We start from the raw sequence: 61,513 nt of genomic DNA, 5'->3' as shown, positions 1-61,513 counted from the left end.
GCAAAATTTCGCCATTCTTCACCAATGACTAGCACCCTGCACTGACATCCTTTAAGAGAGAGTGCATCCTCTAGCATTATTCATTGTCACCATGCACTGTGATCCATTCGATGTCAACCGAGCATTTCACACCTGTTAAATGAGATTTTCCACAGAGACATTTACAAAGTTTAAATGCAAAGACAGATATATCCTCTTTTTTTTTTGTATATTTGAGATATGTGATATCAAAGCTGCTAAGGAATAAAGAAAATAAGCAATATACGTGCGAAAAAAAAAAGTTTTATAGGAAATCTTTTAAAAAAATGTTTTTGTTTATGCGACAAGTGCAGTTTCGTTTCATCGTAAAGGTGTTGTTCTTCTCTATTTGTTGATAAAACTTTGGAATTAATGTTTTTTCGTTTTTTGCAGTGAAACTTTTTTTTTGTCAAAAATAATGCAAAAATAAAGCAAAAAAAGAACAACAACAAAAAAACAAAACAACCCCTCCCCCCCCCCCAAAAAAAAAATGTAGAATATACAAACGAATCAATATCCCTCAGGGTTTTCTGCTCAAGCTCCGCTTATAAAGTCCTTGTTAAGACTCAACGGTTTCACCACTCATAATATTATATACACTATACAGCGTCTCAATCTACGCCGAAACGATGAACAGTTGGCATGGATTTAAAAAAAAATAAATAAACAAACATGTCAAACATATGGTTTCGTTTCCTGTTAATGCCTGATTTTACTCTCTCTCTCTCTTTTTAATAGATATTTTATTCTATTTTTAGAGGAAAACTGAGTTTCGCCCCTTCCAAAGTAATGATAATAGCTGGTTTTTATTTCGCGTTTTTCAGACTTGTTAGCAATTTCAATGGACTTTTTTTGTAATATGCAGACTATTATCAACATGGTCACTGCATACACTACTCATGACCGGCGCCATGTTTTCAAAAGTGTGTGTGTGTAGAGTTCTGTGGTGTGTGTGTGTGTGTGGGGGGGGGGGGGCACTTCAAACTTCTGGTGGCACTCAAAGCCTTACCTCAAAAAGCACTGACAGTGCTCATACTCTGGACTCCTCGGCCAGTCTCCAATTTTGCAGGCGCGCACATACACGCTAATCAACCAACATTATTGTACAATAATTCTCATCCTAGACCGGATACCCATTAACCTTTATACTCCTGGGTGGAGAGCAGCAATGTGAACAAAGTACCTTGCTGGAGGGCAAACATGTCACCTTCGCGGAACTCGAACCCAAAGCTCTTGCGATTCTGAGACGAGCGCTCTATTATCCACTTGGCTATACCATTCATACCTCTAAATTGCATTCCTTTATTGAGGAACATTGGAAAGAATTATCTTACCCGATTTTATTTCATATCGGAGTTGATCTTTCCACTTTACAGCTTCAACCATCACCTGTGGCGGATCCAGGCGGGGCGCATCGCCCCCTCTCTTATCATTATAATTATATATATATATATATATATATATATTTTTTTTTTATGTTAAAACAAAAGAACTAAAAAAAAATTATGGGGGCGTGCGCCCACTTTAATTTTTTATAGGCGCCCCTTTGCTGCTCGAGTGATGTTGTGTAGAAAGAGGTTAAAGTGCATGCACTCCCTTTGCGAAGAACACGGTTATAACGAAATTAAAACGAAGTAATTTTGGAACGCTAGCCTACTGATAAATAAAACAAAAGAAATGAGCTCCGCTGTAATGAAATACGGATCGCTTACGAAATAACGAGCCCAAACATTTACAACATGTCTCTCATGGGCAGATGCTTTCAGCACGTTTGAATAAATCACTTCATGCGCTCTTTGTGCCACCCACAAAGAACTCGTATATGTTCCGAAGGTTCGTTATTCCGAAACACAATTGTATACCTAGATGCTCGTTTATCCTAGAGTAAGATAAGGTTTGTTATATAGCGAACATTCATGACGTGCGGCGGTATTGCCAAAGTGCGTCTGGATCCGGAATTGGAGTATGGTTCGTTAAACCGAAAATGAAAAAAAAAAAAAAGAAGAAGAAGAAGAAGAAGAAGAAGAAAAAGAAATAACATACAACAATTGGAATGATTTGCGTGTTTTCATCTGGGATCATACTGCATTTGTTCCGTTACAACGAAATTTGGATATAACGAAAGAAATCTGTCGGTTCCGAGGACTTTGTTATAACGATAGTGCACTGTATCAAGTGCGGAGTGCACCTGCGGACCTTTGATATATCGAGTTTTTTTTTTTTTTCATGATGACTTGTTTATATTTCTTATTTTACGACTACGGCAATAATTTACCATACAGTCACAACTTACATCAATTCTAATTTGTCAAAAAAGAAACTAGTGGATACCAATGGGCTTAATTTGTGTCTTGGAAAATTGGGATACAGTGAGAAATACGAACGACTGGATAACAATTTTCCTCCTCCCCCCTTTTTGTGGGGGGGGGGGGGGGGAGGTATTTTTAATCATTATCGGGTAAATCCTTGGTACAATGTACAACTATTGTATATACCAGAGTTCTATCAATCTAGAATATTTCCCAGAGACCGGTTTACTATCATCATAATATATTGTTATACATGTCTTTTGGACAATGGTAAGTTATTGATAACATGAAAACTTGCCCAAGGTTTGCCCGGCGTAGCAACAACTATAGGATAACTTTATTTTTGAGGTACAGATTGAAATAATAACTCGTTGCCATGTCAGAACGGAAGAAACATTCATATGAGTCTGAAACGTTTAAACCGGCCTATCCAAACGACACCGCTAAATAATATATCGCCCCAAATTTCGATTGTATCATGCACGCAGGTTTCATTATGACTGACTTAGATATGCACGTTTCAATTGGCCATTAAATTTATAGTGTGTGTCCTGTGCGATTTGGTGAATCTTTTTGGACCAGCTAGAAAGCGAAAGAAAAACAAATACAACAGCAATGAAGAGAATTCGATAATGAGGGAATCACGCTACAGACATTGGCCTACACACAAAGGTATAATAGCTCAATCTGTCAATGGAAGCTCGTCATAGTTTCTTTGATGGATGCAAACGGTCGTTTAATCGCAGCTAATCGACTAAAATCCAGATATATTTACAGACAAGTGACTGTGGTCCTGTAGCCTCTTTCTAATCAAACTAAGTTTATATTACTTTTAATTGTTGTTGCATCTTGCTAATAACAATACAATTTCGCTCAACGTAATAAAAACGTCCACATTACAAACTGTACTACTACGCCGCATACTACTAGTAGTAGCTCAATACGTCACAATACAAAATAGGCGCGTTTACGTCACAATCCAACATACTTAGCACCAATACTATCTTTGCTTAGTACTACAGTAACAACAACAACAACAACAACAACAACAACAACAACAACAACAACAACAACAACAACAGTAACAACAACAACAACAACAACAACAACAACAACAACAACAACAACAACAACAACAACAACAACAAAAACGCACAAAGGCGCGCAGCATGGGCAGTGCACAGTGGGCTTCACAACAACAACAACAACAACAATAACATTGAAATGTAGGTCGGGTCAGAATTTTAACGATGACATCGGTCGTCGTGTTACGCTCTCATGTGCCTACTGAGTACGAAATCTTCTTCTTCTTCTTCTTCTGATTAAAGTCTGCCTCCTTCAATAGGCTGAAGATTCTTGCAGACTGTGCTACTGTGCTATTTACATTATAATGCAGTTTATTTACAGATATTTACAAGCACATAGAAAATTTGAAGAAAATAACTAGCCACTGTGATCAACCATTAGTCGGTTTCGGAGTGATCCAACAGATGGCGCTGAACAATTTCAGACGATAGAGGAATTCCAGTTCCTTGCAGTTCTTGGAAAGAACGAATGGCGATGCGATTCTTTGTGTTCACCTTTTGGTTTTATCGATGATAGCTAGGGATATACGTAAGTGAATTGCTCCTTTGAATTCAATTAAGATTACATGGTGTCCATAGTTTCGATGAAAAGACTCAATCCACCTTTATGATAGTGGTAATTTGAGAAGGAGAATAAAGTTTAAATTTGATAAATAGCAGTGTGTGTACATTATATAGGCGTACGCCAGATGGAGATTCGTCAAATCTAATTTGCGTACCTTATTGTGATGATCGAATAGTAGATTGTTTTGTTGAAACATTTGATTTTCATAATTTAAGACTACACAAGTCCGTAGTTTCAATATTCTCTTGAATATCAATGGATATCTCTCAAACCCCTTCTGTTAAGTTGACTCTGCCCCCTTGGTTAACACTAAATATAAATTGATACACAATGTATATAAAATTACAATGGAAGGAAGAGAAATATCACAATCCCACAATAAATATCAACATAATTATATTGGTAAAAAAAAAAAAAAAAACAAAACAAAACAAAACAAAACACAACAGTATATCACTATCAGGAACCAACATGGCAGGAAACATCGTGGCAGTAGGATCCAACACTGAGACAAGGATTCTGCTGAGAGCTAGAGGAAATATCGTTCAAAGGAAAGTTAAAGTAATATGAAAAAGGGTAAGGAAAACCCAAACCCAAAAACGCAAAATATGACGATGTTATTATGGCTTACTGTAAGTGGTATCTAGACCTGTAGCAATCTAGATAGGCTTATAACCATACGACACACCCCCCTCCTTCTCCCCACCCCCCCCCCCCCCCCCCAAAAAAAAAACCCACACACACACACACACACACACACACACACAAATAAAACTGGATCCCCCTGATCCTCAGCGATTGAGTAACTTTTATAATAAATAGTAAACCATCCCTTATATCATAGCGCCTTTCTTGATTTTTACTTCCATTGGATAGAGACTACTAAAAGTGGAAAAAATCTAAAAATAACGAAAATGGCAACAGTAACAATATCTCAAGAATATCAATAAGGAATTTACAGGCACATAAAATTTGATTCGAAACACACTGATACCAGCCGCTGGGGATACGGATGATCGATGATCCGATCTATCGGTTTATCTACTAGACTATGTGCTTTCGGCAACGGCGCGGCGGCGGCACGTACATAACGTGAACTGTCACTGTACGTGTGTCGTATAATAAGCACCGGAGTCGTTCTCATCATGCGTTTATTAGATGGAATTACAGGGGACGTATGGCAAGTTTTCGAAGTATGTACACGGCATAGATTCACAGTAAATTTGTAAAGTGATCTCTGATCACAACAGAACAGTTTGCGTGACTTGTTGATAGAAAGTTGTCCAGCTGTGCAACTGTGGAGCACCTATCGTTCAGCGGCCAATGTTTTGCCATTTGCGTGTGTGATCTGAGACTGAGCCTCTGAGGATCGTAACCGCGGCGCGGCTCCGGCTGAGTGTGCCTGGGCCTGTGCTGTGTATGCATCTTTCGTGAAAGGTATTCTGTTACTAGACTCTAAGTCAGTTTTACTTTTAGCTTTTTATTGTAGACACATTGTACATTAACTTGGGTTTTGTGACATGTCAATGACCTTCGGTATTCATACAGCAAGACCCTAGTACTAGGGACAGTGGTGTTGTTCCTGCCAATCACAACATTTTTCCAGTGTCGGTGATCCAGGCCAGGGAGTCGTTCGTGGTGAGAGACACATGTACATCTCCCTGCTCTGGGTCGTGCTGGCCTGGGTTGGTGGTGGTCTATGGCTACCTGAAGCTGGGGCAAGATACAGTTGTAGCAGAAGGCCCAGTTAGTAGCCTCCTAGCACTTTATAGTGACTACTAGCAATGATTGCTACAAATACTAGAAACAGTTCATGAATATTGTGGAATGCCAGACGAAATGAACAATTTTTCTGCGAAGTCTTTCAATGAAAAATTAGAACTCAGGAAGTCTACAGCAGTTCAAAGAAGCTTGGAGTGTAGTTGCCCCTCTCAGAAACGAGTTTCCTGCCGCCGTGCTGCTGGAAGCAACGCACACACTGCACACAAACTTTAAGTAATAGAAAAGCTCTAGACCTGATTATAGTTGGTACACACGTGTATGCATGCATGCCATACAAGTAACGAGTGACTAACTTTTGTTAGAGGTTCTCCATTTCGTTTTTTTTTTTCTTCATGCAATTATATAGGTCTAGGTCTAATATTTATACTGCAGAAATTTGACTATTCTGAGTTTAGTTGAACTGTTATGATATACAGAGCCGTATTATAAGCTTGAATCTTATTATTACTTAGTAGAGATCTAGAGGTCAAAATGGTCAGTAGCCTGAGCATGTTTCACGTCATTGTTTGAACAACTTGGCTGCATAGCACCTTCATTTTTAACAATAGGGAGTTTTCGATTGGGTGAACAAGAAGGTTGTGACGCCGAGCGCAAGCGTACGTCAAGGCGTCACGTCTGTACGTTGACCCGCTGCTAAAAAACATTTCGATTTTGGGCGTCATGTCTCGTGGTGTGTGCAGGTGGGGAACTTGTGCCTTGGGTGCATATTAAAAAAAATGCGGAATTTGTGACTTGTTTTTTTACTCGTAATATTTATTTTGTCTTTGACTAGATGCCGAATAAGTATCCTGGGATGAATTATGTGGATTTAAAAAAACATGATGCATGGTAAGACTACTGTACAGTATATGCTATAATTTTCGCGTACATAAATTTTCGCGAATTGCCGCTGTCACACATTTTTGCGAGTGGTTAAATTCGCGATTGGGGGACCAGAGAAAATATGAAGTGGCAGAGAAAGTGTGAATTTTCAACTTACTAGCAAATAAGAATGATACTATATATACACTGCATGAAAGAAACTTACCAAACTCTGCGAACTAGTAAGTTAGAATTCAACATTGGTTAAGTAGTTAAGTCCATCGCGCTAGATTTCTGACGAGTGGTACGAGGGGTTGCGATAATGGATTGGCTCTACAGTATTCGTAAGTAGACGTGGACTAGCCCGACCACCCCAGATGCTGTTAATACGCTGTGCTGTGCGAATGTTACTTACAGCGACTGGGCTGTGTATACTAGTTAGTAGTTACAATGTAGATGTGGACGTGCTATATGTACGTAAACAAGCTTAGCCAGTATGGTCTGTTCGGTAAGCCGTGACATGGTATACTAGTACTGAAATGTTCGTATCATCAAGGCAAGGGATTCATTTTGGAAGGTAATATTTTCGCGTGTTGTTAATTTCACGAATAGCTCCCGACTCGCGAAATTCGCGAAAATAAAACCCACGCGAAATATATAGCGTATACAGTACTTTATAGGTAAATGCACCAGACCAAGCACCGAGATGTGATCGCGTACAGCAATACGTGTAATGCATGTGTGGAACTACAGGTTTGCAAATTGCGGAACAGTGAAAGCGGGCAAATAAAGTAGGTACCAGAGGCTGTAGTTTGTATGTCAGCGCTGCTGTTGTGACATATCAAGATCATAAGCTTTCATGTAATTACATGTAGAATATAAATATTCTCTCGAAAGAAATCTGAGAACAGGTGAACTGAGCGCGGATTTCCCGAGAGTCATCGTGCTCTTTCGCACGATTTTCGTCTATCGCGAGAGGAGTGTGACATCATACCGCTGTAGATGACAATTTACTGACCATTGTGTCATACAATGTTGAACAAATTTTATGTTGTTGCTCTCAGAAGATTTAAACGTACATTGTAAATCACATGAAGTTTTGTAATTCTTACCAGCCAGATGTGTGGCAACATAGAATTCAATCACATGGGCAAGATGGTGTGGAATTCATCTCAGCAGGAAGGAGTGTTGTGACCAAATGTAGACCATTACAGGTACCCGGTTTGTTATACATACATGTACATTGTATTCTAGTACGAAACCTGGAAGGCAAGTATAATTATTTAAAAACAAGGATATTCTGTGTTAGATATGATTCCAGTGTTTTCTATGATTTCACTTTGCCCTTATGCCTATGAGTGGTGGCTGACAGGTAAAGATGATCTTTATTATCCAGAAGGATTTGGGACAATAATATTGAGCTGATGTGAGAAATAGAGTGCCATAATGAAAGGGAGTTTAGAGATATACATTGTACAATGTCTCTGTCATGCATATTTTTAAATAGACTGTATGAACAAATTTCCTACTGTGTTGCGATATTGCTGCATTCACTCAATCCACACATGTATTGAGGTGAACTTGTCCTTTAAGTCCTTGTTTGTCATTTGATACGTGTACACGTAGGACAGGAAATATCCAAACATCTACTGTATATCAGGTGACAGGAAGACAACAAAGCAATGTAAATAGAAAAAAGAAATTCTGTAAACCTTTTTCTTGTAAGCACTTTTTTATTTCCTTTCTCCATCCCAATGATGTACTTTTACATTGTGTGAGAGATTAACTGTAGATTTATAGTGTCTGTGCATCAGTGAGGTTGCAATGAACTTGCCTCATTGAGCATCATTCAGTGTCAAAATATTTGACTGTCCAAGCATACAAGTTGTACACCTTAATAGATTTTAGAAAAAAAAAAAAAAAAGATGCCAAGGAAAATGCAGAGTTTAGATTACATTACCATTTTTACAGTCTATTCAAATTCTGTGCATGCTGTGTTTTCAAAGGATTACCTCAACAGCCACAAAGCTTGCCCTACTTTTAATAGTAACAACTTATGAATTCTATGCAAATCTGTGCATAACAACAACCACAAAGCTTGCCCTATGTGGCAACAGCTGATAAATGCTAAGTCAGATTTCTGCCTGTGAAACTTTAGAGGGTGCAGGTGACTAAAATGGTTTGTTTCTAGGCTGTAGGAAAAGAAATATTTACGTATTACAGAAATGGTTTACCAGTATTCTTTTGAAATCAAATGTTGTATATTTGCGAGATGATCAGTAAGTATATGATAGTGTGCACTTGACATCAAAAGTTCTGATACATGTGTTTCTGAAATGATAGTTTTAAAGAAGTATGAATTAAACCGCACATCCTGCAGTCAAAAGATTAATATGAAGCTTGCATGTTCTGGCAGATTGTTTTCCTGAAAAAGCAGTAAGCTACTACATTACATATGCATTGGATAACAAAGTTATTGTAATACATTGTAGGTGTCCATTACCACAACTATGCTGGTGCTTCAAAGCGTGGTTTATAAGGACAGCTTTTAAGGGAGAAATTGAAGTGTTCTGTGTGTGTGCTAAACCAGCATCAAATCAAGCATAGTGTCATTTTTCAGTCTGTAGTACTGGTACTGTACTGTGATATTTGAAAAATGAGGGATATTGAATGTACAGTACTCGGGAAATGATGGATGTGCTGAAGTTCCGTATGTTTTTGTGTCATGACCTCGTTTCGTTCAGTTAAAACAAAAACACAGTACATCAATCTCTCCTATATTGTACTTTGAAATAGCTGGTTTTGAATATTCAAGTGTGAAGAGACAACATGTGGTCTCACTTTAATTGGAACAGAATACAACCTGTAGGTATTACAAATGTAGAGTACTGCTGTTGTACAGTTGTACATTGTACAGCTGTGCATGGTAGGCACTAGAAAATACCTGAAGAAGTTCTGTTATCATTTAACAGCATTTTTCTTCTCCTCTAAGACCCCATTTACACATACGACTGACGCCGGCGTGAGGCCGGCCTCACGCCGCCTCGAACGTAAGTGTAAACACACAAGTGGACTGACGCCGGTTCTCGAGAGTCGAGAGTCATGTGGGCTTGTGCAATACTGTGAGTGCGGATATGTCATCATTCGTGACTTTGTTGACCTCGCGCGTGTCGGAGATCTGCACTTTGAATTACCAACCTGTCGTTATTAGAAATAATCAAATAGGTGCTTTTGTTTTGTGATTAATTTTGCTTCACTGGAGTTCTGCCGTACTGCGTCGATGAGTTTTCTGCTTTTTCAGTCGTTTTGTATCCTTTTTGTTTTTGTTGTTGTTGTTTTGTTGCGTTTGTGTAACTGTACTTGTAAGGTTTGTATTGTTTTACTTCGTATACAGACTCATAAGTCTCACCACGCAGACGGGCCAAGCCGCCGTATATGGAAACGGGGGGTAGTCAAGCCGACTTCAAGGCGGCGTCCAGCTGACCAATCTGCTATGTGTAAACACACTTTCGAAATTTTTTGGAGGCGGCTTGACGCCTGCGTGAGGCCGACTCGATAAAGCCGGCCCATGTGTAAATGGGGTTTAAGTGTCAGATATATCCAGATGAAGTGCAGGTATTGTTCACAGAACAAAATTCAGAATTGATAGCAGGATTGATTTCAGGAGGCTAAAGCTTTAATGCAAATCAAAACATTATATCACCAACTAGCAAAGTACAGTAAACTGTGTAGGCATTGATAAATGCAACCATCCTGCACTGTAATTAGGACAGAGCAGTGTACAAGGGACTAATTATCTAGGCAAAATCTTATTTGATTAATTATGTCATTCTTCATGGACTAGGACCCCTAGCAGTGGAAGCAGTCATTGATTGGATTCTTCCTTGATCCATGCCAGTACAAGTATATTACACGTGCATGTTATGTGCGCATGCATTGCAATTATACTGAGTTACCCTTTCCATTAGAGCTCGATGAGGTTAACGCAGAATGGCTTAATCTTTGTTCTTATTAATTAATATTTGAAAGCAATATTAATGTAATTTATGATGTGGCAAATAATCAATACTTCATTGTGGAAAATGAAGCTTTAGCAGCACATCACAGTGCCAGAAACTTTTGGCCATATAAAACTAGAATACAACCAGGTAGCCTGTCAGCTATAAGTTTAAAGAAATTTGCAGTGTTAGTGATTTAAGACATAAACTGTAATGCTGTAATCTATGTACTTGTACCTAGAGATAGAATTTAACTCTTAAAGAAGAAATTTATAGGAAATAATATCATATAAATTGACTGTTTTCCATCATTTAATGTTATTTTGATTAATTTCTGACATAAATCATGCAATAAAGTTGTCTCTGCTTTGAATATAAGAATCTTTATTTTTACCAAATTTGAGCACTGCAAAAAGTTCGATGCGGCTACGAAAAGTGCCAAATCTGTGACGTCACCACGTGTGTATGCAACCCAGTGGGATTTACGTATCTATAGGCAAACTGTGTGCACTTTTCAGGAAATTGGTGTGTAATTTGTTGTCAATCTAGAATAAATCGTCCGCCAAAACTATATATTCACGTCGTGAAATTGTTTGTTTGTTTGTGTTCATTGGAATCATATTTTACACCCATAAATTTACGGAAAAACAAAGTTTTAAAAGCACAAAACCTATCGTCAGCTCAAGATTCACCTGTGATCGCCGTGATCAGCTGTTCCTTCGTACAGCCACAATTTGCTGTTATTATTGACACAACAAATCGATCATTATGGGGGAATTGCGTATAGCTGAGGTAATCTTACATACTCATAAATTTAAATCATTTTTACATCCATAAATTTACGGAAATACGATGTTTGAAAAGCACAAAACCTACCGTAATCAGCTCAAGATTCGCGATTGCTGTGATCAGGTGTACGCACGACAGTACCAGCAGAATCGGCACTGAAGAGGTATTCCTTGATGCCGTGATTTCAGCTTGATTCTTCTTCGAAATGGCATGATGAAGGTTTCTTAGATAAATGTGACCTTCTTTTTCTCTTGTGTGTTGGTTTATATTCCAATTTCTACCTCAACTTGCTAAAAAACAGTCTAAAAAAGCGGGAAACTGCAACATTTCCGTGCTGAGCAGCAGTCACGATACACGTGTTGCATGCAAGCATGCACCGCTGCACGCAGCGATCCCCATAGTATAACACGTAGGTTGCTTGTAAACAAGGAGGTCCTCGGCGCAGTTGACCAATCGTGAACACGTATTTCGATCACGTGTCTTGGTAAGCAACAAGGCTGTTTACGCGTCTGGGAGACGTCTGGGAGATAAATTTACGCATGTTTCAGACGAATTTATGGATGAAAGTGTGTAGCATGACATCATGCCATGACCATATTTGGAATAAGCAGAGGCAGAGCTTTCTGTAGGTACCAAATGTGTCAGGGTTCAACGCAGAATATCTATATAAGACACGATCGCCAAAAGAACAGTCATTTTCGCCGTAAGCGAAGGCGATTTGGTTTTTAGACGTAAGATTTTGGCCAACATTTGAGATTGACTTCCCACTTTTCTCTTCAAAATTCTACATTTTGTAGGTTGTATTTCGAAATGTTGATATCAATCGGAAACTAGAAAATTTCCCCTACAACTTGATACCAAAATGTCAATTTGGTCCCTGAGGTAGGTCATTTTTTGACCTTTTTCGGGCTGTAGCGCGAAATCACATTTGCCGAGAAGTTCCGGGTTTTGCCAGAGCGGGTCTCATATAGCCGTACGGCAAATCAGCTCATACACATTAGGTGACGTCGCTCAAATCCGATGTTTCTTGTAGCGAACGGAGCTACGTGGTCATGGAAATCGGGTGTTTTTTCAATCTCAAAAACAGTTTAGGGGTAAAGTTACATCGTTTAAAAGATATCCAGTTATGTTAAGTAGCTTCGTAGCTTTCCATAGATATCAAACTTGTCATATTTCTAGATTCTCTATAAATTTCTGCTTTAAAGCAAAAAAAATAAAATAAAATAAAAAAATAAAAAAATAAAAAAATAAAGAAATGAAAAACAGAAATCTTGTTGGAATTATAGTAATCTTATTGAGTGGTTTCTCAGTCTATTTGTGTGCCAGTCTTTGTTAAAAAAAGGGGGTTTGTAATTGGCTCTCAGTGCTTTTTTCACTTGTAGCTTTCTTTACTGCAAGCCAGATTTATTGAATCCTGTAACTTAGGTATGTCTGCCTTTTCAAAAGTCCCAGGCTGGACATACCTACCGGTAATGCTTAAATGCTCTCACAGTGCGATATAATGTGACACATCAGTGAAGACAAGGGTGCCGGAAGCTACTTGCCCCCCCCCCCCCCCAAACAAAATGTTGGGGGGGCAAAACGAGTTTTTGCCCCCCCCCCCAAAGTGCCCCATGTAACAAATAATTAATCACTGATTTAATAATAATAATAATAATAGTGGCTACTTGTATAGCGCACAGGTCCACTTTTCAGTGCTCATGGCGCTTCAAAAATGAAAAAATATCATATATTTACATGCATATATTCAAACATTTCAACAAAGAAAAAAATGGTAAACAAAAGCAAATATATACCAAATAAAGAATACAACATCAATTAAAAATACAATATTAATCCAATATCAATGACATACAGCAATTACAGTCCTCAGTATGAAAGGAACAGATAAGTTTTAAGTTTGGATTTGAATAACTCTGTAGATGACAGTTCCTAACTGAAGAGGTAACTGATTCCACAATTTTGGTCCCATAACGGAAAAAGCACGATCACCATACCCATGTTTTACTCTGGGTGTTTGGAGTAAGAATGCATCTGATGATGAACCAAAAAAAGACCAAAATGAAAAGACCAAAATGAACAATAAAGGCATATTTCTTGTGTATATGTTGTAATTTCATAACTGAAAATGCAAAATTTTTCGCCCCTAACGGGGCAAAAATTATAATACACTAACAACGTACATTATTGTATCTATACACTAATAATATTCAACTTATGAGTAAATTTAGTATATAGATGGTAGCCTCGTGTCCTCGAATGTGCCCGCTGAAACATACCTTTAGTAAACCTTACATTTTTCATTTTCTTCTTTTCTTTCTAGCAGTATAAGAATATTTTTTATTGTTTGAACGATGCGATCATGTTTAAGCTTTTAATGAGTACATTTCAGATAAATTGCAAAGTGAAAGTGGCTCGCTCGTTCTGCCCGTACTTATAGTAAAATGAAAAGTCTTCATAAGTTATTATCACAGTCCTTCGCTGTGATTTCTTTTACTGTGTTTATTTCCTCAGAAATCTAATCTAAAATGCTCTATAAAAGCGACTTTTATACTCTGTTTTTACAAAAAGTCCCTACCGTGGGAGGGGGTATCCCCCTCCCACACCCTCCCCCGCTCGGTTGCTTCGCTCCCTCGACAAGGATCTCACACCATCACATGATATACCCCCCGTATGTTAAGATCATAATAGTCCTTCCAACTGATTTATTTTTTCGATATGTTAATTACCTAGAAATTTGCTTTTAAATGTTCTATAAACGCGACTTTTATACTCTGTTTTTACAAAAAGTCCCTACCGTCGGAGGGGGTGTCCCCCTCCCACACCCTCCCCCCGCTCGGTCGCTTCGCTCCCTCGCCGAGGATCTCGCACCATCACATTATTAATGTACTCCTGTATGTTATGATCATAGTCCGTCCAACTGATTTTTTCAATATGATAATTCCCTAGAAATTTGCTTTAAATTCTCTATAAAAGCGACTTTTATGTTTAATTCCTTAGAAACTTGCTTTTAAATGGTCTATAAACGTGACTTTTGTACCCTGTTTTACTAAAGCTCCCTACAGTGGGTGGGGGGATCCCCTTTCCACCCCCCCCCCCTGCTCGCTTCGCTCCCGTGACGAGGATCTCACATCGTCACATAAATGTGCCCCCGTTGAGATTTTGCCCCCCCAAAACCAGAAGTGTTCCGGCGCGCTTGAGTGAAGACATTAGTTAAAATTTCACACACAATGTACCATTGGAACAGTCTAACATGCCCGAGGCAATAGCCATCCACATTTTAACTGTTTCAAAGGTACAAAGTGTGTGCAATTACACTAATACCCAATCAAAATGATTTGTATAATTTGTATAGAATGATGAAGCAGATCCGGAAGGTTGTCATCAAAAGAGTTTCACATGTAGGAGTCTTAAATTACTCAGTAGCCATTTTCACAAGTAAGTATAAAGTGAGGGAACCTGCCTGGTCACCATCGCAATGTGAAGGTTGATAGGTGAGATAATGCATGGCCATGTCTGTGCTCTCAACCAATCATCTCCTCTGTTTCATCGTGATACTCAGCACATCCTCTCACAGTGTGATTTGTTCTGTTGTTTATTTTCGTCACTCTTGTTTCAGTGGATTTTATAAAGGACTTTCATGTGATACTTTTGGCGTGTACTGCATTTGAGTGCGATGTGACTGTATAGGACTGTAAAAATGCACCATGAATACATATGTAGTAGGCTTTCTTATTTTTGTAGCTGTCCATGCAGTCACTAGACTAGGGTTTATGTGAAGCATACTTGTGATGCACCTATACTTGGATATGATTCATGATAAACTCATTGTTTTTTATGTTGTCCATTCATTTCTGCAAATACAAATTTGTAAAAGCAACAGCCGTTTAGCAGTTCCGAGAATGGCAATAGTGATTAGCTGCACATTGATAGAATATGATTTCAAAATCTGTCCATCTGCATCTCCTGCCTATATAATCTATGGCATATACAGTATGTATGTCATGCATTATGTTCACTCTGCATGAGTGCACTGTCAACAAACCAACATCCGTTCTGGCTAGTGGCAATCAAGTTTATAATGACTAATAATTTTACAAACTATGAATTACAAACACTGAGGTTACAGTTTGGATTGAACTCCTGTGATCATACATGTGTGACACAATCATATGAAATCTGTGAACAAAGTCTGATTGTAGATTTGAGGAGCTAACAATGAAGAAACACAACACAGGTTTTCTCCTTTGCTACCTTACTGTGTGCAGAGAATTTCCTACTATTTGCTGCAAGGATATCTGAGTTACAATGTACATGTAAGGCCAGAAAAAATTGCTCTGAAACCACCCTACAACTGTTACCTGTACATTTTCTGACATACAGTAATGAATTATGTTCAAGGGTTCATACACCCATGTGAGTGTTTGTACATCTTGGCAAAGAAAATATTTCATGACCTTCAGATTGGTATATTTCAGTTGCAGTGTACAATCACATGAGCATACAACACCCCAAAATCATATTGAGTACATTGTTGTACATGCATCACAAATTCCTGCACAAATAAAAGTTACACATGGGTTGATTTCTCGGTACATGTAGTCATGATAATATGCATTTTGATTGAATACAGCTTGTTTACATTTTTGGTGTCTTTTAAAAAGTAACCACTTCTATCTTTCTCAAAGTTGAAGAAAACCCATTGTGGATTGAGTGAAAGCACAAACAGTACAGTACAAGCAAGAACACATCAGTGATGTTTAAGGAAAAGCTGACAATCCATTCAACATGTTTTATTTCTCTAGCATTTCAATGAAAAAAAAATCCACTTGGCTTACCTCATTCAGCAGGCAGGGAGAATAATGTTACCATGAACTTATGGCAGTAACAAGTGGAGGGAATGTGTATTTTGCATGAAATATGAAATTTTGTATAATTTCATCTGTATTTTATGTATACATGTGTGATTTTGAAAATGGTTGTTTTTGAGTCAAAATTTCTCTTCCGGTGATTGCAGTAAGCCTGAGACATTAAAAATTCATAACTTTTGAATGAGTTGTCCAATTTTCATCAAACCTCACTGATGTGTTCTACTACACTTCTGCATTCACTCAATCCACATGTATGATTGGTTTTATTCCCATCTTATAGGAAAAGATAGGTTAATAGCTTCTCTGTACAGAATGTCTTAAACAGTGAGTGAAACATTGAAATGATAAAGAATGTGTAATGAGTAGTATATCAAGTGAAAGTCAGAGGGATTAATCTGATACTCCCTTCATGGTGATTGCTGTGAAAAACTTTTTGTCCCACACATGATTCAAAGGGAAGTCGGTATGCTTTTTGATTTCTAGTGTCTACCTTTGAACTTGAAAGCCTTCTCTCAATGATTTTTCTGCAGTCTGGATTTTGTTATCACTCATTTCACTTCTTTGGGAGAATGTGATTATACATCATTTTAAAACTGTAAATCTATGTTTTTAAGACTTGACTTTTGAAGGGATGGTACAGTATTGGTGGAGATGAGATCGGGCTTTTAACTTTTTGTGAGATACCAAGAAAACACTTATGAAATAGTACAGAGCATACCATTTTAAGAGGAATTCAAAGTTTATTTGATGAAAATCGGGTTTAGGATGACTGAAACATCCAAAAACAAAGTAAAACAAAGCGATCGTAATAGAATGTAGGTCCCACACTTTATTAGAATCGCTCTGTTTAGGATACCATCTCAGCTATTTCAAAACCAAATTCATCAAATAAACATTGAATTCCTCGTGAAATTACATGCTCTTTTATATTTCATAAGAGGTTTATCATTATCTCACTAAAAAATGTTAGAAACCTGAAATTAGGTCTCAACCAAAACTATATGATCCCTTTAACCTTTAACTGCTATAAGACCAAATCAAATCAATCAATCAATCAATCAATCAGTCAATCAGTTTATTCAATCAGTCTGTCAATCAGTCATGCAATCAATCAATCAATCAAACAAACTAACAAAGCCTTATATGGTGACTTTTATCGGTATTGCTACATGTAGGTACACGTAGGTGGGAGACCACTGCCGGTGACCACGCCCACCTCCCTGGTATTGCCATGCAAGGTAACATGTACACAAACTCTCAATCATGTGACACAACATCCACCCACTTTCTCTTCAGTTTTCTACTGTACATACTGAAGTTTTGCCAGGGCTTGAAGCAGTATGAGTACTTGATTAAGATTTTGTTTTGTGGTAAAAAAGACTGACTTTCACAAAAGTGAATCTGCCTACTTTTATACATAATTCAAAACTACAGGTCATGGACAATTAGATTCCTGCTTCAAGGCTGTAATTTGTACAATCTCTTGTCTCGTGGTCATTCATATGTGCATGTGTGGGTGTATGTACAAATTGTGCCAGTATACATAAAGGTGTACCACAATTTGTCTAACAAGGATAGTGTACCACTTAGCAATCTTGCACAGGATTTAGTGAAGGTATTCAAACCCATGGTGAAACCAAGGGCCATTATGAAGTGAAATACTGTTTCTAAAAGTTCATTGATTCAATGAAGTTACTTTTCTGTGTTTTGGGAGAGATCAACAGTGCACAACTGTACACTATTGAAAGTGAGACTGTGTGCTGAATACAGTAGTGTTGAAGCACTTCTATCCGTCCGAAATCAGGGATGTTATCAGAATATCAGGTATCACAGAGTCATAGTGTTGTATAGATGCCATGTATTCAACTCCCTCATGGACTGAGACTTGTGAGACAATTTTTGGAGTTGTTGAATTTACGCTGGGGGACCATATGTCAGAATGAGAAAGAACTGTGTTATGTGTATCCCTGTCCATGGGGAAAGTACAAGCAATTTTCAATCTTAAAGATACAGCAGGCAATGATATTGCGAATTTCCAAGTTTGAAACAAATAAAAATTAGCAAAATGTACCACTCACACAGATTTTAATTTACTTTGTGCATGCAGTATACACTTTACATTTTTTTTTTTTTTTTTTTTTTTTTTTTTTTTTAAGCATATAGAGGAACTACAACTTTGGCAAGAGTGTGCATGGTCCAATGTCAAAGAGCCGTGTGGCGTTCTTGTTATTTCCTGAATGAAGTCATAACTTTGGGTGATAGGTAGTCATGAGACCATTACCCCAAAGTATTGTCTGCTTGTCACCAGTGTGGATTGATTCCTCCTTTGGTGCTTTTATTCCATTGTTACAGATTGAGCCATCCGACCACACATGGGGATACTCCTGATGCCTACAGATGGTTGCAGCTACATGTAGATTCAGTCATGGGGTGCATGTGCTGCTGTTTCAGACCTACAGACAGTAGGGCCTTGGAGGAGCCAAGTGCTCTGGTCAAGACAGATGAATCAACCAAAGCACTTCCACAAAAATCCTATGGTGCCATATCTCCAGAGGAGGAAAAACCTAAGAAGACGTCCCCCTCTTCCTCCCCAAGGAGATCTCCCACGGACCTTTTGTACAGTGAGCCTCCAAAGTCAGCAAGGGCAAAGTCACCGGAGTTGACATCAACAACGACGTCGGACACAGCACCCCTGGTTGCATCTTCCAAAAATGCCTCAAAGGCTGACGACAGTCCGCGGAAAACCTTAGCGGAGATCGCCAACCTCAAACGAATTACTAAGAGTGCCTTGCCCCCCTCTTCCTCCTCTGCTGCAGCCCGCCATAAAACACGGACTTCCACACCCAACCCGACTGTTCAAAATGATAGCAATACAAAAGTTGAAGACCACCACAGCGAGGATGTGTCTTCGCCTGCTGTGAGTGCCAGTGTAGGTGTGGGCGCAGCTAGTGCGGAATCTCTGGAGTCTGACACCTGCCATTCCCCGGGACAATTAAGTGAGGAGGACGAGGATGAGGAAGAGGAAGAGGAGGAGGGGGAGGATGAGAGGATTCTCCGCATGCTCCCTGCCCACCCACAGGCCCCGTCTGTCACCTCGGAGGGATCCGAGACGCGGCTCGTCTCCCGGGCTTCCACACTGACGTCGTCGTCGCCGACCTCCTCTGCCCTCGATGTCTCGAAGGATTCGCAGGGAAAGAAGCAATCCAAGACCAAAGGATTCTTTAAGAAGGCCGGCAAGAACATGAAGAAGGCAAAGAAGAAGGTCGGAAAAGGTGTAGAAAAAATGCTGAAGCATGACAAGAAGAAAGAAGATGAGGGAAAGGAGGCCAATGAACAAGAAAGGACAACATCGGCTGCAAGTACCGATACACGTGAGTAACATTCAGATCATCACTTTTTGGTCTTCTCTTGACGTGGTTTTGAATATAATACATGATCCAGAACAAAATTGTAATTTTTTTTTTGTTTTCATTCAGACATTTGATGAAGTAGGGTATAGATATGCAACCATATAGTTTATACTACCATGCTAAAAGTGGCTCCAGATTTACAGCAAGACTGTGTTTCAAAAGCCAAACCAAACTTGAATGAACCAAGAAATTTCTGTACCTCAGCAACAATTGATATTGTAATCTGTTTTAAAATCTTGATGAAATTTTTCTGATGTTTCATATTTTTGATAAGGAAAATTTATGCACTTTTTTTGGGAAGCATTTATACATTGTATGTGGTCCCCCAACTATGTAAATTGAATAAATTACTATTTTTCGTACAGTGTGCTTTTTGTAGGATAATTTTTGTACTTTAAGTTTCCTTTCCTTTGCCCATGTTCTGACAAAATCTGAGCTCGGAATTCACACAATCATTAAAGGGTGTGTACAGTTCTGGTCGAGGTGAGGATTTAGCTTTTAATGTTTTGCGAGATATTCAGAAACCACACTATGAGATGTCAAAGAGCATGCAGTTCTAAGGGGTATCAAAAGTTTATTCGATGGAAATCGATTTTGAAATGGCTGAGATATCCAAAAACAAGGTGAAACAAAGAGATCCAAATAAAGTTGTGGCATGTCGCCTTTTATTATTAGCACTTTTTTGGATATCTCAGCCATTTGAAAACCAATTTTCATCAAATAAACGTTGAATCCTTCTTAAAATTACATGCTCTTTCATATTTCATAAGAGGCTTTTCATTATCTCACTCGATAGGAATGTTCAAAACATGAATCCCCACCTCAACCAGTACTGTACAGTCCCTTTAAATTCATATAGCAGCATATTTCTTTATAAAGCAGAATTTTGTTATCTTCCTGTTTGTGATGTGTGATTTCCTGAACTGGTGACCTTTTACATACGTATCTCAAGGCTGTCAACACGCAAAAAGAGGTGCAAGTATATAGAGAAATACTGCACATGGTATTTTGTGCTCTACCGGCATTTGTTCGTCTGTTTGTGTGTTTGCAAAATAGCTCAAAAAGTTGTGAATGGATTTGGATGAAACTTTACAGGAAAGCTTGATAAAGACATAAAATAGATGATTAAATTTTGGTATCATCTGGACCACTGTTTAGATCCAGGATTTTTTTATTTTATATTTGTGTGTGCCTGTGTGTGTGTGTGTGTGTGTGTGTGATATTTTTTGAAGGTTTCTTTTATTGGCAAACAGAGCAACTAATACAAGGGAGGTAAGGCTGCGCATATTGAGGTGTGCGTACATGCACTGAGTGTGCGCTCTAGAGGCAGCGGGAAGGTGAGGTACATTTTGTACACTGTACAATGTACAATTGTAGAATAGACTTGACTGTGAGACACTAGAAAGGATTCCTTATCATTGGGAAATGTAGAGATTTGCAGCATAAAGTGTATGGGTGGAAATGAGCTACTTGGTGGAGGTCTGCCCTTTAGGAGTGGTTTTGTAGATCGTGATGTGACATGCAAATTGAATGCACCATGAAATTCACTGCAAAATACTGTGATATGGGGCGGAGGATGATTCATCTTCGCACAAAATATGCATTTTTAAGATTAAGAGTCAAGTGTAAGCCAATCCTAGAGCTGTGTATTTTTTATGTGACCTTTAGTACATCTCATGTGACCTACATTGTAACACACTTCCTGTCTAGATCTTCTCCCTGTTGGAAGTACATTGTATGTGCATGCACAATGCTTTCTGGAAATACCATAGTATTTCATAAATAAGATCAGTGCCAAGGGAATTTAATATTGCAGTATCTCTATCTCACCACGGTGTACAGTGTATTATTCAATTAGAATCATGCCAACAAGTATCCATGGTTCTTTAATCATGTTGGTTAAAATATGAATGCACCCATTAATAATGTGAGGAAGTGATGTGACAGGTGGTGATGGTGGTACAGTGTAGGATGGGGTTGGTGGGTGTTCCACTTCTGGGTATTAAGAACTTTTCTGATTTCACGTCCTGGATGTGGCCAGCGAGGTAATGATGTCATTTCAAAAGGAACTGCACATGCTCCAGGTTCTCTAGCACGTCCAATGCCAGAATAGATGTCTTCCAAGGATTTCCCGTCCTTCTAGATTCAGGACGTGAGTGATGTCATCGCTTGGCCCACCAATTGCCAGGACTCGGGAGGGGACGGGGCTATGACGTCATGACAGTACGTCATGAATGGTGTGCACTTCAAATATCAAAATAGGTGATAACACCTGCAGCCATAAGGAACAGCTCTATAGCACGAGAAGGGCGTCCTTGTCCACACAATCGAAAATCCCTTATAAAAAGTATTAGGAGAGCTTCTTCTTGCTATTTAAAGAGCTAATTCTAAGTATTCTCGAAATCCTCCAAAGATTGTACACCCAACACAATCAGCTTTGAGCAACATTAGTATATGAGGTATTTTCTTGCTCTCTGTAAAATGAGATTGTTAGAGAGTAGCACAAGAGGTGGAGAAATGTGTGAATCTTTTTATGCATGATGCATTAGAATTGGCAGGCCATTTGCATTTTCTGTGTTCTAACTTCCAAGTTTCAAGATTGGCATAAAAAACTGCCATATCACACTCAGTGCCAAGGTTGTCTTGGCTCTCATGTGATCACAAATTAGACCAACAACAAAACAATATCTTCAAAAATGAGTGTTTTCGAGTGACTCTGAAACTTTGGTGTGCTGTGGTGCATTGAAGTGTACAGTGTAACCATGTATGCATGGTAGACTGCACTGTGTTCACCTGTGCATACACAGTTATGTCCCAGCAGGATGTTGCTTGGAAGTACAGTATCGTAATAACACTTTGGTCCCAAACAATACATCACTTCACCAAAATTACCTCTGTAGAGGGAAAATACAATGTTATTCTAGTTTGTCATTTTCCACATACATGATTTCTTTAGCCAAATTCAGCCGTCATAGAGTATACAACACCTACAAAGAATTGTAGCTATCCAATTGGTTGATTGCCCATTATGTGACGTTCAGTTAAAAGTACCATTGCACACTGTGGCTGTCAGCCATACAATTTTGTTTGAGCAAAAATACATGGATAGCGCATGTTTACCTTTGCACGACTCTGATGTCACAATATGCATGCACTCAACGATTGCAAGCCTGCTTGTGTGAATGTCATTTTTAGAGCAAGATATTATTAAATTTGTGAGCCAGAGCATTTCTTCATCATGGATCATTGCTTCTTTTGCCACCCTTGTCATGCCAACCTGCAATTGTATAATTTTGAACGTTTATTGCATGTTTAATCAATTAACACCTCCAGCGGTCTCTGGCAGTATTGACCTCAATCTGCTCAATGAACGATACAGGAAATTTTGCACACTTTGCATCCCGCAGATTTCATAGACAAAATGACTACGCATTTGTGGAAAAACTTGCCGAGAAGGCTGATACAGGGATGATATTCATCCAGGCAAAGAAACACACAAACATACAATTTTTTTTTTTTAATTCTTTATTCACACACACACATACTCTTGTGTGCCAGAAGCTGACTGAAATCTGTGTGCATATAACCATGGTATTGCTGAACCCACTCAGCTTCACCTTGTGGGTACTTTGTAGATTTCACAATCACAACTGGCATGCACACTGTTCCTACTGATTAATGAAAAGACTTGTGCACCGTCTACTTTATAGAACAGGAGACAAATTTCTTTCTAAAAATGAAGTTTTTTAATCATGAATGCATTTGGCATTCTTGAATACTGATGCAGAGCAAATTTACTAAATGCAAGGCTAGCCATCCCTTTGCTAATTGTGCAAATGATTTGAACACTGAGTGCAAAAGCTCTTGTTAAACAGATACAGAAACTCTTTCTAAAATTGCATGCTTACATTGGCTATCACTGGTGGTCGTGATTATAATTATTTGATATCGAACTTTTGGCCAGTATATCAATGCACAGTTCTCGACAAATGAGATTACAAAGTTTTCTTGATATGTACGTACTGATTGTCAGGGTAGATGCAAACAGATGGATTATGAAAGAGCTTTTAAATCATGCGGGTGTATGGTTAGATATGCAGGTACAATGTGTACATTGTTAAAATTACACAGGTACAGTACATAAGTTACATTCTTGTGACGAACACAGAAATAGCTACTGTGGCTTCGATAAAATGATCCATAGTCTTAAAGGGAAGGTAAACCCAACGAGCAATGTGGATTGAGTGAAAGCAGCAACATTAGTAGAACACATCAGTGAAAGTTTGAGAAAAATCGGACAATCGATGCTAAAGTTATGAATGTTTTAAGTTTTGGTGTTGGAACCGCTGGATGAGGAGACTACTAGAGGATATGACGTATGAGTGGACAACAATACAAAGAAAATATAAAGGAAATTCAACAAAAATTCACTTTTCTAGAATTATGAAAGAGTAATGGACCAACCTCTTTCAGAAAGCGGGGGGAATAATTGCTACCCTTAACATATGTCACTATCAAGTTGATGGAATTTGTAATTTTCATGAAAAATGGATTTTTGTGGAATTTTCTTTATATTTTCTTGGTATTGTTGTCCACTCACACGTCATAACCTCTAGTAGTCTCCTCATCCAGCGGTTCCAACACCAAAACTTTAAAAATTCATAACTTTTGCATCGATTGTCCGATTTTCTTCAAACTTTCACTGATGTGTTCTACTAATGTTGCTGCTTTCACTCAATCCACATTGCTCTTGGGGTTTATCTTCCCTTTAAAAGATTTGAACTTTTTTGGACAGCCTCATTTGTTTGTTTTTCATTTTTGACTATCTAATGTAAATTTGGCATCAAAATACATTGTATGCCATGTGCTGTATATTGTGCTTCCAGATAGGGAATTTCCAATCTAAAAAAGGGGTCCATTTTAAGACTTTAATACGACTGTGTGTTTTGACCCTCACTGAATGAATGATATATCAAAATATATGCACATATTTTTTTTTTCTCCATTCTGTGTACCTGTCACTCATGTTTTTCTTCTTGCAATTATTTAGTTTTAATATCAATCATGTCTTCGAATGAGCTTGCCAACCACAATATTTATGAAAATGAATGAATTGATTAAAAACAAAGTACCAATTCCAAGTGCTTCAAGAGACCTGATATCCATTTTGTGCCGAGCAAAGAATCAGAAAACAAACATATTTTTTTTTAGTTTAGAAAAATACTCACAGCACTTCATGTTCTAAAGTTGTGTACATGGTGGGATGGCTCATGCCATCAAAAAAACTGTTCTTGTTGCAAAGCAAACTGAGTTTGGAGAGACATTGTATAAAAACCTGACATAGTTGTCTATAAATGAACATCATGTTATTCAAATGATCTACCTGTACAAAAGTATATTCCTTAAGATCATATTTCAGAGTCTTGTGATATCGGTATGGGGTAATATGCTCACAAAGACAGCGCATGAGAATGAAAACAACAACAACAACAATAAAACTTTATCTGCAATATCTCATCAAACCAAAATGGGTTCAATTAAAGATATGGAGAATAAAGATTCACTCTAGCTTGGATGAAAGAGAGCCCAAAGTGGAATACCACACTCAAAGCAGAAGCGGAAAAGTACTGGTACTGCGAGTGGTCCGTTGACCATTTGAAATTGAATGCAAGGTGTGATTGTCTTTAAGGGTGTATTTAGATACTCTTTATTCATTTTGTGCTCTGAAATGTGATCCAAAGGAATAAAGATTAAGAGAATGAAAGATGTTAAAATAGCTTGAGGGTCATGCAGTCGGCTTTGAAAGGACATAGATCTGTTCAACCTCAATGCACTTTGCAATCTGGTCAGTTCTGTTGTGAGCATGGGCCATATAAAACTGAAGTGCCTTGACCGTTTACTCAACTCGAAGATACACAATGTTCTTGATTTTTTTTTTTTTCAGATCTTAATCCATTTATCAATGCTGCACACTGACACTGGTCTGACAGCCCATGACCAGCAAAAATCACTGACGGACCAGTAACTTTTTTCAGGAATTTACCAGTAAAGAAATGGAAGAACTGGGTACCTGCTGGTCCAACAGACAGGTTGGACCAGTAGAAGACATGGGTTAGCGTGCAGCTCTGAATATTACACTTTAGACCCTGCCTGGTTGATGAGATACATGGGGAATAAACTCGCTGTTTTTCTCAAGCACATTTAAGTATCGTGGGAGGACTTTCATTTATTGTAGTATGAAAACCTATTACAATCTCATACAGCACAGTTCAAAATCCACAAGACTGTTATTAAGGAGGAGCTTTATATTCTGCTTTGTCAATGCTATATAAATATAGTGTATCGCTGCAATGTGCTTGCAGAAAATTGATTTTTTAGTGAACTGCTGCCCATCACTGTAGGCTGTCCAGTGTGAGATTGCATGTGGAGGCTGTAACGAGCTTTGCTGTGTATTAGTATGGCTTTAAATGGTCCACTTTTTGTGGACGGTGATCAATATATCAGTGTGCCTTTGAGGAATCAATTTGAGTCTGCAGATGACAGCGATTAAACGTAATAGTGCAGGTCCTGATGAAAATTGTGATGGTGTTCCAATTATCTTATACATACTATAAAAGTGAACGTATTTGTGCGAGTAATTGTTCAAAGTTGGATGGTTTATATTCAGAATGTTTTTAATTCCATGTAATAAAAAAAATATTGAAGATTATAAATGTTACATATCACAAGCAAGAATATATTTGTGCTTTTGTTTTCACGCTAGTTTCTGGTCAACACAAAATGGCACACAAAAACTGCTACGTGCAAAAATTTCCTCTTTTACTGTACTACATTTACATCAGCATCCCGTCTTACAAGGTACAATTTGTAGTGTGGTCGCATCACACATCAACACCATCTCAAATTAATTCTCACGCTAAGGAAGCTTTTACAGCAATCTTTGTTTGAAATGGTTGCGGCTGTGAAGTGAAAAGGCTTTTAAATGTCAGCAGGCTTCTGCTGCCAACCTTAAAAAGTGTAGTAATATCTAGAGTCTTTTATTTTACTAGTACCATTTGAGGATGAGTTCTGAGTATACTCCAGCAAATGTCTATGGGAAATGCACATGGTAAGGAAGTCAGCCCATCCTCAACGGGTAAAAGAGGCCTTCTTTCTCATATTTGATTTTTATTGTGTATCATTATCGAGCACATGAGAGCATTTCTGACCCCAAATGTCAATATAATGGTCTAAAGGAACTGCATTTGGATTAAAAAAAGATACTAACCTTGTAAGAACTAAAAGACAAAGAAATATAAAATTTGTGATATTTAACAAGCATTATTCTTTTCATTAAAATTCTTATAATAGTACTATTAAAATAACTTGATTTGACTAGTTGTTCAGCCATTTTCAACAGGTAGCCACAACGTACGCTGCATTTGCTGTTAATAACTGGCACTGTGGCAGGGCGGTTCTGTTGTGTTCTGAAATGGGCAGGTACAATTTGTACAAGTGAAGATAAGTTTGTGTCGTGGCTCAATGCAGAAATGGGTACCTGCATGTCTTGATCCTCCTTTAAATATCTTCAGACTTATGAGGACTCATCTTACATTTGCTTGCTTTCAAGTCCTATTGCAGGATTACGAAGCTGTGCATTGCACACCAAGTCCTAGAATCAGCACTGAACTAGATTTTTCTGTATAATGCCCACACTGTATTCAGTTTTAGATCATAAGGTGTGAATATTAAATGTGTGTGCTTGAGTTTGTACATGTTTTCATGTTAATTTTTTTTAGTAGTCTGGTAATGGGGATAAATTTCTTTGAAAACTGTGCATTTCATGCTTGTTGAAGCAGCATTGTATTACATGTACATACCCAGACATGATATGCCAAACAGGTATATCTTGCATTTGTTTACAAGGTAGGGTTTTTCCTTTTCTTTCAAGCCCACCATGTTCCAATTGACTGTACACAAAGATTAAAATATGTATGAAAACGAATAGCAAATGTTTGATTGAAATGGAGCCTAGAGCTACTACTGGAACATCAAAGTTTGTGTTCATTCTATTGATTACAGTATGATGGTCACATTTACCTGGGCAATTAGAAAGAGCTGATGATGTCATTATCTTACAACCCTCCCATTGGTTTATAATACAGAAACTTAATTGTTGAAAAAACAAACAAACAAGAATTTATGGTTGATAGGTTATTGTCAAAGGGGAAAACTTTGTAATTTCACAAATTTACTGACTTCATCTTCTAATTTGATGAAATCTTACCAAGCCAACAACTTGAACATGATGTTGCATCCCACTAAAATTCATATTTAAGAAATAAATAGGAAAAATCTAAAGAAAAACATTTAACAACAACAACAAAAATACAACAACCAATGAAAAGTATCTAATCTTATATTTATGTTCTTATGAAGAAATGTTGTTTTTTTAGAAAAATAAAAAGGCTTTACTCTCAAGATGAAAAAAAAAAAGCCAAATGCATGCATGAATTTGTAAAGAGAATGGTTTTAATCTCTGACATTGAGCTCATTATGTATGAGGATGAGGTAGATACTGTGTGTAGATCGCAAAGGAAGTTTAGATGTGTGACTGTGATCATGCACAAGGCATCTTCAACTTTAACACAGAGTGTCAACCCAAAGTAACCTATGAATTGACTGTGTGGTACTGGAAAAGCTGTAAAATTTGTAAGGGTTTCACTTTTGTGAATTTCGCAAATCACGGTTGAGCTGTGAATTTTCCACAACATGCAAAAGTAATGCAAGTGGACAGGCAGTAGAGTAATACATTAGCCTCGATGTCAAATCGAGACAACAACATCTCACAAAAATGTCTGTAACTTCCTCATTCACAAAAATATGTGTATGCGAAAATAACAGCTTTTACAGTACATGATGCTACCGTCAGCATGCTGTTTTAATGCAGTGCATGGTTTGAATGGCCCAAATAAGCGCAGTTACATATGAGGAGGAAGTACACTGTATTCATCATTGGCAGAGTTAAAAAGGTTTTAAGTGTTATCGACAGAAGATTACACCTGGATTGGCAATTGACGCCGAGTCTATTAAAGTTACAAGATGCTTTGTGTTAAATGTTGCATGAAAGAATCCATGAACAGTGCCTCATGAATTGTGACATTTAGAATTCAAGACTGCTCTGTCTAGACCTATTCAGTGAGGTTTACGCAGACAATAAAAATGAAAATCCACTTCAGTGCTTATCTGTCAAAGGGAGGAAAGAACTCAAGTATTTATGAAAGGCTTGCAGCGTATGAGGAAAGAGATACATCTGAATATCTGAGGTTTCTGTGTGATTCATTTTTGTCTTTTAGCATCGCAGTTATTGTGTACACTGAAAATTCATTTTGGGGAAATTAATACCGGTAGTCCAGGGGGGCCCAAACCCCCCAAAATTAAGGAATCTGTAAAAAACTTCTTCTCTAGAACCAGAAGTGATAGAGCTAAGTTAATACTATGAGTTAGTACATTGATGACTGTAGTTTCAAGTTTGTTCATGGCAGAATCAGGGGTGCCCCCCTTGGGACCCAGGGGAGGGGGGTGGGGAGGGGTCCTAATGGGGCCTAAATTATACATTTTCATCTTCTTCTTGAGAACCCCATGACCAATTTTCACCAAACTTGGCAGGTAGCATCCCTAGGGGGTTAGGATCTCAATTTGTTAAAATGGGCACCATGCCCCACCCAGGGGCCCCAGGGGGGCCCCAACCCCCCAAAATTAAGGAATCTGTAAAAATCTTCTTCTCTAGAACCAGAAGTGATAGAGCTAAGTTGATACTATGAGTTAGTACATTGATGACTGTAGTTTCAAGTTTGTTCATGGCAGAGTCAGGGGTGCCCCCCTTGGGACCCAGGGGAGGGGGGTGGGGAGGGGTCCTAATGGGGCCTAAATTATACATTTTCATCTTCTTCTTGAGAACCCCGTGACCAATTTTCACCAAACTTGGCAGGTAGCATCCCTAGGGGGTTAGGATCTCAATTTGTTAAAATGGGCGCCATGCCCCACCCAGGGGCCTCAGGGGGGGGGGGGGGGCAAACCCCCCAAAATGAAGGAATCTTTAAAAAATCTTCTCTAGAATCTGAAGTTATAGAGCTAAGATAATACTATGAGTGAGTACATTAATGATATAGCAAATCCAGGGGTGCCCCTCTTGGGGGCAAGGGGGGGGGGGGGTTGGGAAGGTCCAAATGGGGGCCTGAATTGTACATTTTCATCTTCTTCCTGAAAACCTCATGATGGATTTTTGTCAAACTTGGCAGGTACAAGTGTACATATGTAGCATCCCTAGGGGGTCAGGATCTCAATTTATCAAAATGGGCACCATGCCCCACCCAGAGGGCCCCAGGGGCCCCCCAATCCCCCCAAATTAAGGAATCTTAAAAAATTTGGGCCCTTATTGTACATTTTCATCTTCTACTTGAGAATGCCTGGTCAAATTTTAGTAGAGCTGTGAATAATTTAGATTAGTGACTGCGTGAAAGGTGAACTTGCGATACTCAGGTGAGCGCTAGACCCGCGGGTCTCTTGTTGTCTTTTAGCATCGCAGTTATTGTGTACACTGAAAATTCATTTTGGGGAAATTAATACCGGTAGTCAAGAATGAAATGAAAAGGGGTGCGGTGTCATTATTTTGGATTTCAGTGGCATGCCTGTTTCTAAAGTTCAAACTTGAGTACTGTTCTCTTATGTTCGTTTTTAAGCTCCTGTTTGATCAAATTAGCAGTCACAGATTCAAACTGTTTGCAAACCAGATGTTCAAAGCATATCCTTTGATATCTCCCTATATACACCATGTTCCATGAAATACTGATTTTAATATGTGCAGTATTTTACTTCTGCACTTCTCCCATCCAATGTGGAAGTCATACATGAATATGTCATTCACATACTTGAATATGTGAATATCCTGGCAACCATGCTATCAGCAATAACAGCAAGATTCATTTTGAAGACCACCCTGAGTTGTGATAACTCTTCATAATTTTGTAGGAAAGGTCATTATCCACACATTCCTTGCATTCTTCTTTTTGCCAAGTACACTTGACTACACATCTTTAAGTGTTTGTATGTAGCAAACATGGTTGACCTTTATAATCTGTCTGAGTAAAGAAGGGATTGTGTAGATCACACAAGTGTTATGCAATATGTAAGGTGTAGTACTGAAATAATCATGCTATCAAAAGAGCAACAAATAAGTCCTGTTTGTTGTTAAGTCTTTAAAGCCTGTCTACAATGATCCTTTTTTTCTGAGTCACCTTCAGGACCAAAATGTATTGTGCTTTTACAAGAAAGCCATCAGTCATAACTCAGGCTTCTCAAGGCAAATCATCTACTACTGAACTACTATGATCACCTGCTAGTAAATGTTTGAAATGATCTTCAAAAAGGAAAAACATTGTCAGTGATAATCAAAAACATTAAACCCTAAGTTTACTTTTATACAAAGTTTACCCCACACTGAGTTTATTAGGCAAGTTTCTGCAGTGTTGCATGAATCTTGGTTGTCCTTGGAATTCTATATTAATGTAAACTCAAACTTACAGTATTAATCTGTATAATATCATCAAATATTTAGAACAAATCTGGGGGGGGGGGGGGTGCATATCTTCCGATAATTCTCTCTTCTCTTCCCACAACAAGTTCAGTTGTCAGCAAGAACTAATCGTCAAATTTCCAAAGAACTAATACTTTTATTGCCACTTTTTGACAAATTGCCCATCATTGATGTGAATACAGTGTAAGCACCAATCATTCAGTGTTTAGAATAAACCACGATAAATATCATTGACTTACGTACTTATGTGGGATTTTAAAGGTCCCGTTTACCTTTGGGAGTGATTTAAAAAATGTTCAAGATATCACATTTGATGCATATGTGTAGGTCTGTTGTATCACTAGACATCCTACCATATAAAATTTTGCAATAAAGCCTAAAATATAATGAGATATCAGTATTTTTCTCATTAAACCGTAACTGTAGATGGTTTAGTTTGGAAACATTTTTATTATAACTATTGTTCACATTTTGTGTATTTAACAATACTTAACATCGATTATACGGATTCAAATTTTTACAGTGGTTGTTTCTATCCCTAACTCACATTTTAGAACTATTTTGAAGCACTAATGCTGGGTTTTTGTTTCTTCTGCAAATGGTAAATTATGCCTTTAACCTGTGATCTCCAATTGCTTGACAGGTGTTGCATTCACTAGACTACTAATACCTATTAGTACCAAGCTTCCGTCTGATGGCTAGTACAATGTTCTTAGCATCGGGCATTGCATGTATGCTTATTCAGATTAGCAATTCTTGCATCAAGTTGAGCACTTTTATTGCTACTGAATGACAATTTGCCCTTCATCAATGTGAAATAATCACCATTTATTCAATGTTTAGAGTAAAAGCCATGATCAAAAAATCATGGGAATTGTACATGTACTCAGGGGGTATTTGACCCCCCAAACTCCTGATTGTAAGAGGCAGGCTTTACATCCCCTAGACTACATGTACATGTACCGAGCCTCGGCCCAATAGCTAGTGATGGTTCTTATTCCTGTACTGCATATCCTGTTGGGGCGACAAACCCTCATAATTTATACCATCTCAAAAATGTCAAATGTTCAGGAGAAGGCAAAAAATGGCAGCCAAAGCAGTACGTACTATCACAAATGGGATCACCTCTTGTTTAACATGCCATGGAGGTTTCATTTTGGGGGTAAGACAGAGCATGGGATTCGGACAGGCAATCACTTTCCTGACAGTTAATCCTAAAAGAGGAATTTTCACCAAAATTTGAAATGAAGGGGTCTCGTCACCCCAGTGACAATATCTATTGATGTGATAATCATTCATTTGAATGAAGAACTTACTTTCTTCTGATTTTGTAAATTACCAAGTAGCAGACAGAGAAAGAAGCGTCCATGAATTTAAGTGTAAAATGTATCTATCATCATCTTCGTAGCGAGAAAGTATTGAAAAATTCCTTTGGTCACATGCATATCAAACTGGCTCAATGGGAATCTCTGCTTGTGATTGCCTGGCAACTTGTCAAGTTCAGGAAAGCAGTTACCTGTCACAGGGTGTGGGATATTGTAGTCTCTGGCCCAGACTTTTACTTTCATATTTCAAAAACACATTGCTATTAGATAGCATTGCATGTTATCGTCTTTGAGTCTCTTAAAGTCTTTTGCATCGCTACTTGACTGATGAATTAACCTGTATTACCAGATGATAAGTCCCCTATGGTAATACAACTGTGTATGTTCGCTGCTTTAGACGAGGATGGTGCAAGTGTGGAGCCCTGAGACTTCAAACATCGTGTAATGTGATGACTTGCAACTGTTTGGCAGGAAGTGATAATAAATTAGATCCTTTTAATGCAAAATTATATCTTCACAAGTCCCCAACATGTGACTGGGATCGTGCAGTAGATCTACTGTACATTGTGTTTCCAAGGTACAGTTTATCAAGGCACAGTGAGTCACATGCAATTTTATGGCACAGGATCACAATGGATCACTTCATGAAATGGTGGAGATAAACTTTCACTTTCAAGTTTTGCATCTGGTGGTGGATGCTTGTGATCCAGGTTTGTTATTTCAGCGATAGAATCAGAAGTGTTCCAAAGACTCCCACTGGAACATCATGCATTACAGTTGTATGATGTACATGAAATGAAGTACAAAAATCCAGTGATTTCATGAAGGCAGCTGCCACTTTGGAGTAATGCATACGATGTAGCACATGCAATATATTGATGAACAGGCAGAAGTCAGATATACTTTCACTCATTTCAATCTCCTTTATTGTGTGAGTGTACAATAAAAGTATAAGATATTTGAACAACAAAGAGATAAAAGTATATGTTGCATGATGTACATGTGTAAAGGCCAGAATAGGGAGCAATATACATACGACAGTGTACATCTATAGAGTGGACTGCAATGACAGAGACTCCAACCCGAAGCACCTTCTGATCTGGAGATTCTCCCGCCTGAAACTCCTAGCAAACGGGAGACTCCGAGTTGATGTGCGCGAAGTTCCTTGTGGCCGGGGTCCAGGCTCTAGGGTTCTAGATGCTCTCTTGTGCTATCTAATGCTTATTTTTCAACATACGATGGCAATAAGTAAGAAATCCTTTCCAACGGGAGACACAGAGCCAGGGCGGGAGAAATTAAATCTCAAGCGGGAGGACGGGAGATTTTGCAAAAATGGGCTTTCGGCGGGAGATCTCCCGTCGAAAGCGGGAGAGTTGGAGTCTCTGCAATGATAGGCTGTGTTGGCTTGGTACAAAAGGAAAAGAAAACACTCCCACATATCAGCCATTTGTTATTGTCTAGAAATATAAATGCCAAAAGATGTTTTTTCAAGAGAGGTAGAAACGTGAACCACAATGAGAAGCTCTTTAATAATGAAGTTGCAAGGAAGAATATTTCAATAAAGGAAGGTATGTATCAAAGTGAAGGTATGTACCAATTTGATGGCATCTGCACTTGAAATGCTGCATATATAAAGTATCTTGTTGCTTGTATGGAAATGGGTTTGTTCATCATTACGTTTAAGTCACACTACCATGGTAATATGTACATCCATAGGTCATTTAAATGCAAAGTAACTGTGTTCATGAATCAGTTTATGTAGCAGGGAAAATGTATGATATGTATGTCATTTCACAATTTACCCATGCATTTTTGATGGAGACTTAGTTGGAACCTTATTTGTAATTTGTTCTAATTGCACCACTGGAGGGCGCTGTTAATAATGAAGTCCAACCATGGCATCGTACCTAAGATATACAGTGTACTTAGGCACGATAAACCCAAACTTACCAGTAGTTCTGTCCTCAACATGCCCCTCCTGCAAAACCGCAGGACGTTCACGATACATGTATACTGAAGAATATCAAATTTACATGTACATGTTTGATAACTGAAAGTGGAACTTGCCTATAGAAAGAGACTTCTTACACTGCACTTTTGGTAATTGTAATATGACCTGGACTGCAATGTTATGATAGAAAAAAATACTTTAAACACTGAATACCTTTTTCAACATCAATAGTAGTTCAACCATTTTGTTTTTGAGACTCTCCAGTACATGTAGATGAGAGATAAAGTGTACTACATTGTACCTGAAATCACATCCTAGTCAAACACTGAAAAGAAAATTCCCCCATAACAATCTCCTTTCTTGGAACAAGAAATAAGACAAATCTTACAATGAAATTATTGAAGGTATATTACCCTCCTTTCCTGTGGTCACAATTGGATACCTATAAATTAAATGTCACGGGTCTTGACCATTCATGATCTGGGTGTCAGAAAATATGATGATCGGGTGTCATTTTATCAGAAAATATGAAATTTTGTTGACATGCCATAGAGATACCTGTGAGATAGTGACATTACCACATGGTTTATTGAACATTTCCTATACAAACTTAAGAGCAAGTTTTATCTCTCGAAGTCAGATGATTTCAAAGAAGTTTTAGCAAGTCAACTTGCACATTGTAGATGACTTCCTAAAAGAGAATACAAAAAATCATTTATTGTCATCAAAGCATTTTCTTTTAAAAGCATAGTATTTTTTTTTTGTCAAAGTCATCAAATGCTACAATGCTGTCAGTTTCATGAGTATTTTATTTGTAATTCTTTTTTAAGTTCACATGTTCTAACATTCCTCAAAATGTCAAAGTTGTATTAAGATCAAACAAGGAAGGAGGCTACCCACCAAGGTGCCACAGGTGTGTGATTTAAAGGCTGTGATAGGTGAGGTCCCCATTCAATGCCATGCTTGATGCTTTAGACTGTATTTCAAGTTTTTCAGTTCTAGTGACCAGTGAATACTCACAAATTGTCAGTGATGATTACTAATGATGTACCCTGGTACCAGAATTGCTATTGTCTTTTTTTTATGCCTCCGCCATGAAGTGGTGCCGGAGGCATTATGTTTTCGGGTTGTCCGTCCGTCCGTCCGTCCGTCCTTCCGTCCGTCCGTAATGAATTTTGTGGACAAGGTAACTATCGAAACCTGTTGAGGTATCCTAATGAAACTTGGCATGTATGTGTATTAGGGAGTGAAGTTGTGCCTATCAACTTTTGGGTGCACATGCTCAAGGTCAAAGGTCAAAAGGTCAAAAGGTCAAGGTCAAATACATAAAATTTCACTATTTCCACCATATCTATTGAATGCCTGAAGAGATTTTCTTGAAACTTAGTGTATACATATATTACCCAATTAAGATTCTCTGGTGAAAGTTTGGGTCATGAGGTCAGAGGTCAAAGGTCAAAAGGTCAAGTAAAAATATTAAAACTTCTTTTTTTTCTCCGTACCTTGGAAAATTGTTCAAGGTATCTTCATGGAACATAGTATATACATGTACTGACTGGAAGTGATTATCTAGAGAATGTAGGGTTCATGGGGTCAAAGGTCAGGGGTCAAAGGTCAAGTGCAAGACTTCAAAATGTTACTATTACCCTCATATTTATGCAATGCCAGCAGGGTTATTTTTTTACACGGTGTATGCGTGTGTAACCTAATAGAAATTCTCTGGAAAGTTTTTTTTTTTTCTCTTTTTGCCTCAAAGGTCAAAAGGTCAAAGATCAAGTGAAAGTGCTGAACTAACTTTTTCCTCCATATCTCGGAAGTGGCTCAAGTTACCTTGAAACTTAGTACATATTATGCATGTTCTACCTGAAAGTAATTATCTTATGAATTTTAGGGTCAAGGGCCAGATGAAAATGGTAACAATTTACTATTCAATTCAGAAATTGCACTTTTTCTCCACACCTGTACCTTGAAAATTACTCAATGCCTAAATGTATGAATGGGTCAAAGTCAAGTTAAAGTCCTTAAATCCCTAGATACATGCTCTCCTATTCATCCAATTAAATCTACGTCAAGGAAGGTGAACATTCAACACATTTGTGACAAACTTGTCATTCCAATATTTTGCCAATTTTGTGAAAATGTAATCACACAGTGTCCACATGTACTATCTAGACCTATTGGGAAAATCATGCATTATGGCGGAGGCATACCAGTCGCCAAAGCGACATTTCTAGTTTCTTTTTTCTTTTTTTACCCACAGCTGCTTATTGTAACTAGCAAGATGCTATTAAAAAGCGCTATGCTGTTATTTCCCCAGCAAAGCCAAAATCATTTTTTTTTTTTTTTTTTTGAATACCGGTCTGTAAAAGCCAGTAGGGACATGTCATCATGTGCAGTAAACATTTCATCCATAGCTGCAGGGAATGAGCACGACTCTTAGGGATAGATTTTTCCTGTATACAAGTGTAATGTACAGTCTAGAACAATATCTGTTATACCAATTACTCTGACTTTTCTAATTTCTTTTTTCTTTTTTTTTAAAAATACAGTCAACCTCGCGTAAGTTGACATAATCAGGACTGAGCAAAACACGTTGACTTACGCGAATGTCGACTTACGCGTAAGTTGACATTTTGTCGACTTATAAATGAAAACTAATTTCCCCTGTACAGAGTAAGATTCGGATCACGATGCAGATCTCTACCCAAATATTATTCCTTTTGCCGCCAAAACATGCCTACTGACATCAACAACAAAAATGTTTTAGTTCATGCATAAATTTCGCGCGAGTTAGTAACGACAATGCATAATCCCAAATCTCTAGAGAGATTTTGAGAGAGCGGGATTGGAAACCTAGGCCCGTTTCTAGACACTTACGTTTAAAAATTAATATGAAATATCAAACGCAAATTCCCCCAAATTGCATTAAACTTTGCGATTTAAATTCAAGTGCGTTGCTGCGAAGATATGCGTGTGATTTCGCATGATTCTGTCGAGATAATTTTTCAGTGCCGACTGAGTTGAAGTGTGTGTGATTTTCCTTCCGTAAGTCGCCATATTTGTTTTGCTTAAATTTCTATTGCCATACTCTGAAAATGAATTGTTCTCGCGCTCCGGTACGCAACATTACCGCTCTGTACGGCACGGGCCCCATCTGAAATAAAAAGAAGAAATGTTTGTTCATCCGAAAATGACATCTTTCGGACTACTAGCCTTCGTAAAAACAAACCTGTTTCCATTGTCGGACTACTTTTAACTTTAGACTGAGATTTAAACCTTCGGCATAACGAACTTTAACAATAATTCGTTATCATTTCTTTTTATTGACATTTCGTGAAGCAGCATGCGTTTCGGTAGTTTGAAACGTGTAAATGTTGCAATGTTTTTCCCCTGCAAGTGCAGACTAAGTTCGGTCACGGCGAAAGTTCCGTTACGAGATAACAATATTTTCAACAATAACGCACTCCCGTAAATTTTTATGGGTTTAAACGCAAAAACCGCAAGTCTTTTCTGCAACGCTCTTGCATTTTTAATACAGCGTTGCTTGAGACTTGATGGATTTGCGTTTGATTTTTAGAGTTGCGTTTATACGCAGTGGAGTTTAAATTTCATACAATTTTCTAGTTTCGTATGATTATCAAACGCAAGTCTTTTCAGCGTTCCGTGTGATTTGATGGACTTGCATTTGATTTTCAGAGCTGCGTTTAATTTTCAATTTTGCTTACGAAATAAAGAATAATGCAAGTCTTTTCAACAATAACACACTTCTGTAGATATTTTAGAGTTGCGTTAAAACGCAGTTTCTTATAGTTTAGTACAAAAACCGCAAGTGCTCTCTGCAGTGCTCTTGCGTTTAAATACAGCGTTACGTGGGATTTGATGGATTTGCATTTGATTTTTAGAGTTGCGTTTAAATGCAATTGAGTTTTAAAAAATGTCCACTACAATTTTCTAGTTTCGTATGATTATCAAATGCAAGTCTTTTCAGCGTTCCATGTGATTTGATGGACTTGCATTTGATTTCTAGAGTTGCGTTTAAACGCAATTGAGATTAAGTTTCCTACAATTTTCTAGTTTCGTATGATTATCAAACGCAAGTCTTTTCAGCGTTCCGTGTGATTTGATGGACTTGCATTTGATTTTCAGAGTTGCGTTTAATTTCTAATTTTGCTTACGAAATAAAAAGAGTTATGCAAGTCTTTTCGACAATAACGCACTTCCGTAGATGTATAGATATGCTTTTAAACGCAGTTTATAGTTTCGTACGAAAACCGCAAGTCCTCTCTGCATTTGATTTTTAGAGTTGCGTTTAAACGCAATTGAGTTTCAGGTTCGTACAATTATTTTCTAGTTTCATATGATTATCCAACGCAAGTTTTTTCAGCAACGCACTTGCGTTTAAATGCAAACGTTGCGTGTGATTTGATACACCTGCATTTGATTTTTTGAGTTGGATTATTAGTTGCATTTTAATAAATTTTCTAGAAAGGGCCCGGGTTTCTAATACCGCTTCGGAATAATTAACGTTAGAATATTCGGATTTAAAAAAAACACCTATTTCATGTTCGGATAATGAATATCTACTAGGACAAATAGGTGTACAAAATTTGTGTGTTTTGAGAATAACGAGAGGGAGAAAAGGGGTAAATTGAACAGCCTTGGGTACTATGTAAATACTCCAGTGTAAATGAGTGTGTGCCCTTTCTATATTCTGGCATACAAGACAATGGACGCATGATGCGAACGCTACCGCGCCGTACACTATAGCGAATTACCGAGTAGAAATGCAGCGAATCGGAGCGGGAAAACAATTCCTTTTCAAAGAATGGCGATAAGATTTTGAGCGAAGAATTATGTCGACTTAGACGAGGGAATTAACACGTATTTCAGCTCAGTTGGCACTGAAAAATCAGGTCGACTTACGCGAGTTGTCGACTTATAAATGTTGACTAAGACGAGGAAATTTTCAAGAAATAGCAAAGGCAAAAATCAGGACTTTTTTATTGTGTCGACTTAAGCGAGTTGTCGACTTATGCGATGTCGACTTAGAAGCGAGGTTTACTGTATTAACGATTTGGTTTGGATGAAAATCCTGTCAGACTCCTTTTGGATGAACGCACCTACGATCAAAATGAAATCCCATGTAGGAACTGCTGACCATCGGTGCACTAATGACTCTTGCGTCCCTGTTCACAGGTCAGCCTTTTAATCTGCAGCTTTTGTTACACCCTCTCATATTATTAACATTTACAATGGATGATGAGGGCTATGGAGACAGCAGCCAACTCCCCACTCGGCTGATTCTGCCCTAAATAATTGATGCACCTGCTTGTGTTACATGCGCCCCGCCAAGCGGCACGATGAGCAGATACAGATATGAAATTTTGATCGTCGAATATATATGTACAGGAGAAAATGAATACACATCCAGGGACCACACATAGTCATCTGTGGGAGCTTTAGTATAATGATCAAGATAATGTATGTACACTGTGTATACCCCTCTACATCCCTCACTCTCCCTCTTTCTTTCTTTCTCTCTCTCTCTGTCCGTATCTTTTGCTCTCTTTACATGTCAGTTTTGGGAGACACCTGAGTGTGTGGTAGAAATTGCTATTTTGATATTCCCATCTGGTGCATTTGCTGCAAAGGGGTGGTGTTGATATACTGAGGAGCATCTTCCATCTATCTGAAAGCAATACCTCACCTCACAATGAGCTCAGGTAAGTATACGGTTTATCTGTCAGTCGGGGAAAAGTTGCCTTTTTGTTGCTTTTTGAGAGCGTCGATGCCACACTATTATCTTGTTGTGCAAGATCGCTGCACATCAGACAGCCGCACAGGGTATGGTGCAGTGACAAATTCTGGGAACGCTTTGTGTGGAAGATGCCCGATTGCTCGCACTCGTATGATCCTGCAGTTGTCCATTGCTCCATTTCTGAATATAATGTTTTTGACCTTTAGATGTATAAATTATATGATTTGATGGTTTGTGCCCTGTAGATGTCTGTGGTACATAGAAAAAAATGCCACCCTCACACCTCAGAACCTAATTGTACTCTCAATTATAGACATCATCCTGTTAACATAATTATGCATCTCAAATGCACCTCTGTCTTTTATGTTTAGTGTAATGCTATCAACAGTATACCCTTGTGTATGAGTGTGTGTGTGTGTGTGTGTGTGTGTGTGTGTGTGTGTGTGTGTGTGTGTGTGTGTGTGTTTGCATGTGTGTAGGCATTGTCTTTCTCCTCCGAGGAGGCAGTTTGTGACTGAATTAGATATGACCATATTATTCATTTCGTGCCCTACTCATATTTATAGTGCAATGCACATCATGCTATGATGCATTGTTTGATTGTTCTCTCAAGAATGGAAGAGCTCCCCCTGCCATTGATTGTAATGTATTTATCATTATTGTAGTCATAAATTATTAAAGTCACAATGCCAATTACGCAAAAAATTCATATTTTTTATGTTATTTGTATAACCATCTATTAGATGTGCTCTGTACAATGCAGCTTGCAAAAGGCTATAAAAGCACATAAATATTAGCATAGATCTAGGCATAATGTCCTACAGCAGTCTTACGCTGTCTGGATTATAATGCATTGTAATATATCACTACACATATGATACGCAACCATCTGTTAGGTCCAAATACTTCCCAATGAACACAAATGGGTGGCAGAGCAAATTTGCACAAAACAGCATGTGAAACTCATCTGTAATCCATCCAAGGGAGAAGGGAAACCAACACACGCCTATCCCATTAAACAAACATGCACACACACATACACACATACTCGCACGCAGTACATGAATGGGTGTATGCACATTATAAAATAGTCAAGGAGTGATTTTGAAATTTCCAACGGTTCTGAAGCATGGTGTTATAATGCATCAAGAGCAGTCAGTGTATAGGAGAATTTATCCAGGCATTACGCTCTTCAATTCATGAGCAGTGAGCTGAAAACCAGTATGGAGAAAAAATTAAAAGAAAATAGAGAAATATTCAGATAATTATGACCTTCTGTGTACCAAAGAGGCGCAACGTTCCAGAGGCATTTAAAAGCACCTCTTCCACTCCAGTCACATTTTTATTTCATTACTATTCAATACTAGGGTGGTACTCATGAATGTCCTGTGGTAGGGTGTGAGTTCTTTCTGCACTTTCGTAATGTCATCATTCTGTTCCTTTTGATGATACACTGTAAATGTGATGCCCTCAGAGTCACATGTTGAGACGGATATAAAATAGCATACCCAGTACAATAGACTAATTTTGTAGTCAAATTCTTGAATGTTTCTTTCCTGGGGTCCTAGTAAAACAAGATTAATTATGTTCCTGATAAATTAACCCCAATACAGTGTACTCTAAATCCATCCTGCATATATCAGTTGTTGCTATGTTGGGCAAGCCTCAGGCAAACCTTTTGATTGTCAGAATTGTGAATACATAAATGATGTGTATAAGAAAACTGATCTTTCAAATGAGTGCTGCTACCTTTACATGGACCTTTGACATGGAAATACTTGTTTAATACACAATAACTATGAATGTAAAGTTTTGCTTGACACAACTGTACACCATTGATCAACCTGCTAGAACAAGAGTGTTAACTGGTAATATTTTCTCAAATCATATGCTTAAAGATAATATAAAGTTTTGGTACCTCAAAAGTTTCCCTGAATTTCCTTGTCTTAGTTTGTGTTTCAGGTTACCTTTCATATAACTAACACTGTGAGACTTACTCGCCCCAAAGTGCTCTCATGTCTTAGTAATCATGCAATTAACTGCGACCAGCAGCCCCATACGCATAGCGCAATGGGACTTCGCATTGCAGCATTCAGGATCATGACAGATTTAGTATCGCGGGTAAATATCAACTTAAAATCCAAAATTTCTTCAATTTGAGGACTTACCAATTAAGTTGAAGTATTGAAAACAGGCTTCGGACAACGTTTGGTTCTGCCAGTAGTCCCTTTCTGTTCGAATTGATGACTGAATGTGACTTGGTCGAGAGGACCTTGGGAGAGCTACATACACTGAATACTACGGCCAGCGTATGCGCACACATCACATGCGCACACATTTCAAATCCATGAACGGATAAGATGTCTGTGTGCGCATGCGCTGGCCGTCAATTCAGTGTAGCTCTCCCAAGGTCCAAATATTAACCTAAACAACAAACATTATATCATTTTCAGATTAATGACCCTTCGGAAGAGCAAACTTAAAAAAATTATTTTGTTAAGTCGTCAAGGGGTGATGATACGTGGTTGGAAAACTTCAGGTTTGCTACTAGTTTTCACGTACTAGTTTCATCAGGGAGAGGGAGGTGAGAGACCACGAGCCGATCGAGGATCGGCCGTTTAGTGTACACTGTACCGTGTACTAGTACTCTGACCAGTGACCGACGTACTCTCTACACGTTCCCCAGAGGGATCGGGAGCGCGCGTAAACTCCCGGTGCAATCCGATACCGAAAGTCACGTGATGAAAAATCGTGATATTTCTGCAGCTTGGATTTACACTTGCTAACTTCAAACATCGCGATGTTTCAAAAAATCGCGCTCCGGCTGGCGATTTTTCTGGCGATGTTTCGAGGGCGTTTGGGTGTAGTTGCTTAGCAACTTGCACCCAAATGTCGCGATTTTAGACCAAGCAAGTGTAAATGGGCCTCTAGGTAACAGAAAGTTTGAATGAAGAGGGTGAAGTATGGACCGGCAGGAATGTTTGTATACTTCTAACAAGGAGAGAGGTGTTAAGGCAAGAGGTCTTAGATAGAGTTTAATCTTCCATGAAAGGTGAATTTCTGTTTTGGAGTTTACTGTAATTTTCTCATCAAATTCCCTTGATTGTGTAGGGATTGTGCATAATTCGGCAACGGTACCGTTACAATGTGTGATAAATCACTGGAGAAGAGTGACAGACGTGAGCTTTGAGTGTTCTTGACAGTTGCTCTAATTTACTGCTGCATACAATACTGGCCTCCCTCCAAGGAAATCTGAGGGGCCAACTTTTCTTGCGGGGATCATTTTAGTCAAATTATGAGTGTGAGCTTGCATCCTATGCAAACATTCTGTACAGCTTAATAGTGCAGCATATTGTTGTTTCTCCAGGCATCACTTCTACTGCAACACTTTTCAGGATTTTATATATAATATCAGTCAGAGACAGAGAAATATCTATATGATGTTGTGCCTGAGATGTGCCGTTCAGACTGTGGATGATACATTCTGTGAGTTCCTTATCATATTGGTGATCAGGAGTGATTAATTTGTCTGTTGCTTGTGCTGACTTGTGAGGAAGGTTTGTTAATTGTTTTGTTGTTGTAAATTTTAGCATACGTGTGAACACGAAAACATCGTATTCCCTCTTTAAAGATATTGCAACTGGTAGTCTGGTAGTCTATTGCTACTTGCTAATCTTCTCTGACTCACTGGAATCTTGTCTTCCGATGGAGTCAGATACTGATTCGAAGTACAAATAGTATGGACGTTGAGAAATTGTACTGGCTCTGCTGCAAGTGTGATACAACAGCTGGCAAAAGCTTGCAGTCAGTCGCGTATTAATCATCACACGTACGTTGTGTGTTGAACGATACATTACCTGCTTGAAAATCTGATTAATCACAACTGTCTGTCGTATAAAGATATGATGAAATTTCTGTGATTGGCTGAATCATCAAAGTGTCTGATAGACCTTACATTTTTTTTTTTCTAAAGCTCGTCCTCTTCCATGTCTGGATTTTTTTTTTGTCTGTAGGTCGATTTAACAACTTTTTCTAAATAAAAAAAAGTAATTATGAATAAAAATATATACAAATAAAATTAATTTCTTGGGTCCTAGCAGTGACTATTTACTATACTAAAACTAATTTTTTTCATTTTTGATTTGGGATTCTTTTTTTTTTAATGAATTTTCTTTGCAATTAAGCCACAACGCGAGGTAGAACTAGATGTGGCAAGGGACAGTTTTAGCAAGTTTAGATTTGTGGCACTATCTATGCTCAAAGGGAAAGATTAAGCATAATGTACTGTTTTGCAGCAATGAAGTTTCCATACTACATGTATGTTTATGAAGACAGTGAAATTAAAAGTTATCTTTATTACTATCCAGATTAGTTCATTCAGAATTTGTGAATGCAATCGATAGTATCTCCCTCGTTGCCTGTGGCATGAAACATATTTGCGGCATCAAACTTGCGTGAATCAGAGCCGATAACCTTTTATGCGATAAGAGACATTTGTGAATTGCCACTGGCATCCGATTAATTGTGCCCAGAAAAGAACTGTTGTGTGCAATTTACTTTTGTGAATCTGTGCTCTTCGCAAATTACACAAAAGTTTCATGAACGCAAAAATTTCTGGTTTTACAGTATGTGCTGTAGATCACAAGATTCTGCCGAAAAGGAGTCTGATCTCAAAGACTAATGCCTTGAGTGTTGCGGCAGCTACTATGCACTGATGGTAGTAATCACTGAGCTATTATCATGAACATCAGTCATGGTCTAATTGCCAAGGTCCATGCTGTGTCACTTTTGACCACCATGTTGATGTAGAGATGGAAGCGCTAAGTTACACATGTTCAATACAAAAAAAAAAAATATGTGTATCAGTGAAAGTGTAACGATTTAAAATGTGAAAAAGATAAAAAATTGAATTTGTCATGAACAGCATACAAACTGTATGTTCATTTTTAGAATTGGTTCTGTAATATTCATTTGACATAAAAGAATTACAAAGTGTTAGATGCTTCAAAGGAAAGATAATTTTGGGTGAAAGGGATGAAATTGAAGCAACAAAAGCACCAGTATATCTATGAGCAGAACTGCCTTTATTTTCTGTGATATCAAGCTATATTTTCTACATCATTTTTGACATTACAGAAGAGTAACCTCAATGACTGTTAAATGTCTTTTTTTTTTTTTAAAGAAGTACTCTTTAAAGTAATCAGTGTATGCTGAAAGATAAAATTTTGTAATTCACCCATTTGTTTGCAGTGAGCTTTTCATTCCAAAGTAATGATAACGATAGGTTGAAGCTGCATCAACACTCATGTTTATATTTAAACTGTTTTCCCCTGTTTCACTTCCAGTAAAATTCTTGCCTGGGTGTTTTGGTAACTTTACACGGATATGCTGTGTTTATATAACCACAAGCGAGTCAAAGGCCAAGGTTTGATCTATGATGGTGGCTACTTGTCAACAGTGAAAGCACATAATGTATTGGGAACATAATCTGTAGAACCACATTTAGTCAGGTCGCTTAACGTCAAATTTTGACATTACCGTTACACGGCGGATAAAAGCACCAAATTTGGAGAGATGACCTCTCAGGACCTACTCATTGATATTTGAGTAGGAGCCCTCTGTAAAATTTTTATTTTCGTGGTATAAATGTTGAATTTCATTTTGCAGAAAATTTCGCGGGAATGAAACTTTCGCAAATTTCACGAGGAGCTAATATTCGCGAAAGCAAAATGCGCGCAATTCTAAACAATGCATTTAATGCCAGTGACAATTCGCGGAAGTTTCATGAATGTCATCTTTCTCATGACCCACAGGTCACCCACAGTGACAGTATGAGAAACTGAAGATCAGTTGTCGCCACCTGACTCTATCCTCTACGTCCAGTCACATCCATTCTTTGATGTTGTCCATCCAGAGAAAGTACTGTAAAATGAGGAATGTTTGCGTGCATTTTCATTTCACGAATTTCGCGAGCGCCAAGATTTGCAAAATTAAAATGCACGTGAAAGCTCTTGTCTACACTATATGCATTGAATGCCAGTGGCAATTCACGAAAATTTCATGCCCGCAAAAAAGGCTGTTGGCTCCAATTCACGAAAATTTCATGCCGCGAATATATCATGTTTTACAGTATAGGAGAAAATAGAGTAGAGGAATCATCTTCAGGTACTGAGATTAAACCTTTGCCTGAGTCATTAGCTTTATCTCAATTCATTTTAAGAGTAATTTGCTGTTAGATATTGAATATTAAAAGTTAGATCCACCATTTCTATATTCTTTTAGACTTGCTCATTGAAATTCTAAATGCCCGATTGCTTCCTCTTTTATTTTCTCCCCCCTTTTGCTTCAAGTTCATTCTGCGGTAGGAGACAACCAGGCTGTATGCATCTATTATATGCTCAGTTTCAGAGATATCTATAACATAAAAATACCCAAAATCACATGACCAGGGAAGTACAGTTCACCATTTGTGAGTGTGTCTCTCTCTGTTGTGTGCTCATGTTTACACTATCTCTCCGAGATACAATTGTACATTGTAGTGATGGGAATACATACTCGATGTAGGCCTACTTGTGTGTCACTTTCACTATCTGATACATGTATTGTAGTGATTGCGATAGTACATGCATGTAGGTACATGTACGTGTACCACTTGAACTGCTTCTTGCCCCCTGATGACCCACACTCTGCTTTGTTCACAGAGTGACAGACATGTTAGAGTGCTTTCACCACCAATTGAATTAGCACAGTCTATGTCTAGAAACATATTGACAATGAATATATTGACAATGAATACACAAGGATTACCTAGTCCCATCAATCCCCATTGGGTCACCATGGCCTTCATGTTGGACCCAATGCAAATTGCTACTCACTCTTACCCGAGTGGGTGTGCTAATAGACAACTAGGTCAAGTGTGAATAGGTTACTAGGTGCTCATGATAAAACCAAGGAGGTTTTATACATGGAGTTCCAACTGGCTGTAATTATTCAGACAGTTGTCAGATTTCTATTGATGGACAAAAGAATTCCACAGGTGCATTTGTTCCTTTGATGATCGATGTTCGACGCCGCCATCTTGCTGAGCAATCTGAAGATTCATTTTGAACGTTATTATATTAAATGTTGGCCATATTTCGCGTATTTATTTATCAAATGAAATGAAATTTCACTTAAAGGACAAGTTCACCTTCATTAACAGAAGGATTGGGAGAATGTAGCAGTATTGGTAGAACACATCATTGAAAGTTTGAGGAAAATCGTACAATCCGTTCAAAAGTTATGAATTTTTGAAGTTTTTGTGCAGTCACCGCTGGATGAGAAGACTACTGCAGTCTATGGTGTCACAACAAGGAAAATATAAAGAGAATTTCACAAAATATCATCTTTTGATAAAAGTACACATTCCCTTGACTCGTTACTGACATATGTTATGGGTAATATTATTCCCATTGCCTTTAGAAAGAGGCAAGTCAAGTGCTCTTTTATTATGCGAAAAAAGTGAAAATATGTTGAATTTTCTTTACATTTTCTTTATACTGTTGTACTCATATGACATCACGAACCTTAATAGTCTCCTCATCCAGCGGTTCCAACACAAAAATTTTAAAATTCATAACTTTTGCATCGATTGTCCAATTTTCCTCAAACTTTCACTAATGTGTTCTACTAATATTGCTGCATTCTCTCAATCCTTATGTTTATGAAGGTGAACTTGTCCTTTAAGTGAAATTTAATTTAGTAAAACAAAAGTCAATCTCGTCCAGAAAGTTGTGCAAAAGTGTAAATCAGAGCTGTATCATGTGAAAATGTTTAAAACTGTACCATCCTTGAAAGCTGGTTTTATCACTTTTCCCCTTAATTTCCACAAATGAAACTAATATGGAATAATCTTCAAGTATAATTCTTTATTTATAGATAATATGTCAGATTAGTGCCCGGGTATGCCCAGTCGAGTAATTTTCATCTTTATTTCAGCATTTTTTGCTCAATTTCTATTCGCGCATCCTCGTGTCTGTACCACCTACCTTTTGTAAGAAGGGAAAGTGAAAAGTAATTACCATCACAAAAACATATCTTCCTTTGAAAGTGCTTGGTGATTATGCAATGAGACAGGAGTCAGTTGTCTTCGTATCTGCACGGCAGATCCTGTTCGGCACATGCTTCAAATACATGTATTTTTGAGCGGCGGCTTCGAACATCTAGCAAAGGAAATAAGACGGTTGTGACTCTATTCTCTAGAACCTCCTTGATAAAACTCAGCAAGTTAAAGCTATTTGAAAGTGCCAGGGCACGTAAAAGGTTAATGCAAGACACATCAACTGTGCTCACAGTGCCGAAACTAAGATGTTTTAAAGGCATAATTTACCATTTGCAGATGAAATAAAAACCCAGCATTATTGCTTCAAAATTGTTCTAAAATGTGAGTTTGGGATAGAAACAACTGACGTAAAATGTTGAATTAGTGTAATCTCTGTTAAGTATTCTTAACTGTACAAAATGTGAACAATGGTTATGATAAAAATGTTTCTAGACTAAACCGTTTGCAGTTGTGGTTTATTGAGAAAAATAATGAAATCTCCTTATATTTTAGGTTTTATTGCAAAATTCTTTTATGGCAGGATGGTTTGTGATACAACTGACCTGTGCATACGTGCATCAAATGTGATATCTTGAACATTTTTAAAATCACTACTCCCAAAGGTAAACATGACCTTTAAAGCATTTTTGACAGTGAGACATGATGGCTTAATACAAAAGGGAGAAATGGATGGAGCTGCTCATTTTAGAGCCAATTGAAGAGACTTGTTACCTCTGCCGAGGGAGGAGGTTATGTTTTCGTTACCGTTGGTTTGTTCGTTCGTTTGTTTGTTTGTCCGTGTGCAAAATAACTCAAAAAGTAGCAAACAGATTGGGATGAAACTTGCAGGAAAGTTTGAGAATGACACAAGTAACAAACGATTAACTTTTGGGGGTGATCCGAGAATTTTGGGGGAATTTATGAAGGATTTTGATATTTTGCCAGGTAGGGTCAATGAACAGGCTGCGCGTATTTGAGGTTTGCATGCGCGCACTAAAGTGCGTGCTCTAGTTTCTGCTAGGGCGAGGCGCGCCTGTGCAGCTGAGGGTTTATGACGTAACAAATGCTTCTATGTATATCGGGAAATCGGGCGACTTTCAGCACATGTTTGTCATCCTAGAAGTACGTATGGGTGCCGGGTAGAAGTCACTGATATTTCTAATGGAAGAACAAGATCAGTGGTGGAATTGAGCTGCATGCTTGGCGGAGGTCTGCGCTCTCAGAGTGCTTCTCTAGTTTTAACTTTGTGATGGCTGGCATTATTCATTGCTTTTGAGTGACTGTCCATTAGTCTGTATTTTCATGTTCACATGTTATTTTATATTTTCTTCTCATCAAATTTACTACTACTACTTTGCATTTCATTACTCCATAGTTTTGAATTGGGACAAAAAGAAGAATCAGGTGTGCTTTCAATATTGCAATCAATAAACCTCGCAAGCCTTGAGTCACGAATAGCTGGACTATAGTGCCAATATCGTGTGTCTAGCCAGAGTGATGTGGTACTATCAACAGGTGTAAATTGTGCATTCACACAAAATACAGAAAACAAACAAACATACATACTTGTACACATAAACACAAACCATTGTACATTCACTGCATATGTATTTGCCAGTTATGAAATACCCTGTTGTCATATCAATTAGAATCTAAATGTCACAGGATATTGCATATAACAGGGTCAACCTGCCCTGCAGTGTGCATAGTAAGTTCTAAGTATTTTTTTAAGAATGCATTTCATTGTTTAACTTTCATCACATCAGCATGATTGAAAAATGCACTGTTATACTGTATACAATGTAGCATCCAATGAATGATTAAAATGTTCATATTATTTGCCCCATATGGGGGTAGATCATCATATTTTTTACCCACATGTTTATATGTAAATATCAAAGCGCTCCTGGCTCTTACTGTAAACTGGCTGCCTCTTCAACACCATGAAGGTTGATACTTGTACATAAAACGAATGGTTCCAGCAGGCAGTGGGTTAATCTGTTGGGTTAAAGTGTATTGCACATATTAAAGATGCCATGTACTGGTACAATACATGCTGTACGAATGGTTACTAGTATGACATTTGCTCTGATATTTTTTTTTTCTTCTCTTTCTGCTTGTCATTCCTCCAGATGACACATCATCTTCCTCGTCACAGTTCAAGCGGGTCAGCTCCGACCGCATGAAGTCAAAGTACGCACGGGGTAAGTGATTGGAAATTGGTCACAGGGATTGGGGCATCGTATCAAAGTACTGTGAAGCAAACGGAAATGAATGCCATACAGATTGGCCAGCAACTGAGAGGATAGTACTAGTTATTGATGAGGGTGCTTGGTTCCAAGGACACATCTTCAGATGAGACTTATATCACCTCTGAAGCAGTACTTAGCTTTCTTTTTGCGCAGTCCTTCCAATTTCTCAATTTTTCTGTTTGTTTGTGCGGGTGCAGGTGGCTAGTTCATTCGGATCAGAGAGGTGTAGATGAGAGTGGCAGTGGCTGCCGCATTCTGTTGCAATTAAGAAATCAATACTGCATGCATTTTTAAACTTTTTGAGATAATTTTGAAAGGCTCAGCATCTTCTAAAGAGTTTCCTTGGAATACTTTGGGATACTGAGAGTCTTATTGTAATTTCATCCATGGGATTTTTAGTGTACATCATTTACAATAGATAAATTAGCGGTTTGTGAGGTAAATGCATGTGGCCAATTGTGGGCCATCTATTTCAGTGAGTGGGCAAGAGTTCCTGGTAGAGTGCACACTTCAACACATTGGCCCGAATTCACGGTTTAAATTCAGACCATGGTGTGAAATAGACGTACAATATACCGTTGACATGCGCGTATATATCAATGCATGTTTGTTACTGGATGTCTGTTGGAGTATGCAATCTGTCAATCATATATTTACGTGGAAGAAATGTGCATTAACCATGGTTTAAATATAAACCTCCTTGGAAAAAAAGGGCCATTAATTCCCCTCCAAAAACCATAGTGTGGACACTCACTAGGACTTGTCCCCTCGTCCCCCGCGAAGCAAGTCAGATCTGGGGACAGAATTTGGAGGAGAGAGTGACTTTGGGCCATAGTTAATAATGCCCAGCTGTATTCATCAAATGTGCGTATGTGCAAACTCTAGTTTCAAGTGGCAAGGCTCGCCCGAAGCCCTGATTGGCCCCACAGCTCGGGGACAGTCAATATAGCAGTGTTGACGGTCAGTCGTAAAAAAAGATAACATCTCTGACGACTGTCCCTGCGACTGGTCTAATGTGAACGCGGGGTGAGCATGTCCTAAGAAAAAGACGAACTATCCATTAAATTCCGTGCGCCTATTGCTCTCTCCAATTTTGCTTGAAAGCAGAAGTCTTGAAGTGAGGTTATTATTGCTACTGCCCCCATTACATCCATGACTTATTAAAGGTATTGGTTGAGATGAAGATTTAGCTTTTAACTTTTTGAGAGATGCTTAGAAATCACTTTATCAAAATGTTATAGAGTATACAATTCTAGGAGGAATTCAAAGTTTATTTGATGAAAATTGAGTTTGAAATAGCTGAGATGTCCAAACACAAAGTAAAACAAAGTGATCAAATAAAAGATGTGTCCCACCTTTTATTACTTGTAGGTTCACTTAGTTTTGGATATCTCGGTCATTTTCATCAATTAAACTGAATTCCTCTTCAGATTATGTGCTCTTTCATGTTAAGAGGTTTCTCATAATCTCAAAAAAAAAATCATCATCCAAAAATATTGGAAACCTGAAACCCCATCTCATCCAAAACTACACCATCCCTTTAAGAGTTTTAAAGTCTGGAATCCTTATTCCTGAGTGATTTGTCATCCCCACAGATAAATTGGCTGCCCTGGAGAAGAAGAGGGAGGAGGCCAGCCACAGAACTGATAAGGGATTCACAGATCCCAGACAGGTAATGGATGTTTGTCTGTATAAATCCAGTATGAAAATGAATATCAATCACTCAATCACTTAATGACTGAATATAATTGAATAAATGCATTTTTATATAATTTCAATATGTTTGATTTGTATGATGACTTTGTGGTTCTTAACAGTCCCAAGGTTGATATATTTAGGTCCATCTGGTCTTTCTTCTCACCTGCTGCTCTCTTTCTCCCTCTTTCTGATGGGCATGATTACAAGTATTATGTTACATTTTGTTACATATAATTTGTCTTCTTTAAAGGGGATGGCTAGTAACTGATCAGTGGGAATCAGTGGGAATGCTGGGGGGTGATTGTTCCAATCCTTGTGGGATTCATTTAAGAGTACACTGTATATCTATTGTTGTGTGAAAATTATTTGATTCAGAATGATCTCATATTCAAGTAATGTGCAGTTTAATGTTTCCAGGTTAGCATGCATGTACAGTGACGGGGCATTAAATTGCACATTACTTGAATATGAGACTGTTCTGAAGCAGATTATTTTTTACACAACAATAGATATATAATGTATTCTTAAATGAATCCCACAAGAATTGGAACAATCTTCCCCCAGCATTCCCACTGATTCCCCACTGATCAGTTACTAGCCATCCCCTTTAAAAGGCTTGATGATAGTCGAAAGGAAAAGCAAAACTTTCAGTGAAGTTTTCCTATTGAGTACAGAACCCTTTATGATTAAAAAAAGAAAAGAATCTGACATAAGAGATTGGAAAGTATCGTGATGCAAAAGCTGTAGACCTGAAAATATCTAACTTCCTGGAAAAACAGTCCTGCATACATGTAGAGAGCAGGATGGAACATATTTTTAGTAGACATATTTGCATTCACTGCATATCCATACAATGTTTAACATACTTCTATAGTATTGGCTTAGTAGCTTATTATTCTATTACTGTACTACTAGAAGCAAAGAACAATATCTTTTATTACATGAGAAGATTTTATACAGCACTGAATTTTTATTGATGTTGATTTTGTTGCCCAGAGGGTTAAAGGTTTGAGATTTTGTCCTTCCAAATTTCTGTATGATTGATTCATAGGTGTTTCTCGAAAATTATTTTTAACAGAAAATGCATGCTACTGTCATAATTATAAAACTATATTTTCAGTCACTCTTATATGCCATATCATATTACTATTTCTATCCCTTTTCATGTTTACTATATTTCTTCTCCTCATAATGTCTGGAATGTGTTTAAATGTGTTTTTATAAATCTTTTCCTGCACCCAAAATGGTTGATTAACATACTGTTTTTATTTCCTCTCTCCCTTTTAATACCTATACTCATTTGCGTAGACTGAGAATTAACATCGGTACACACATGGTAACAGAAACATATCACATTAGCTACATACACTGAAGCATTAACCCCGGTGTTTTAGAATAGTCACTCATAAAACAGAAACAGTGCTTGATGATTGAACTTCAAAGGCATACACATATAAAGCTGTAGGCTGTACAAGCATCACTAGTGGTGCTGTTATGGTGACTGCCATGCAAGTTCTAGCAAAGTATTTTAGCCCGTTGAGGACGGTTTGATTTTGCTACCACACACATTTCCCATAGACGCTTGCCTGAGTATACTCGGGATTCCTCCTCAACGGGTTAAACAGCAATCATAAGTGGGCTGTTCATTGGGAAAACATGTATACTGTATATCTCCTCATTTGAAATTAGAATTGGCTGGGTGCATTAATAGTAAATCATTCTTCAACTGTAGGTTTATACTTTCACTAACATATAAATGCCCTCACCCCATTTCTGTGGAATAATATTTCTCTCCATTTTCTTCCTTCAACTGCTTCCGTCATGCACTGGTTCAATACAACCAAAATAAATAAAACCCAAACAACTAATGCTGCTTCGTCACTTATGCCCTTTTGACAATTCCATTTCCTTTTTTTCCTTCCTTATACAACATATCTATGTATCTATACTGCATATATACCCCCCATCATATTTCATCATCATATTTTATTTTCTGTGCAATTATGGATCCATATGCTGCTGGGGAAATGGCAATTACAACATATGTACCCTCACACACATCGATGCATTGCAATGTTCTGACATACCCAACTGATATATCTCTGTAATTCTTTCCTTGTATGTTTGCCTGGGTGCCCATGTTTCTTTATAATCACGATGAATTGATGCCTCTGTCACAAATTGACAAATTTAACACTGACATCTTTGTTTGCCAAATTCGTAATTTTGCCTTTACCTCATATCTGTAATATAATATTTTATTTGTTTTTGCTGCTTTTTCTCACTCCCCTCCTGCCTTATCCAACCAATCCCATATTGCTCTGTTTTCCATCCCTATACTGTTTCTGCACTCTCCACAAAATATTTTGAAACATACATGTACCGATACCCTTTTTGGTCATACTCTTCTGTTTTCACAATTGCCTTCAACTCGGATGATGGAAACAAAAATCCACTCGATGTGACTCCCCAACCAACTCCAATCATTCTAAATCCTGTGGATCCAAATTTACACTTTTCTCCCTCATAATTGTGATATTCTTATGTGCCGCATCATCACGCATTTAAACCTATTTGAAATTGACTTTGAAACTGATGAATTATTTCATCACTTGAATTGCCAAATTGTTTCACATTGTGTATGTTTTGTCTTGTCCCTTGGTTGTAAACATATTATTATGATTTTTCTGTGGAATCAACATAATTCCTATGTCAATGTCCCATGGACGCTCAAAATGTTGTACGGGTCATAAAATTGAATCACCTCAAAATTTGCTTCTCCTGCTCAACATCTGTCATGCTTTGCATCGTTAACACACTGAACTGACCAACCTCCTGCCATTGCCACACCCCATTGTATGCTAAAATGGCATCTTGTACCTCTGCTCCGCCCACCCTGCCCTGCCCACCCCCTGCTTTGCCCCACCCACCCCACCCTGTTCTGCCCCGTCTTGCCACATTTACGCCCATCGCCCACATCTTATACACTACCCATTTATCCCCTGGCAATGCCACACCCCACTGTACACTCAAACGGCGTTTTGTATCTCTGCCCCGCCCAATCTGCCCCACCCACCCCCACCCTGCTATGCCCCGCCTTTGCTACCGTTTATGCCCATCGCTGGCATCCTCACACACTACAGGCTGCCCTGGAGCGGGGCGAGAAGCTGAGCGAGCTGGAGGACACGACGGAGCGGATGCGGGAGCAGGCGGCCAGCTTTGCCCGCAACGCCCACCTCCTGAAAGAACGCTACGCCTCATCCAGCTGATGACCAGTCGTCCACCGGTCCTCCTCTCTTCTCATCCTGGAGCCAGCCCCCCTGGCTGGATCACCTCATCGTGATGCTCCTCTCTCGCCCCAATGTCTTCAAGCTTGCCTATTACAACTCTTTTGTCTTACTCCATTTCTCCTCCCCTCCCAGCATGATCTGATGAGTTCAAAGGGTCCGCTCAACATCTCATAAATTGTAAACTGTTACTTGCAGCTTTATAGCAGACAAGATAAGCTGTTTGTGTAGATTTTCTCCCTCTTTTATTTTTTCATGTTTCAAAAGTAGCAACTCCTTTGGATGAACACCTGAAATATGGGACTGTCTGCTATCATGAATACATGTATATTATCCACCTGCTAAAATGTTTCACACTGTAGATCATAGCGTGTGGTACATCCAATGTACTTCTTTACATGTCATTTGCGTTAACCCTCGTCTGGGAACATCCCAGCTACATGTATGTTACAGACTGTGCAGACGTCTGAACATAGGAATAAATGACACTCTTGCGTAAATCTGAAGGTGTGTGGTTGTTCAAGGGTCGTTCACAGTATAAGAATGCCCTTTGGCGGCAGAATGGCTTTAAAATGTATAAATGTGTTAGCCCTCTATTGGGAATAATATCTATAGGTGCTCCTGTATATACATGTACAGTGTATATAAAGTTCTTCGACTTGTATGGAGGCACTTGGTTTTATAGAATACCAAGTGTTAGATGTCTTTACATATTGGTAAGGACTTAAACCTATTGTATGTCATATCAGGCGATAAGTGGTTACCCCTACGTTAACTTGCTGTAAGTAGATACTACTAATTTGACTGCATGGATTTGAAAGCAGTCTCGTAAAAAAGAAGATGAAGAAAAAAAAAACAATTGTGCATTGCATGGGTGACCATAAAAAACCCCCGGAATACCTGGGCATCATATGATATGGCAATCACACACAAAGACAAATTGAAAATTGTTATTTCATGATAGTGCCTGTCAACGTTTGCCTCGTCAAACCATTTCTAACTTCTGCCTAGTTTTCAAGGCATGCTGGGTTGTAGTAAGGAAATTCTTGCCTTTTTTTGTAGCATTTTTTGTAGCATTTTTTCAAATGGATTTCACAACTTGCACACAGCCTGTAATGCTCGTGGCTCAACTCTTTAGAAGACTTTTCTCACAAGCTTAGCTCTGTAATACCTCTGAGGAGAAACAAAACCAAGGTGTTCAAAGGGGAACTGCACTTGTACTCACCAATCGGCCAAGAGCTCTTTAAAGCTAAAGTGTGAAATGTGTTTATGTGAACGAAGAATGTTGCACGTTGTAAACTGAAACCAGCTCTCGTTGCCATTCGGAAGATGACATTGAATTCGGAGAAGTTGCATGCTAAGATGTGAGTGAGTTTGAGTTAGAGTAAATTAGACATGTATTTAGATGCTACCTGTAGATGTACATAATTGTGAAGACATTGTGGATGAATCAATAATGCAGACGTATGTTACAGTGACAGGGAATTCACCATCTCTTGTGACATGATGGGTGGTTGTGGGGGGCTCCACTCGTTAAACTCAAAGGTGAAAATATCACAAACCTAACGTTAATTTTGTCTGGTTCACATTTAACGGTTTAGATATGAATGTAAAGTGTGTGCATGTGTGTATGTTGTGTGTGTGTGTGTGTGTGTGTGTGTGTGTGTGTGTGTGTTTGTGTATGAATGTGTGTTTATTTGTGTATACAATGTGTGTGTGTGTGTGTACTTGTGTTGAGAGATAGTGTGTGTGCTTGAGAGTGTTTTGATATGTACATGTATGCATGTATGTCTTCATGTGTGTGTGCTTGGATTTGGCCTTGACATGAACAGTAGAGGGCCTCCTACTGCATTAGCCAGATCTTGCTACACTGTAGATTTAGAGTCACTTAGTGTATGACCACAGGTACATCAGTTAATTTAGGAAAAGAAATGCATAATTTGGGTGCAATCACGAGCCACGCCCTTCAGGTTGCAAATTTAGAGCTGATTCAGCGTGTGGAGGTTTGTCTTTTTATTTTCTCTTTTTTGTTACTTGTTAGAACTTGTTGGCATTTGGCTCACGATGACACAGAGAAATCTAATCTGTATGGTTTGTGTGTGGAGCAAGACCCAGTGAGCAGGAATGATATAATTTCCAGGTGACTGAAGAAAGGTGTGACAGAAAAGAACTGTATGTAAAGGTCATGCCATGTCTGCTCTCTGAGGTCTGGAAATGAGACAAATTATGCCAAGATGGCTCTTTCTTTCTTTTTTTCTGATTTCTTTTACTGCTTTACTTATTAGAACATTCCAGAACATGAGTTGACAAACTCGATCATCAAAACTGGTCAATCCCTTCTTAGACCAAGAAACCAAGGATGTCTCTCAAGTGTGCTTTACTGTGTCAAAGGGGCAATGTGCTTGTGGAATTCATAGTTATGATAATTATAGTTTTAGAATCTTGTTGGTGTAGATTTAAATGGCAAGTCTGCCCCCTTTTTTTCCCTGTGATTGCCTGTAAAAAAGAGGAAGAAGAAGTGAAGGAGGGTATATTATAAAAGTGTTTCTTCTCAGTATGATATAGCGTGACATTGGTCCTATTCATAGTATGACAGAATATTAACCAGGTAGCATGGGGATTCACGGGGTGGGAAGGCTGGCCCGGCTTGAATATATTTGAGAATTGATAAGGAAATATGTGCAACATTGTCTCTGATCTCTTTGTGAGTACACACGCACTGAAGAATCTCGACAAGAGCGGACCATTAGGCTACTGATGAGCATACGCTTCGATGCACATATTCGATGACACATGGCTGACGGGCGCTATGTGTGGTTTTCGAATGTACCCTGGAGGGTAGGGAACGAATATCAATTCAATTGGGCCACCCATGTTTCCCCATGCTACCTGGGTGGTGTTTCGTGAAGAATTTAAGTCGACTTTAAGATTGACTCAAAATTATGGTATGCTGCGTGTGTCTTCAATGTTGCTCAATTTTCTATTCAACGAAAATGAAGATTTTGGAAACTTTTTTCATGTAGTCATTGATAAGACAAGATAAAAGAAATAACAGTGGAATTAGTCTGTAAACATTAATGATAATTTGAAGTGGGTGGTGATAAGGCTAATGAAAGTTAACGCGGAAACCAGTGGCATACCATAATTTTTAGTCGATCTTAAATTAAGTTTGACTTAGTGAAACACACCCAGCTCTTCAATAGGATGTATCATTCCCCCTAAATGAATGCTCTCCCAAGAGAAAGGGATTTAAAAAATCTGTTCCAGATCATTCTAATACTCCGGAGAAAAGTATACATTTAGAATTTGCCTTTTTGACAAAGTTATCCGAAAATTAGATGTCACATGTGATTATAGTTTCCAAGAAAGCATTTGATTGTTTCTGTTTCGCCAGCCAAACATGTTTAGCTTCTTCCAGGAAGTTCAGCAATGTCTAGGTAAAGTCATTATGGCTTCTGCAGATGGTTTCCCCCAGTGATAAAAACAAAGAAAGAACAGAGAGAGAGAGAGAGAGGAAAAAGGGGGGGGGGGGGGAAAGGATGAGATTCTGATTTATGGGCAAAAGGATAAAGGGGAAGGAAGGAGATTATTTGTCTGAATTTGAGATTTATTGTCAGAGTTATTATTAGCCATTAACCTCGTACCAAGAAAGAGGATAGTGTCACTGCAGCAGATCAAAACAACTCATTTAAAGTGTGTGTCCCGACTACTTCCCTTTGAAGTGCAGCAGAACAAAACAAGTTGTACAAGATGTATGCTTTGCATATCAGAGTGTATGCCACAGTTGTTTTTTTCCTGTTGTTTCAAACTTGTTTACAATGTACGCCCTAATCATTTTCACCTTCGCCAGTCGATTCTCCCTGTTTCTGATGCTGCTGGGGCTCAAAGGCCTAACCGTGAGATTCTCGGCATTTGCGAGGAGATTTAGAAAAATGTACAGCAGTCTTGCTATGAGATTTTGGTTTTTGTGTGAAATGTCGTTGCAGTTTGCATAAAAAGGAGCTAGTCATAGATGTACTTTCATATTAGCAGCTAGGCATTCACTCATTTACCCACACATCATTTATGGAACAATGCAGTTATTGATCAAAGAGGCATTTCCTTTTTTATATTGTACAGCTCCATAAAAAACAACAAAGAAACAAAATAAAAAAAAGCTTAATCCATTGAAGACTGGTCCCAAGTACAATGTACTTGGGCAGGTGTCTACGGGAAATGTGTGTTAAAGCAAAATCACCTCGTCCTCAATGGGTTAACTTCGGTCGGTATTATGTGCTGTAGATATGTAATAGCAAAACATTCATCTCTATGGCAGTGTTTTGTAGCTTGAAGATATCACAAGAGAAAAGCGATTGGTTCTTCCTCACCTCTTTACAGAATGTGCACAAAATTATTGACCGGTGATGGGGGATTTATCACTCTCTGTTGAGAATTCAGAGTTGCAAATTGGAACTTTTTACAAAGCTGATTATCTTTAGATCAGAAATCAGAAATTCTGTTTCAGTTTAAGTAGACAGCATATTCTGATCTAGATATGAAATTCTTTTCCTTCTGCCAAAATGATACTAGCAACACACTTTGTGGTTGTGTCGTTGATAACCATTTCTGTCTTATTGTAGCTACCCATTATTGGGGGCCCTATGTATGGGAATAAGGTGTGATCATTGTGTCTGAGCTGTTGTGTTTTTATTTGCCTAATTTATGCCAATCATATTTACATGCTTAGTCTTGTTCTGTTTTTGCCATGTAGACTTTGTCATCATATCTAATTATTTTCCTGTCACTGAGATTGTATTTTCACTGACTATCAGACTGTATCAATGTAGAGATTAGACTAAGTATGTAATGTAAAATGAACTGCAATATTTCAGATTCAATCATTTAATTGTTATCACATATAGTAAGTGCATGTAAGTTATGTGAAGGCTAGGGCCATAATTATTAGTATTTTATAGGTGTTTGTACAAATTTCAGCCAATTCCAGATGGATGTATCCTACTAATATTATCCAGCCTGCATACTTACTTTGTTCAGTGTATAGTCATTAGGAAAGACGGCAGCATTTGATGCTCGACAGATGTGAAGGAGATACTGCCAAGAAAGAGAGAAACCTCACAAGTCATATTCTCGTACGTCCCCTCCTGCAGTAGGAAAGTGAACAGTGAACAGTCAACCTTGCCTATAAAGTCGACCTTGCACACATCAAAAAATCGGCTAAATCGAAGAAAGATTATACCCTGGGTGAATATGTAAACATGTGTTAATTTGGATTGTACACGTCAAAATTCAAGAAAGTCGTAGGATTTTCTCTGGTTTTATTTGATTTAGACTAAACAGGGAGGTTGACTGTATACTATATAGACTCTTGATCAATATTCATGTTCAAAGAACCCCCCGGAAAAACAAAACAAAACAACAACACCCAACAAAACAGAACAATGAGTCATATTACTAAATGTTTTTGCAAACTTCATTTTAAGACAGCGCATAAACCAGGAAGCATACACAATGCAAATTTGAAAATGATATTTGTATAAGTATTCAATTTTACCATCGCCATTAAAAATAGAGAGAAAAAAATTAAACAGACGTGACTATTGTCATGTGCGATAATGCCGCTCCTTCAGTTACATGTAAATCCTTCTGTTTGCCACCCCCCCCCCTTAAAAAAAAGGGAGAAAGAAATGAAATTCTTTGAATTTGTAGTTTTTGTGAAAAAGTGACATATGCAGTGTCATTTACCTCCCGTGTTGAAACACTCTGAAGGAATAAAGACTCTGGCAGCATATTATAAATTCGTTATGTAGTGCTGTCTTTTAAGATAGAAAACAGAAAGTTATCGAAACCCAGTGCAAGGTCTGATATGGAATCAATCTCTCCTTCTAGCTGTTTAAAAAAAAGGAGGAGGTCGAGTTGAATGTTGTGTTCATTATTTGTTTTATAAATCTTAAAGGTATAG

The 61,513-nt window shown here is 38.2% G+C and overlaps 1 protein-coding gene across 2 annotated transcripts; it reads left to right on the top strand.

Moving 5' to 3' along the window:
• Positions 1-5,396: 5,396 nt before the first annotated feature.
• Positions 5,397-55,855, top strand: LOC140245383 (uncharacterized). Of its 2 annotated transcripts, XM_072324959.1 has the most exons (6): positions 5,397-5,414; positions 18,571-19,589; positions 50,450-50,521; positions 52,165-52,241; positions 53,576-53,603; positions 55,411-55,480. In XM_072324959.1, exons 2-5 carry the CDS (start codon positions 18,644-18,646, stop codon positions 53,585-53,587), a joined length of 1,107 nt encoding a protein of 368 aa, XP_072181060.1. In that variant the 5' UTR covers positions 5,397-5,414; positions 18,571-18,643; the 3' UTR covers positions 53,588-53,603; positions 55,411-55,480. The 2 variants fall into 2 exon arrangements, with proteins under 2 accessions (XP_072181060.1, XP_072181059.1); XM_072324958.1 differs by lacking the exon at positions 53,576-53,603 and having other exon boundaries at positions 55,411-55,855.
• The last annotated feature ends 5,658 nt before the right edge of the window (positions 55,856-61,513 follow it).

The sequence above is a fragment of the Diadema setosum genome, chromosome 22, assembly GCF_964275005.1.
Source record: "Diadema setosum chromosome 22, eeDiaSeto1, whole genome shotgun sequence".
NCBI classification, from domain to species: Eukaryota; Metazoa; Echinodermata; class Echinoidea; order Diadematoida; family Diadematidae; genus Diadema; species Diadema setosum.
Note: the sequence above shows the minus strand (reverse complement) of the source record. Positions and strands in the feature narration are given on the sequence as shown.

Bases quoted from the DNA above. Each gene is read 5' to 3' on its own strand.
- LOC140245383 (XM_072324958.1), top strand. From the start codon at position 18,644: ATGGGGTGCATGTGCTGCTGTTTCAGACCTACAGACAGTAGGGCCTTG. The intron at 50,522-52,164 runs GTAAGTGATTGG...TCATCCCCACAG, and splicing joins GAAGTCAAAGTACGCACGGG to ATAAATTGGCTGCCCTGGAG. The intron at 52,242-55,410 runs GTAATGGATGTT...CACACACTACAG, and splicing joins GATTCACAGATCCCAGACAG to GCTGCCCTGGAGCGGGGCGA.